The following is a 64,060-nucleotide window of genomic DNA, read 5'->3' on the forward strand; positions in this document are numbered from 1 at the left end:
GAGGAGTTTTGTTATTCCTGCGTAACGACGGGGCGACCCGAAACAACTGCAACTTTATGTATTCTTAAAATAGATAAAATAAGTGTTTGTTTTTAAATAAATTAATTAAAAAAAGAAACTAAACTGACCCATTTTAACATATTTGTGGCTGACAGTATTTGAATAATGAGATTCAGGTTTTCTCAATCAAAATGATGAAAGTCAGATGAGTGAAGGCTCACCCGGTGTGTCTTGGCACAAAAAAGGACATTTCTAAGGACGACAGTCGAAGTGTAACTGATGCATATCAGGCTAGAAAAGACAAGAAAACCATCTGAGCTTGTTTAATCTCTGTGATCACACGGAACCAAGGAAGACCACTTCAAGTTTTTAAACTAACAGATTAGTTAAACAGGAAAACAAAAAATGCAATTAGAAGTTCCAAATCAACAGAAGTGCAAGAAACCCGAAGTGCACAGTTCATGTGGGAAACCCACCAACATCGCTGCATTAAAACAGAGCAGTGTGTGACCAAGTTGGTGTCCAGCATAAAGAGGAGGTATCAGGCTGTTATGGCTGTGTTTGGTTCTTCCACACGATACTAAGAGCCCTGTTTGTTCAATGAGGACTTTGTTAAATTACCAATATGTCTTGTTACTTTATACTTCAGTCGTCCATTCCAAAAAAAAAAGACACCAAATAAGAGTCAACAGCAGAATCAGCTGTTTGGCTAATTTTTCTGGCCACGAACAACATACTCACCCTACAAATGCATTTTCCTTACAAATGTGACTCCATTTAAAAGGGAAATAAACACACTTTCCAATAATATAAGATTTATTACTAACAAACACTGCTTCTGGCTTACAAAACAAAAACCCAAACGGCTCCGGTCTACCTTCACTCCTTAATCCAGAGCCACACTCCCTCTCCACAGTTACGCTCTGCCAGCGAAAAACTCCTAGTGCTCCCACCACAACGTGGCACAAAATCAGTAGCTAGACTCTTCTTCTCTGTTGTTCCCCGGTGGTGGAACGATCTACCAAACTCCGTCCGATCCGCAGAGTCCTTATGCACTTTTAAAAGCAAGCTAAAGACTCAGTTGTTTAAGGAACATTTCCACACTTAGCTTAATTATTTTACTCAGAATGAGTTAGAAAGATTTGTCCAGCTCTTTGGCTCAACCAAGTACTGAAGAAGCTGCTGCACTTATGCCCAAGTTGATATTGTGTGATGAAATCATGATGTTTGTATTTAAACAAAATGACTTACAAAAACTACAAAAACAACTTCAAAAAAATAAATAAAAAATAAAAAATTATATGCACTGCCTCTAGCACTACATGACAGCACCTGGTCCAACTGGACTCAAAGCAGTCTGACTATCACTTAATTATGACGTCCATCTTGTTTGAATTCATGCTGGTGTTGTTCTTACTCTCAATTGTAAATCACTTTGGATAAAAGCGTCTGCTAAATGACTGTAAAATAGAACAGAACAGAATAGAATAGAATAAACCAGAGAAAGAATCCATCAAACACTAGTTTACGGGCTTTGCTCTAAAAATACCCATCTTTTGTTTTATTAGTCCGAAACAAAGCTGGAGCTCTGTCATGCCATATTCTTGTTTGTCAGAGGAACCTGATCAGCTTATTTTCCATGATCAATGTACAACAAAGAGTTTGTCAGAATTTACTTAACTCAGACTACAATACTAATAATACTTTATTTTTTTCCCCAATATTTAAAGATACTTATTAATGGATCACTGTCCCCAACAAGCCACGATCAAATGAAAGATTTCTGTCCATGTTTTAAAAGGCAGGCAGTAGCGTTTACTCCGGTTGGTTTTCACATGCAGCACAGGTACAGCTGTGTGAATATCAGAGGTCATGATGGTGATGGCGAAATACAGCAGCTATAAATAATACATGTAGACAGAGAAAATGGAAAATATTCAAACCCAGTTTAAGGCTCATCTGCATTTACTTTACGTTTGTAAATATGTTTGTCCGTTTCAAACTATGTCAAATGTCACAGCCCACGTTCTCCCCATGCAAGCTTCGTGTTGGTATGGTTATTAGGCAGTGCATCTACTAAAGTAGTGGTTCCCAAACGGAGGTCCCTGGACCCCAAATGGGGTCCCCAAAGAGCACAGTGGGTCCCTGACACTATGACTGTACAAAGCCAGTGTGATTTAAATTAAGACCATGTCCTCACAGAGACGAATTGAGGTGTATTCGCTTGAGTTTTTTATCATTTGGGTGTTTCATTCACAACCAGTGTTTTGGGAGCCTGAAAACACTAAATTTGCACCATTTCATTAATGAGACATGTCTGAGAATGCCATGCCATAAGCCTATATGTTGGTAATTAACTTTAGTTTTATCAAAGGAAAGGAGCACAATTTATTGTGAAAAGCAGCTGATGAAAGCATAAAACCAAGCATGGTTTCAGCATGAGGGGTCTACAGCTTTTTGGTAGTTGCATGAAGTTGGGAACCATTGCACCAAAGGGCGGGCAGGGTAGAGTTTAAAGAGTTCACCTCTGATTTCACAAACATGGCAACAGTTCTCTGTCTTTAAGTCCAGGCGAGGTAACATCATAGATGTGTTGGTAGTTCTACCATTTCCATTGCCTCCTCCTTCTTTGTTCCTTTTGTAGGTTGCATATAAGCTATACTCTCCATGATTTCTGGTTGTATGCATCCATAAACTGTCTGACAGCATTCTGAAATATGTATGAAATTAACACAGAGGATGGACAGAAGGCTCCGTCTGTATGGGTGCACGTAGTTTGAAATACAGGGGAGCTAAGGGGAGCTCGGCTCCCCTGAAAAGCAGAGGAGCGCCCATGAAAACATTCAGCTTATACTTTATAAGGGAATCCTATAAATAGTCCACTTTCATGTTACATTTAATTTTTTTCGTAAGGTTCCTGATGTTTCTTAACAAGAATAGTATTAATTTATCAGTGTTGTGTTATTCATTTATTTAATCTAATTAATTAAATCTTCCAAACAACACAGGTGACTCGTTCTGTTGCCTACAGCACCGTGGACAGCAGCGTTGTATGATTGTTGTGTGCTGTGAGTGTCCATAACAACGACCACTTCATATGCTTCTTTTTGTAGTTGTTAAAACAACTTTTCGTCCATGTTTCTGATTAAACAAGCTTGCATGCAGGAGCAGCAGAGGGGTTTTATTGCAGTAACAATATTTTTGACCGCACTACGTGCACTAATATATATGCCCATGCACGTGGTTTGCGAAGGAAAAAAAAAGGTTCCTCTGAAAGCTCTTGTTTAATTTGAGTCCTGTGTATGCATATCTAACCTATCTCAGGGGTGTCCATAGTGGGTCCTGGAGGGTTGCTATCCTGCAGGTTTTGGATATTTTCAGCTAGAGCACATCTGAATCATATTAATGAGTCAATATACTTGGGAATAACTTGACAAGAAGCTGTTGATGAGAGCTATTTAATTTAAATCACCAGGGAAACATCTAAAACCTGCAGGACTCCAGCCCCGGAGGACTGGAGCTGGACATCCCTGCTCCACTAAATATGCTAAATACCAAGCGGCAACCTCTGGCGTTTAAATGTGAAGCCTATGCGGGAATGGAAGAAAATCCTGAGAACAGCTCTGTCCACCTCTGAGGTTCTGCTAATTTCTCCACACAAACAAGTTGCCATATGAAAGCAGAGACTCTAAAGTAGCAAAGGAATAAATAAATAAATTATATAATCATATATATTCATCTTACTTTTGCAGTTCACCCCTCATCCACTGGTTTCAAAACAGAGCAAATCCCCATAGACTCCCATGTTAAAAAGACCAACTTCACAGCAGAAATAAACATGTTTAAAGCCTGGTACAAAAATCCATTTTAGGATTAATAGGTCAAGTTTACTTTAATGACAACTGTGAGGGCGGTGAATTTTTTTCTAACTCATCCGTTTGGATGTTATTTAACCTTAAAATTCTGCATAGTTAGGGGCGTGTCCTTTTGATTGACATGTAACCAATATCTGCGGCAAGAAGGGAGAGTGTAGCACAACCGTGGTTTTTAGCCGGCTAACAGCGTGCCTTAGGTTTAGCCAAGCTACCTTCATTAGCGGGTTAGCTGACGCTAGATCCAAGTTGGCTCAGTTAGCTTTTAGCTTCAGGCAGCACAGAGTTTGATAGAACTCAGTCATCTACCTCCATGCTCACAGCCCCCCTCTCAGCTCCGCCACTTTGCCCATTTTTGTTTTTTCCAGGAGTAACAGCAGGCGTGATGCTGCCAAGATGGCGGTGGTAGGAACCATCCAACGAGCTTCACTTTTGCTCTTCAGAAACCTACGAGTGATGTCACGGAGGTCCCGTCCATCTTTTATATACAGTCTATGACGCCTACTGATAACGCCCTCTGTCTTTTGCTTCCTTTACGTGCATATTCCAGTACATTTCAGAGATCTTGCAGTTGTGTACCCAGATGTAACTTACAGAGCAGTACCGCTGGAAATCATGGGGACAGTGTTATGCCCTTACAGTGTTGTGTAATTATAGTTTTATTAATGGAAGGGGGTTAAGCTTTGTTTTGGGAATTTTGGCACCCTGGGTTGAATAGCAAGTTAGCGAGTTATTCTGGAAATTCTTTCAAATAAAAACTATGTAGTGAGGGAAAACAAGGTGATGCCTTGAAGTAAAAACTAAGCCAGTGTTGTGCAACCAGTGAAAGGTACAAAGAAGATGAAAAAGTAGCAGTGTATTTCATAGCTGGACAAACCATCGTATTCTTTCTGAGAACATTATCATGATCTCCTCCCAGTCGTAATGTCTGCGGTTGTCTGAAACTGGCTTCGGAGCTCAGAGGTAAATTCTGAACTCTGCACTGCCCTCTAGTGGAAGTATTACGTAACAACCATGCCAACATAAAGGAAGCATGGACCATGTGGGCCATGAAACGTGACAATGTTTGACACAGACGTACCTTTTTATGTACATCAAGGAGCATTAATGAGGCATAACAGTACGCAGGTGTAACAAACAATAGATGCCGTGTTCTTGGTTTCTTCTGTATTTATAGTTAATCATTTTAACTGTTTTTTTTAACCTGCTATTGCTGCTTTTAAATATTGTCATAATTTCTGCTCTTTAGCCATATAACTAATGTGTAGACTCAAATAACTCATATGTACAACTTTTTCCTTTATGAGTTAATGCAGACTAAATGTGTAAAAATGACTTTTATGTACTTTGTACTTTATCATTCATTCAAGTGTTTTTATGAGTTGAAATTACTTTATATTTTTGTTTTTGAATAAATATGTTGTAAGCCTTTGCATTTATTTTGAGTGGAAATATTGTAAACTTGCTTTTAAAATGTAACATGACAAGGTACTGAAAGTTTTATTAATGGAAGGGGGTTAATCTTTGTTTTGGGAATTTTGGCACCCTGGTTCGATTAACAAGCAATGAGTTATTCTGGAAATTCTTTCCAATAGAAACTATGTAGTGAGGGAAAACAAGGCGATGCCTTGAAGTAGAAACTAAGTAAATCCAACTTTTCAGGGTCACGTGATCCTGAGAGACATGCAGAGACATAATGCAGGTCTGTGTGAGTTCTGAAATAAAGCAGTTTCACATTACTTAAACTCCAACCAGGGAATCTTCACTTTTCTGTCTGGACAACGTCTGCCTCAGTTTCAATTTAAGTTGAAGCGAAGGAAAAATGATTTTCAGCATGTATAAACACATTTAATGTTTTGGAGCAGCGCCTGCTGTTTTTTCCATTTTGCAAAGAAAATCATGTCTTCTTCTGTACTTATGAGCATGCAGGGGTCTCCAGAGGAAGAGGAATGAACTGATCTAGAAAACAGTCCAGTTCTGTACGAATGAGGTTGTAATCTATACAGGGAACACATGTTCTGTGTCTTCTTATGTAAGCCAAATTGTTGATGTAGAAACTGAAGGGAGGAAAAAATCTTTGGCATATAGGGAGGAGCACAAGAGAAAATGTTGGTGATTATATGTGACTTAAATCTGTCTGCAGGGAACGTGATGAATGGCAAACATATTGTCTGCTTCCTCTATAAATCACCTGATTTTCTGCTGCTGCCTGATTCACTCTCATACATGCAAAAGAAAGAAAACAAAAGACACGTATACCGAGCATGGACCTCAGGATGTTTTTATCCATACACTTGAGTATCTGCATGCATTCTCCACACATTAATAAGCCTGTTGCATTGAGAGTTTTCTTAAAGAAAATAAAGCAGAAAATGCAAAAAGTTAACATGAATTTACTTCACAGCAGGAACTGAGCTGTGGATTTTCTTGGTCTGAAAGAGGAAGGGAAAATAACTGCATGATTGTTAGTCAAAGAGGGAATAATGCAGAAGTTTAAGTTAAAATAAAAAGTCTAAAAATCACCATCTGCAGCTGATAAGTCATTTGGCATCATGGCTGTGTGTCAGGAGCTCAGTTTTAACGTGGATCATGGCTATCTGGAGGGTCTGGTTCGTGGAATGAAGGCTGGGATCCTGACCCAGGCCGACTGTCACAACCTGGCCCAATGTGACACCCTTGAGGGTAGGAATTTAGTTTCATTTTCTTTCTCTAAGCCTCGCCAGCATATTACACATGCAGCTTTAGCCTTTTTGAAGTTGAGCACAAGTGTGTGTGAGTGTTTTAAAAGTAGCCGCGAAAGGAGTGCTGACAGGGATCACTTTATTTATCCAGTTTCTTCACCTGGAACTCATTTATCAAGGAGATCGCCTGAGTTTTCTTTCCAAGAATTTCTGCCTGCGTATGAGAATTAAAGTGCAGCTTGGTGGAGACGAAAGCCAGCGACAAGTTAAAGTTTCTGTTTTTGCCACTGCAACTGTGCCTTTTAGTTAGATTAGTTAGATCATCAAAAATCAAAGACGGCCTTGTTTTATCGTTTATGATTTTACCTCTTCTTCACAAGGCCTATTTTTTCTGCCTCCTGTCCAAAAAGACATACCCAAAATAAATGGTTTCTTCACAACAGGAGTATCTGAATAATCTGTGTCTCTACAGAAAGCTGAGGCTTGTGAGATTACTGTGTTTCATAATCAAGATATGTGTTACTGTGTCAGAGTAAGTTCACCTGGAACACAGTAGAAAATGTAAATATTATCTACCACATTACTTTGAGTGAAAACCAGAGGACAGCAGCCTAAAGTGATGTCTGATTGGGAACTGTGCTAAATTAGAAGCTAAAAAAGTTAACTTGAGCAGTTTTCCAGGTGTTTAATAGTGTTACACAGGTAAATTTCTCAGGAAGCCATCGGCTGATGTTGATGATGGACACCTCTATTAATGGTCAGAGTCAGGAGGATCCAGGGATAGCCCCCACATTCACCTTAGAAACACCATGAGGATCCAGAAAGAAGTAAAGCCCAAGATAGTCCATGATAGGAGGAGTAAATCCTTCATTATAAAACCTCCTTCATCTCCATGGAAACCAGCAGGACCTTTGGCAAAGTTTTTGTTTTTGAGGTAGAATAAAATTTTTGGCTCCCAAACAGCAAAAGTAAGGTGAATATATATGATTATATAATTTATTTATTTATTCCTTTGCTACTTTAGAGTCTCTGCTTTCATATGGCAACTTGTTTGTGTGGAGAAATTAGCAGAACCTCAGAGGTGGACAGAGCTGTTCTCAGGATTTTCTTCCATTCCCATATAATTGCTTAGGGTCTGAACTGTGTTTTGTTTGGATTTCAATACTTGGTAAAGCCTTTTAACAGTTTCTCATCATCATTTTGTTATGCTAAATGTTAGGATTGCTGCTTCCTAGTGTGCAAACATCTTCAGTACTGCATGTATCTCATGCTGCCTCCTGTATAGGAGGCTCTAGTTCAGAAGAGGTTAAATCATCCTGACAACAGCAACCTGTTTCCTTTCACCTCCTCAGACCTAAAGCTACACTTTCAGAGCACAGACTACGGCAAACTGCTGATCTTGTCTGAAGATGAGCTGACGGTGTCTCTGGTGGACAGCAAGCTGAGAGAGAATCTGGTAACTGAATTCAGCTGCCAGCGCTCCAACGCTCTGCCGCCGCTCTCCACTTTCCTCGATTACATAACATATGCTACAACCCCTACTTTGCTTTATTATAGGTGTCACAAGATGAGCAGATGTTCATGTTAAGTTAGCAGGTCCCTATCAACTCAGTGTCTTCCCTACATCATTCATGAGGAAAACATTTTGTTCAAAATCAAAATCAAAATCTTGACAAAGACTAAAGAGAGCTTTTCTGAAGTCCATTTAATTAGTTTATTGAAAATAAAATTGAAACCAGACACCTAAAAAAAGAAATCTTGTATAGACTCCTACATTTACTTCATTAATTATATTGCCATAGTTACAGCTACATGATTGACAATGTGGTGATGCTGATCAGCGGTGCCCTGAAACGCAGAGATGTGACAGAGCTACTCCCACGGTGTCACCCGCTGGGTGCATTTGAGCAAATGGCAGCTGTGGGCATCACTCGAACTCCGACTGAACTCTACACAGCCATCCTTGTGGACACGCCGCTTGGTGATCACTTCATTATACTCATATATGACTCACGTTTATTGCAGTTTCTGTGAAAGAGTTATGAGAGTGTAAGCTTTCACATGCCCACAGTAAATGGTTTGATTGTAATAAACACCTGGGACTGGATCAAACTAAATATTCAATATGATCTGTTGTCTTTAGAAGATGCTTGTTTATTCCTTCGTGTTATATGAATACAGCTGCAAGACACAATAAAATGATTAGTAAATATAATTAACCCATATTTTATTCCATTAAAACATAAACAACATATCAATTGCTTAAACTGAGACATTTTTACGATTTCATAGAAAATATGAGCTCATTTTGAATCTGATGGCAGTAACATGTCTGTAAAAAGTTTCAACAAAAGTAGCTCCTGTTGGAAGGAGCTGGAAAAGTAGAGGCAGATAGAGGTACACCAATCAGAGACAAACTGGGTATAAAAATTATTGAACAACTTCAGAAAATGTTTCTCAATTGTGAAGACTTTAAAGATTCCACCATCTACAGTGCATAGTATCATCAAAAGATTCAGAGAGTCAGGAGGAATCTCTGTGCGCAAGGGACAAGGTTGAAGGTAAAAGCTGAATGCTGATGATTTTGGGGCCCTCAGGCAGCAGTGCATTAAAACCAGACATGATTCTCTACTGGAAATCACAGCATGGACTTAGGAAGACTTCCAGAAATCATTGTCTGTGAACACAGTTCACCCTGAAATCTCCAAACGCAGGTTAAAGCTCCATCATGCAAAAAAGAAGCCAGATGTCAACATGATCCGGATACAGCGTCATCTTCTCTGGACCAAAGCCTATTAAAATGGCCTGAGACAAAGAGGAAAACTGTTCTGTGGTCAGATGGATGAAAATGTGAAATTCTTTCTGGAAAACATGGACGGCGTGTCCTGCAGACTAAAGAGAAGAGGGAGCATCCAGCTTGTTATCAGTGGACAGGTGAAAAGCTGCATCTCTGATGGGATGGGGCTGCATTAGAGTCTATGGTGTGGGCAGCTTCCACATCTGTGGAAGCTCATCAATGCTGAAAAGTACATGAAGGTTTTAGAGCAACATCTGCTCCCATCCAGACAACGTCTCTTTCAGGGAAGGACTTGCAGGTTTCAGCAAGACGATGCTGAACCACATCCTGCATCCATCACAACAGCATGGCTTCACAGGAGAAGAGTCCAGCTGCTGAACTGGCCTGCCTGCAGTCCAGACCTTTCACCAGTACACAACATCTGGAGCATCATGGAAGCAGGAATCCAGCAACCAAGGTCCAGGACTGTAGAGCAGCTAGAATCCTGCATCAGACCAGAATGGGACAACATTCCTCTCCTAAAACTCCAGCAACTGGTCTCCTCACTTCCCAGATGTTTTCAGACAGATGTTACAGATGTTACAGAGGAGATGTTACACCATGCTAAATATCAGTCTGGAACTACTTTTTGCGCAATGATTCATAATTAAATTAAACCATGATGGTAAAATGTCTCAGTTTCAACATCTGATATGTTGTTTATGTTCTGTTGAGAATGAAATATGGGTTGATAAAATTTAGAAATCATTGTATTCTGTTTATATTTTAGACAACATCCCAACTTTCTTTGGAACTGAAGTAGAAAAATGACTTAGCCTGAGTTGGATTTAATTGGACAGTAACTAATTACTTTTTTTTTTTTTTTTTTTTTATCTATAAAACACTTTGGCACTGGTACAATATGAATAAAGTGAATTTAAGTGAATGTTTAATTTTGTTTAGCTTTTTTGGTTTTTATCATATCAGAAGCCCAAGCCATAAAAAGGTGGAACTACAGGGTTCGAATTACGGGGGGAGCTAAGGGGAGCTTGGCTCCCCTGAAAGGCAGAGGAACTCCCCTAAAGAGATTCAGCTGATACTTTAGGAGGAGCCCTAAAAATCTTCCAAACGACGCGGATGATTCAGCACCATGCACAGCAGCATTGTTTGTTGTGTGCTGTGAGCGTCCACATGGTTAAAGAACTCTCCGTCGCTGTTTCAGATTAAACAGGCTGCATTCAGTAGTTTTTTTTAATAGTAACCATATTTTTGACCACACTACGTGCACTAATATAAATGCATGTGACGTGTGAAGTTGCAGTGCAAGTGCAAAAATAAGGCTCCCCCAAAAGCCCAGTGTAATTCGAGCCCTGTGGGACTATATAAAGAAAAAAAAAGATTTCTTCATGAAAACTATTAGCTATGAAAATGTACATCTCAAAACCCAAATATGTTTCCATAAAAATATCAATTGATATTTTCGATCCAATCCAAAAGATTTGTGTTGAAATAAGGAAATCTTTCTTAATGAGTCAAAACTCAGAAGATGTGATGAAACACATTTCGCCGTATAAAACTGATGCCCATGATGCGGATTTTCATACCTTTTATTTTTGTGTTGCAGCTCAGTTTTTTCAGTATGTCCTATCTGAAACCAGCCTTGATGAGATGGAAGCCGAGATTCTGAGGAACAAGCTGCATAAGGTGACTGTGGGGTATGACCTCTTTTACCGGCACACATTTGATTAGATCATAATTTTGTTTGACAACACACAAAAAAGAGGATTTTTTTTTTTTTTTGGCGAGACCTTAAAAAGTGCAGCATGTGAGAATGACTAACTTGTAGTGATAAATATGACCAAAGAAATCACTTCCAATACCAAACACATTTGTAAATGTATAGTGGCCATCAGCAGTCAGAACTCTTCTAGACATAAACATGTTTTCAGCTTTAAGTGGATCCAGCGACTTCAGGTGTAGTGATGTCCAGGTAACTACTTCATTATTGTGTACACGTGTGTACTTCTTTGGTCCTAAATTAAGGCATAATCCCAAATGCTGCTCTAGCATCCATCAAACAAAGTTGCAACTGCAGTTTCAAAGCGAAAGAGGATTCTTGATTCACACATTTTAAGTTGTTTGTCTATTCAGAGACACTGTAGTAAAATGGTGGCACAAATATGGCAGCTGCTATGTTTGTTGACCCGCAGTAAGCAGATATAAATGGCTCATTGAGAATAAAATAATTTATTTTAGTAAAGTGATTAGATACCAATAGAAAAACTGTTTATAATGTTTTATTATATTTTTCTATCACTGACCTTTGATTTTGTTACACACTGCACCTGTAAGAGAGTTGTCCAGAAAGCAATCAAACCTCGCTGAAGCAAAGCAACATTTTAAAGAATCGAACATCATTCCTTCACAAAGATCTGAGATACTAACAACCTCACAGACTAATGCGGCTCTACAAGCTGCTGAAACATGAGGTCGACTCACACTGCTTCTGTATCCTGGTTTAGTTTTTGTTCAGTAATTGATAACACAGTTTAAGGTCAGATTTGTTTGTTTGAGATTTATAAAACTTAAAAAATTAAAAGAGGCTGTACTTGTTTTCTTGTTTTCATCATTTTCTGTCTTTACATGAATTCATTTAGCACCTGTTTTTTTTTTATCAAAAGTGACCTCCAAGTCTTCCCATGAGATCATACTGTCTTTATGTTTTTTCTTTTCTCAAAGGCATACTGCTGGGCTGCCCTACAAAGGACACAGTATGTCCTATCCTGGAGGTATTCTGGCGATTTCCTTTTCATGTGCTTGGTGTAGTTTTTAAATATTATTTAAGATTTTAGTCTTAAATGCTTCGTACATGTGTGCTGCAGTTTGACGCAGACAGGCAGGCCTTCATCATCACAGTAAACTCCTTTGGGACAGATCTCAGCAGTGCAGAGAGGAGCAGGCTATATCCATCTTGTGGCAAACTTTTCCCTGAAGGACTGCCACTCCTCACCCAAGCAGAGGACCATGAGCAGGTCAAAGCTGTGGCCGACCGTTACCCGGTGAGTCTGATCTCATCTCTGAGTACATGAATGAGAGCTGCTGCTGTGTTGTTATTGCACATGATGTCCTTTTGACTTGTGGTTATCTTTTACCTGAACCTCTCTGCAGGACTATAAATTAATATTTGATGACCCTGAGCCAGGATCAGAATTTAAGACTCTTGAGGACAGATTCCTTGAACAAGAGGTCAGATCATTTTAATTTCTATCAACAATACTGGCTTGTCCCATAAATGGAGTCTCCAGCTGACCTTTGAAATTGTACAACTTTTTGGACATAAAACCATGTTTTTTTACATTCACATTTTTTATGTTTTAGATGTTATTTAATCCAAGCCCATGTCCACAAGGAGATGAGTGTATATCTGCCAAAGATTTTAAGGTTTGGACATTTTGTCCACATGAAACCAACATTTTAAGAGCCTGAAAATGCTCAATTTTTAAAACTTTTTCCCCAAATGAACAAATCTGAAAAGCCACTGCTTCATTTCTGCGTTTGGCATCCTTTACATGCATAATTCAGTCTGTTTTGTAGAGCTTGCAGATACATACCCAGACGGAGCAAACAGAGCAGGAGCACTGAAAACCGAGGGGGCAGCGTCGTTCAGTATAGCTCAACTGAAACCAGCGAAAAGAACAAAGAAGAAGAAAAAGCTGCGATGTATTTAAAGTAGCACTTTGTAACTTTCCAACTTTAAAACTCTGTGTTTCTGTTTAGTTTCAATGGAACAGTGATATTTAATATGTAAATTCCTGGAGTTGCCTTGCAGCATACTGATGCTGAGAAGCCACACTTCTGCCTCTGGGATGGCGCGTCCCGCAACAGCTGAGTTCCGCTTTATTCACTGCAACTGGATATCAACACACTGGCTGTTTTGCACTTTTACTGTGGCTGATTTATAAAAATAAATAAATAAAAAATAAAACACAAGAGGACATTGGTGGAGGAAGAGAGGAAAAAAAAGAGAGTGACCGAGCATGAAATAAGACAAGACTCACCTTCAGACTGACTTCTACTGGCTGGAGAGAATTAAAAGTTATAAAGCAAATTAGAGGAGCAGAAAAGTCCAAAACACGGGAGGTCTGTACAAGGAATAAACACTGGATCATTGTAGACTAACCCCTCATTTCCACCGGGTGTGTGTTTGCCGCACCCGATGGAAAACTGCACCGCGGTTTTGTTTTGACGTGTCAGTCCACACCAGGAATGTGTCAAGTGCGGCGCACCCCCGAGTACAGTCCACCTAGCTGGATCCGCAGGATCACGAAATGACAGGAGAATCTTGTGATTCTCCACTTTCAGGATAAACGTCTCGTCGTCCATGATTAAAAAAGAACACTGAGACACCCTGACCGATTATTGGCGTGATGTTTACATGGTATAGCAAGTGCAAATCTGCACAGGGGCTTTTTTATTTTGAAAATTACCAGAAGCTTTTACACTGCTCCTATGTCTGATTTCCTGTCTGCCCCCATCTGAACTGTGGAGTTGGACAAGTATTCCATCAAAAATAGACTCGCTGAGTGCTTCCGGCACACAGCAGGCGTGCCTAGTGTGAATCAAACCATTGAATAAAATGGCTGCGAATAGCTGCGGAGGCCGTGGCGCAGCTGTAACGAGGTGCACACGCACCAGTGAAATTTGGGGGTAAAAGTGTATTCACACTGGTGCTATTCAGCTCGACTGACGCAGAAAACAGAGCAATACCACTCGAAATTACAGGGGCAGTGCCGAGCAAAATAGATGACATGCGACCACCAAAAGAAACAAAGCATAGAAGAAGAGGAACAGGAAGGGGAAACAAGGGCAGAAGAAGAATGAACAGAGGACAACAACTGTAGAATTTCCACAGGCATTTGAAGAGAGGATAAGTGAGTGTTTAGGATATCCACCAGTGTCTGAAACTGACATCAGATGTCGGGAGTGAACTCTGAACTCAGCACTGCCCACTAGTGGAGGAACTTATCAACCATGGCAACATAAAGACCCATAGAAGTACGAAGACAACAACCTATGACGTTTGAAACGTTTGCCCCTATTACATAAGGGAGCACAAAGGGCTCTAAAGACTGAATAAACTCGCTTTCGCTCTGTTGTTTACCTGCAGTGAAAGAGCCGTTTCTGCTCTGGCCTTTCACTTGGGGCACAAAACTAACCAGGACTGCCCAGGACATCATAAAGGATGCAGCAGAAGACGAACAGAAGGCTGCATCTGTCTGCATATTTAACGTAGTTCTACCTCGTCGTCATTCCACACAAATGTCTCCTTTTGAGCTCGACTCTCAACCATCTCCTCTTTTGTTCTTTTTTGTTTTGTTTGTTTGTTTACACTGCACAAGTTTATGCTCATGCTTCAAGTCTTATTCTCTGGTTTTGGCACATTTCTGTGGCAGGGTAACAGCGCCACTTACAGGCCTGGCATATATGCTACAGCATTTTCAGCGGTTTTGTGTGAACGCCCACATTTCTTGAAATGATTTTTATCTTTACATAAAACTTGATTCTGTCTCTGTGTAGATGAAAAAGTAGTTTTCATTTCTTCTAAGCAGCTTCAGTTCTGTTATTTTCCCAGGTGAAGTTGAATGTGCTCGCCTTCCTGCAGCAGTTCAACTTTGGAGTATTTTACTCCTACTTCAAGCTGAAGGAGCAGGAGAGCCACAACATCGTCTGGATAGCCGAGTGTGTCACACAGAGGCAGACGTCCAAGATACACAACTACATACTCATCTTACAGGGAACAAATTAACCAAGCAATAAACGGAAACACACATATTTAAGATACACAGATTACATGTGTGCTTTATTTAATAAATTGTATAAAAATATTTGTTGCTCTCTCTATGAACCCAGTATAGTCACTGTAGCTTATGATGATTTGTTGTTCGTACCACAAACAGAAAATACAAAAAACATGTCTTTTAATTAGGAATAAACTCTGGGCTGTTGTTAGTATGTTCAAATAGTTTAATTATTGTTCCAACTAAAAAGGAAAAGCAAGGCAGTTTTTCTGTGCTTGAGAGCATATATTTGGGTGTCTTGGGTGACCTCCAGTTCTAAAGCATATCACAACCCTGATATTTTTGGACTGCCTAGATCTTAAAATATGTCATTGGGTTCAGATCAGAGCTGAGGCTCAGTGCTGAATTATGCAGCCTCCTAATCTTCACCTCCATCCTGGTCTGCTCCCTTTGTTTTCAGCTAGCAGTGGTACCACTAAAACCACGAAGGAAGCTTTGTGTGCAAATTGATCTGGTGTCAGTGGCAGAGAGCTGCACCGGTCATTAAATCAACACAACTTCTTAGAACACAAGTCTCCAGTGGAAAGACTTTTAAGGACGATGTTCCAGCAGTAGCTAGCAAAAACCAGTTATGTCTCACATTTGTCATCAGACTGTTTTACCAGCCTGAGCTAGTTAAAAAAACAGCATTTCAGTGGAAACATTACTAACCTATTTATTCAATTAATGCATTAACTCCTCCGTTCAACCAATTAGCAATCATTAGCTACATTTACATAATACATGTCTTCTATCCAATTGAAATCAACCTGATCAGCATGCCAAATGTATTCGGATCATATTAAATATTTCCATCATGCAAACACACAACTGATTGGATCACTTTATTTAGCGTCCAACATGTCTGCTAGATCTGATTGATTGCAGTTGGACAGAAAAAAATGTGTCCACGATAACGTAGCTAATGATTGCTAATTCGTTCAACTGTAGAGTTAATGTATTTGTTCCCACTGAAATGCATGTGGGCCTGGTGCATACCAGGACAGTTTCATGTCGATGGACTCATGCTGCCTCCTACTTATAACGCTGTCTTTCAACTTCCTCGTCATGTCTATTGATGGACAATAATCCACGAACGTAGTCAACCAGAGACAAAGTGAGCACTGTGGATCCAGTGCCAGGGCATAGCCCTCAATTTTGCGAGGCTGCCGATCCCACAAATCCAGGCTACTTGCGGGTGTTTCTTGATGGGAAACCAGTAAAAACATATTGCCTGAGCACGCCCCTTCTCGTCCCAACAATTTAATCAGTCAAAAACATAACAAATGTCTGGAACCACTCTGTAAAGACGAACACAGCTGAGCTTTAGGACTTGGTACTGTATGCTCTCTTGTATGGCATTTTCACACATGAACATCTGATTTTCTTTTAGGAGAATATGCAGATAATTTGGTCTTTTGCCCCAGTAGCTGTTCATACTGGGGATTCACAGTGGGAAGCTTTTTGCAGGAGGGGAATGTCATGGTTGGAGATGCAAAGGAGGAAGTGCAGGGGGAATGTCTGTCAAGAGCAAACAGAAGGCAGGACTGAATGCTGAAATGATGCTGTAAAAATCTCTGTTTTCATTACAACACGATGAGGATAACAGATGAGGCTCCTTGCATCTGAAACACACTCTAAATATTAGCAACCCCGATGACTCACCTGGTGATCTGATGGGAATTTTACGTGCTGACAGAAAGAAGAAGAAACTATCCTGCTGCTTAAATTTGTTTTTACATATGCCACTGCTCCAAACATCTTCATAACCTTCCAGGACTCCAGTGCATGTGTGAAAACAAATACGGCACAGGATACAGTTATTGAGAGCTATTTATGTCCAGAAATCACATTTTCATGGTAGCTGTGACTGCTCTTAAGAGGTGCACCCCACAGAACAGTAAAACTGGCTATGGAGATCACCATGGAGATTTCATCAACATGTCAGGATACTTTAAAGGGGGCATAAAATGCCATCTTATATCTGGACTGCAGTATATAAGTAATGCAACAGAGTCAGTGGTACTCAAGTGTCAATCAGTCCATTTTAGCAGCTAACTGAGGTCATAAATTGCTCATCTTGACTTTTCTTTGGCTCGTCCCTCCATCATACTTTCTCTGAAACAAAATAAAAAGAAATAGGAAATGCATATATATTTTTTATTAAAGAGAATGGCAGCACAAGGGCATGGTATAAGAATAATACACATCTTGTACTGGTCAAACTTACTGCACTGGACCGGGACCTCTACTGGTATGTAGTTCTGCTGGCAGAGATGAACAAAAGCAGATGCTAATCTGCAGGGGGCTCTGGAGGAGCTCAGCTCACATACTGACAAAAACTGACCAGGATCCACCTAAACACACACACACAAGTCAAACACTCTCCACCAAACTCAATGAGATTTTCATGAACTTTAAGTTAAGGTATTTAAATTTTTTTCCCCTTCAACTGTATGAAAGTGAAGTAATACGTGCAGATTTAATCCCCCCCTCCATGAGCTTTTCTCATTGTAGATACCTAATCTCTAAGACATCAAGTCCACATGACGTGTGCTGTGCCAGAAATGTGTTTTTATAATGTCTCCTCACACCATACCAGATTTCATTCAACCGAATTTATCTCACCACGGAGTGATGAAACTCCTTAAATGCTTAGTGTCCTTCAGTTTTAAAAATGCATACTAGCTATGTTGGTTTTTTTATACTCACCACCCTGAAACAGGAACTTAGGGGTGAATCGGGAGAAGTAAACAGAAAGTTGCAGCTCACTGGGCTCATGGCTGCTTTGGAAAAGTCTTCTTCTCTCTCAGAAGGTGAACTACACTTTGGTCTCAGCTAAAGACACAAACAATGAAGCAGGTTAAAACTAGATGTCCCTTAGATCAACACAAACATTTGTGGATATGCTCCCACCTGCCAGCTTGTGAAAAAATCCTCCAATGTTTTTGCTTGAGACCCGTCATGCAAAGGAAAGTCATTGCCTGCATCATTGTCGTTGGTCCCCAGCAGACCGGTGGAAACACCTGTGCAGATAAAATCATGCTGATGCTGCAGGGTATTTCATTTGTGAAGAAAAAAGCATCAGGGTGCATTCCCACCAGGATAGTCTGGGGGATTCAGTTTGGTTGGGAAAAATTTCACATCTTTTTGGTTTGGTTTGCTTTCACATTGCACTGTAATCAAGCGGATCAAACCACCTGGACACCTACCTGCTCACTAGGGAGGGAAATTCCCCATAACATCCTCTCTCCAGGAAGAAAAAAGAAGAAGAAAATGCGTTTCATTGGTTGGTCAGAAGTTAAAAAGACTCATTGACTGCAAGTAAACAATGAAGCAACAATGAATTTATGCAGTCTTCCAATTTTTGTTTTTACTTTGGTGTTAAAACCGGATACGGTTTTAACCAGAATCTGTCCAGTACGAGCAGAAGGAGGGGCAGCGAGTTATCTGACATGTTGCTCTACGACGAGTCCTACAAACCTCCTCTCTTTGGTTCACTGGATGGCCTGTTACCTTTTACACCGCAAACAAACTGCAACAGGGTTCACTTACAAGCGGATAAGGACCAGTGGTGGCATGTTAATTTGAGGAACTGCCCCAATAAGACTAACTCTTTTAAACATAAATCATTTATATTACGCATTAGTTTGTTGATTGTCTTGTCATCATTTTCAGTCATTTTTCATGCAGCACCTCCTCTGGTGAGGACCGGAATAAGTTCTTTAAAAGGTCCCGATTGTTACTTAAGTGCAGTGTTAAAGCAAACTCACGTTGGCTGAATGTTGCACCTCCCCATCAACCGAGTCTGGCGGACTATTAGGTGTGAATGCATCCTTAGTTTCACAGGTTCACTCCTACCGTGTAAATATCTATCCAAAGTGAAGCTGCACACCTCAAGGGACAAATCACATGACACTGAGCCTCCATTCTGATTGGACACCTGTAAGATGTTTGGCTCTCTCTTCACAGTCAGTCCAGTATCACTATGAAATGTGTGTGTGACAGCGTTGGTGCAGTCGGCCGTCACCTGTGACAAAGGAAACTTTCATTAACCTCATTCAGCATTTACACAAACCTGTCATGATGCTGCAGTGGAAGCCGTGAAGCTCCTACCACCAAATGTACCTGTCCACTGCGCTGAACATCGATGCTGCTGTTGCTCATGTGAATCAGGAGAAGGCTCTGCGGGTCTGGCCTGAGCAGCAGCACAAAGGAGGCGTCGCTGCTGACATCCTGAGTGAGGAGCATTGGACAGGAACCCGGCAACTCGTATAAGTGACCATCAAATGTCACCACAAACTGATCTGCCACCAACAGAGCTTGGTCTTTTTCCAGTGTCACAAAAGAAAAAGGAGAAAAGGAGGAAAAACTTATAAAACAGCATGTATTTGCCGATTTAACTGATCTCCATGTCTGTAATTTCCTAATACAACCACAATTTTCAAAAGGTTGGGTTGCTGGGTAAAATATCAATAAAAACAGAATGCTATGATTTGCAAATCGTATAACCCCCACTAGAACAAATTTTGTTCCCAACAGAACACAAACGACATATTAGATGTTGAAACTGAGACATTTTAACAGTTCATGGAAAATATTAACTGATTTTAAATCTGATGGCAGCAACACATCTGGAAGAAGTTGGAACAGGACCAACAAGAGGCTGGAAAAGTAATTGGTTCCCCCACCAACAATTGCAGAAGCATTTAACAACTAAGTAGGTTAATTGGCAACAGGTTGGTAACATGACTGGGTATAAAAGGAGCATTTCAGAGAGGCAGAGTCTCTCAGATGTGAAGATGGACAGAAGGTCAACAATCTGACAAAAACTGAGTCTAAAAAATGTTCCTCAAAGTAAAATTGTGAAGACCTTGAAGATCCCACAATCTACAGTGTATAGTATCATTAAAAGATTCAGAGAAACACATGGGACAAGGCTTGAGATCAAACTGTATGCTAGTGATCTTGGGGTCCTCAGGCAGCAATGCATTTAAACCAGACATGATTCTCTACTGGGAATCACTGCATAGACTCAAGAAGACTTCCAGAAAGCACTGTCTGTGAACACAGTTCACCCTGAAATCTCCAAACGCAGGTTAAAGCTCCATCATGCAAAGAAGAAGCCAGATGTAAACAGGATCCAGAAACACCACCGTCTTCTCTGGACTCATTAAAATGGCCTGAGACAAAGAGGAAAACTGTTCTGTGGTCAGATGGATGAAAATGTGAAATTCTTTATGAAAAGCATGGACGGCGTGTCCTGCATACTAAAGAGGAGAAGGAGCATCCAGCTTGTTATCAGTGGACAGGTGAAAAGCTGCATCTCTGATAGGATGGGGCTGCATTAGAGTCTATGACGTGGGCAGCTTCCACATCTGTGAAGCTCCATCAATGTTGAAAAGAACATGAAAGTTTTAGCGCAACATCTGCTCCCATCCAGACAACGTCTCTTTCAGGGAAGGACTTGCAAATTTCAGCAAGACGATGCTGAACCACATCCTGCATCCATCACAGCAGCATGGCTTCACAGAGTCCAGCTTCTGAACTGGCCTGCCTGCAGTCCAGACCTTTCACCAATACACAACATCTGGAGCATCATGGAAACAGAACTCCAGCAACTAAGGTCCAGGACTGTAAAGCAGCTAGAACCCTACATCAGAGCAGAATGGGACAACATTCCTCTCCTAAAACTCCAGCAACTGGTCTCCTCCCTTCCCAAATGTTTACAGACAGATGTTAAAAGAAGAGGAGATGCTACATTATGCTGAACATCACCTTGGAACTACTTTATACAGACGTGTTGCTGCCATCAGATTCACAATCAGCTTATATTTTCATGAAATGATAAAATGTCTCAGTTTCAACATCTGATATGTTGTTTATGTTTTTTAGGAATAAAATTTGGATTTCTGAGATTTATAAATCATTGCATTCTGTTTTAATCATATGTTATACAACATCTAAACTTTTTTGGACTTGTGGTTGTAAAATCTTTAACAGAGCATAATGTGGTCAGTGTAAAGTCATTGCTTCAGCTGGACAGCCAAGATCATTTTCATTTTCCCTCTAATGATGGTTTCCTGACCCGGAGAACATAAAATACCACATCTTGTCTCGTACTCCACCTCATTGCTAGGATGACTTTCATGTTGGCATCTCCACTGTGTGTTCGGCCCAAACAAATTCAATCATAGTTTCTTAAGCCCACAAAACATTTTGCCTGAGTGGAACTAGGCAAACAGACTGTGTGTTGGCTAACTGCTGGAAGATGAATAACTCAGTTCTTTGAAAACTAATTTGTAGTAGTTTTCAGCTTCTTGAAAAAGTAAGATATTCTCAGAAATCTGCTTTTGTTAAGATGCATGGTTTACATCAGCAGAGGCTTTTTGTGGGGAAGCACAAATGTTTTTATAAATCAGAGTCAAACCCACACTATTGGTGGTTCCTCTCCAATTCCAGTTGGTTTTATTTGATTTTCTTTAAGCCAAAGTGTTCACATACTGTTTCCAATCATCTCTAGACAATAACAAGCCAAAGATTTGAATATATTTTGCAGCTTATTCAATAAAACAGATTGTGATTGCAGCTTTGTTTAAAATGTAACCACATTTTCCTCTCTGTGTATTTGGATAATTATTTGTTAAGTGAATCAAGGAAATTCCTCTAAGCAAACAGAACTTTAACTAAGATAATTCGCCTCTGAAATTCAATTTAATCTTTATTTGGATCCCCATTTCATTGGTTTGTTCATTGGTTCCTCCAATGGAGGCAAATACAAAACATAACAGATAATGATTAGACAGACAGACAGACAGACAGACAGACAGACAGACAGACAGACAGACAGACAGACAGATAGACAGATAGATAGATAGATAGATAGATAGATAGATAGATAGATAGATAGATAGATAGATAGATAGATAGATAGATAGATAGATAGATAGATAGATAGATAGATAGATAGATAGATAGATAGATAGATAGATAGATAGATAGATAGATAGATATCTGGGGTCATTCTGGTGTCTGAAATAATGAAGATTGTTGTGAAAAAGTATTATACTCTTTATCCAGTCAGATCTTTAAACATATTTTTTACACAGATTTGAGTAAAAATATTGCTAAATATATATTGTTATTGTAAATTGCACATCTTTAGGAGACAGAGATCCTTTTTTTTTTTTTTGGTGTAAAACCAAACACAGAATTCCATAAAAGGAGCATTAAACCTACAGTCAAGCATGGGGGTGGCAGAGTCATGGTGAGGGACTTTTTCTGCTGCTGAAAATAAAAGATCTGTTCTTTAGTTACTGGAATTGTTTGGAATTGAACAGTTAGTCTGGGTAAAGGGGTGATTACTCCTTGCACATCAGTGATGTAGAGAGGATATCCTCTCTGTGGGTCACCAACCCTAGAAAGTACCCATCCTCCCACACCCAGACCCACATCCCCCCCCACCCACACAAACATCATCCAAAGTACAGACACACACACAACATACAAGCATCCCTGTCTCACACCCCAGCACCTCCCCCTATAATCCCCCGAATCCCACTCAGCCCTCCTTCAAACCCCTACACCCCCCCTGCCCCCGGGCCATACCCTGGGTCCCAGGGCGTCAACCAGACACCAAGGCATGCACCAACCCACACCACGGCAGCACATCCGGGCAGGCCCAGACACTGTGGTCAGCAGCATTGCAGCACCACAGAGCACTGTGCTCTCCCTTGTCCTGTTCACAATCTACACATCAGACTTCCAGTATGAGTCTGAGCTCTGCCACATGCAGAAGTACTCAAATGACACTGCCATAGTTGGATGCATTAAGGATGGACAGGAGGAGAAGTACAGGAGTTTGGTGGAAAAATTTGTTGGCTGGTGCAGGGCGAACCACCTGCAGCTGAACACTTCCAAAACCAAGGAGACAGTGGTTGACTTCAGGAGGAACAGATCAGACCTGAGGCCCGGCTGCATAGAGGGTGTGGAGGTGCAGCAGCTGCAGCTGGATGACAGACTGAACTGGTCAGAGACCATCAACGCTATCCACAAGAAAGGACAGAGCCGTCTGTACTTTCTAAGGAGGCTGAGGTCCTCCAACATCTGCAAGAAACTGCTGCTGATGTTTTACCAGACTATGGTGGCCAGTGTCCTTTTCTATGCTGTGGTGTGTTGGGGAGGCAGCATAAAGAAAAGGGACGCAGCACGGCTGGACAGAGTGATCCGAAGGGCAGGATCTGTGGTGGGCACAGAGCTGGACTCTTTGGACTCAGTGGCAGAAAAGAGGACATTGGACAAGATCCTGACCATCCTGGACTCCTCCTCTCACCCTCTGCACAGAACTCTGAGCAGGCAGAGGAGTGTGTTCAGCCCCAGACTACTGTCCCTGACCTGCTCCACCAACAGACTCAGAAACTCTTTCGTACCCCGGGCCATCCGGCTGTACAGCATCTCGCTGAGGGCGCAGGGGTCACAACCACAACCATAGTCTGAATAGTTTTTATGGACATGTGCCTTTTTCTCATTTGTAAGCACATTTGTTTTTATCTCATTCTGTAAACACTGTTTCAGCAGTTTTTGCACATCCTGCACTTTTTCACTCATGCACCTTTTTGGTTACTACTGTCAATATATATACATACTTGATCACCTGTACAGTATATATGTACATAGACCATAATAATGACTCTTGTTCGGTCCAACTCGGAGTGTGTCTTTGCTTCATAGCATATCTAGCTGAGTAGACATTACAATGAGTGTACAATAGTTTTTACCATTTTGTCTCCTTTATCTACCTTTGCCTTTATTTAATTTTAAATGAGTCTAGTTACGCTTAAGTACTAACCCCTAATGTCAAGTACTAACCTTTAATGTATGTATATGCTACTGGATGCTTGAATTTCCCTCGGGATCAATAAAGTATCTATCTATCTATCTATCTATCTATCTTTTAGCTCCACATCATTCTACAAATCAACCATTTCCATGTCAATTACACATGAAAAAGCAAATATCTGCTGGAGTTTGGCTGCTATCTCCTCTATAGTCACTGGCAGGAATAGGTTTCAGACAAGTGCAGCAATATCTTCCATGCTATCTAACTCACCAAGACACAGACTGAACTCTGCTGCCAGTTTATTTAGGTACACACAGCTCTGCTCAGAACGAAAATCGTGGTTGTCTATGTTGGACTGTGGCATTTTCTCCAGGATGGAAAAGTTTGTCAGCCTCCCTTTCTTAAGATGTGTGGTCTAAACACAACGCTTATCATATGGCGAAGCTGTCGGTCTTTATCCTGGAGCTCGCTGTTGAATGAGTTCGGTTTTGCTGTTAGGCCTGTCAGAAACCCCAAGTCCAGTGGCCACGCATCATCTGATTATTCCTCATGATCCTCATTTCTTGTTGACATAAATTTCTTTACTTCAGGCAGCAGGTCAACAAAACGCTGCAGCGCTTTGCTCAAGCACCGAAGCTCATCCAAGAACACCCTGAATGAGCAACACTGAAGCTCGAATCGAGTTTACCACTTTGACCACCAGTTTCATTACAGGAGAAAAGTCCACAACTTCACTAGCCAAGCTTGTTGGTCAATCACACAATAACAGTTAATGAAGTCAGGAAAATCTGGATCATTACAACACAGCGCTATAAAACCAGTGTGCACACCGCACATTGCAGATGCCCCATCTGTAGCAATTGCCACTAATTTATGAATGGGGATGTTATTTTCACGGACTTAGTTTTTAAAGAAGTTGTAAATAAAGCTGTGTCCATCATATCCAGCGATCCATCGAACTCCAGCAAAACATATTCATAGAGCGACAAGTCCTCAAAACCTGTTGATCCACATCCTATGACAGTACCTTGACCCTCCTTGTCGGTGTTGCGGAGTCCAGCGGTGCAGCAACGAGTGCGGCTTTTATGTCATCTTGATTTTTGAAGCTGCTGCAAACAGTCTCTGCAGTGGCGTCATTGCTTCCTTCAACAGATTCCCGTCTGAAAAAGGTTTCTTGTGTTTAGCCAAAATGTGGCTAACACGAAAAGACGCTTTAGTCGCAGCGCGACTGCTGACCTTTGGCTGTGATTTCAGCTCTTGAACTTTCTTGGCTCGGATTGAACTCTTTGGTGGAAAATTGTCTTTGAATTATTTCTGGTGGTTAGTGGTTGGTGTTGTGGTGCCGCTCCAGTTCCCTCAATTGGACAGCACCTGTTTTTGGTGACATAGCATGCATGCACATTTGACTTTTACGAGGTGAAAATAATATCCTCCTCTCATTATGGATGGAAATTGTAGGTTTTCGCTTTTTTAATGGGGCCTCCGTCATGCTAGCTAACTATGTGTCCACATGCTTCCACCGGGGTGCCTTATATTAATATTTGTGACACTCTTATCTCATTGGCCACTTAAAGTTGGTACACTGAAAAAAATTCAAACTGGATTAAAAGATAGGTGCTTGCAAAACCAAGCATTAATCAGAGAGAGATGTAATGTGTTTTTGAATGACTTTTTATTTTATTTTTTAGAGCAACAGGGAAAGTCTCCAAGATTGACAAGTTGACCACAATCAATGGGCTGGTGATCACTGTAGTACCGTGTTGGATCCACTTTTTCCTCCAGAACTACTTTAATTCTTGGTGTCATAGATTGAACAAGGTGTTGGAAACCTTCCTCAGAGGTTTGCTCCATATTGACACTTATCATCATATTCTAGAAAGCAGCTGGAGATAATCTGAGCTTTGTGACATGGTGTACAACCCCTGGCAAAAAGTATGGAATCACCAGTCTTGGAAGAGTGCTCATGCAGTTGTTTTGTTGTGTAGAACAAAATCAGAAGACAAACATGACACACAACTCTAGTCATTCCAAATGGCAACTTTCTGGCTTTAAGAAACAATGAAAGAAACGACGAAAAAACATTATGGTAGTCAGAAAAGGTTACTTTTACTGACCAAGCACAGGGAAAAAAATATGGAATCACTCAATTCTGAGGAAAAAAATATGGAATCAGTCTATTTTCACAACCAAAAACAAAATTCTAACACCATTAATACTCAGTTGCACCACCTCTGGCTTTGATAACAGCTTTCAGTCTCTGAGGCATGGATTTGACGAGTGACGAACAGTATTCATCATCAATTTGGCTCCAACTCTCTTTGATTGCTGCTGCCAGATCAGCTTTGCAGGTTGGAGCCTTGGTATGGACCATTTTTTTCAATTTCCACCACAGATTCTCAGTTGGACTGAGATCCGGACTATTTGCAGGCCATGACATTGACTTTATGCGTCTTTCTTCAAGGAATGCCTTCACAGTTTTTGCTCTATGGCAAGATGCATTGTCATCCTGGGAAATTATATCATCATCCCCAAACATCTTTTCAATTGATGGGATAAGAAAACTGTCCAAAATGTCAGTGTAAACATGTGCATTTATTGAGGAAGTGACAACGGTCATTTCCCCGGTGCCTTTACCTGACATGCAGCCCCATATCATCAAGGACTGTGGAAATTTTAATGTTTTCTTCAAGCAGTCCTCTTCATAAATCTCATTGGAACAGCACCAAACAAAAGTTCCAGCATCATCACCTTGTCCAACGCAGATCCGTGATTCATCACTGAAGATAACCTTTATCCAGTCCTCCACAGTCCACGACTGCTTCTCCATAGCCCATTGTAATCTTGTTCTTTTCTGTTTAGGTGTCAATGATGGTTTTCGTTTTGCTTTCCTGTATGAAAATCCCATTTCCTGTAGGCGATTCCTCACAGTGCGGTCACATACATTGACTCCAATTTCCTCCCATTTGTTTTTCATTTGTTTTGTTGTGCATTTTCTGTTTTTAAGACATATTTCCTTAAGTTTTCTGTCTTGACGCTTGGATGTCTTCCTTGGTCTACCCGTACGCTTAGCTTGAACAACCTTCCCATGTTCCTTGTACTTGGTCCATATCTTAGACACAGCTGACTGTGAACAGCCCACATCTTTGGCAACATTGCGTGTAGATTTACCTTCTTCAAGAAGTTTTATTATCTTCTGTTTTGTTTCAAGCGACATCTCCTGTGTGGGAGCCATGATTCATGCCAGTCCCCTTGGTGAAACAGGTCTCCAAGGTGTGGTCACGGGTGTGGTTTTAACTGCAGACTAACAAGCAGATCTAATCTGAAGCAGGTGCTCATTTAGGGAAAGGAAATTGACTCCCCCCCCAAAAATAGACTGATTCCATATTTTTTTCCTCAGAATTGAGTGATTCCATATTTTTTTCCCTGTGCTTGGTCAGTAAAAGTAACCTTTTCTGACTACCACAATGTTTTTTCGTCGTTTCTTTTATTGTTTCTTAAAGCCAGAAAGTTGCCATTTGGAATGACTAGAGTTGTGTGTCATGTTTGTCTTCTGATTTTGTTCTACACAACAAAACAACTGCATGAGCGCTCTTCCAAGACTGGTGATTCCATACTTTTTGCCAGGGGTTGTATTGTCCTGCTGGATGTAGCATCAGAAGATGCTACACTAAGTCTCACAGCATGCTGTAACACGAGACTCAGCGAAACTTGGCAAGATTTGGCAGGATCAACATGGCAGGCTACTGAAAACAAATGCCCCAAGCTAACAGAGAACAATTTAAATAATAATAATATATGTTTATTTTAAAAAAGGGGTCGATATTCCAAACCACACCAACCCGGTCACTCTGGATCACAGCGAAGAAGATCTCACCAGCCCGACAGATTTTATCAAAGAAAGCTTTCTGCGGATCGTGATAGGGAAGTCGAATGGTGCCACGACGAGCTCCAAAACCGGCTCCAAAATGTCATGCTCCGTGGTCCGGAGCCCGTTTTTCCCAGCTGCCCTGAAGGCATCTTCCCTGCACGCTGGCTTGATTGCTTATGCGCTCCACCTGCTTTGAGCGCTTTATATACCTGCCTGTTTCAACCCTTAGCTGCCAGATCGTTTTGGTTCTTCCCTGTACATATCCAGCCTTGATTTCTCTGCCTGTCTGTTGTTGACCCTGTCGCCTGGATTTGGATTCTGCCTCTGCCTGCCCCTGTCTGGTACTCTGCTTGTCATTGTTTGGATCTCCTGGCTCTCGGACCTCTGGAATAGATTATTGGACCTAGATAACGGATCACGGACTCAACTCTCCTCACTCCCACGAGGATTCTCTGACCCCACGCTGTCATCCTGGTCAGCAGTCCGACCTGTGGGTTATTATCCAGCTTCTAACCTCTCTTTTGCTCAGCAGCTTCTCCCACATCACGCAGCGGATTCCTCCCTCGGCTCTGATCTTGATACAATCCTCCTTCACCCGCTGGATCTCACTCTGCTGGTACGTCAGCCCACACTATTGCGCACTGTCACCTGCCGCTCTCTGCGTTCTAACTCCTGTCTCCTATATCCACAGAAGCCTGACCACAGAGAAGACCAGGATTGCACATTCTATCAGTTGTATACCAATAAATGTTTGTAACCCATCCCTGGGTTTCTGAGCCTTCTTCTGAGTCCAAACCTGTCAGCCTCATGACACCAAAAGGGTTCGCCTGGCGGATTCCCCTGAAGCGACCAGCTCAGTTTCTCCAACCGCCAGCGATACGACGGATATCTTAATCTCCATCAACGGGAAGCTATCCAGTCTTGATGCCCGGCTCTCCCTGCTGGAAGTTCTTCATCATGAGTTTCAATCTTTAAAAGAAAGTTGGGAATATAGCCAAAAGCAGGTGAAAGCTCTTGCTACGGAGAACAACGCCCTCAGAGACTCGGTGAAAAGCCTTACCGAAGGACTAAGCCGACTATCAGAGGATAATTTAAAAAGAAAAATGAAAGAATTGGTCATAGATCTGCAGGCTAGTAGCATGAGAGATAACTTAGTTATTTCAGGGATCCCTGAGCAGGTGGAGGAAGATACAGAGGCAGTTGTAAAAAAAAAAAAAAAAAAAAATTATCAGAACCAAGCTGAAACTTTTAGAGGAAAAGGTAAAAGCCATCTCCTTTCATTGAGTTCACCGCATAGGGGGGGAAAAAAAAAAAAAAAAACGGAGGGCAGACCCAGGCCGATAGTTGCTAAATTCGTTCTCCACAAAGAAAAAGAAGAGGTGAAGCGTTGCGGCAGACAGCTTCGTGGGACTGACCTTAGCATGAGCGATCAGTTTCCCAGAGAAATCCTGGAGTGTCGCAAGATCTTGTTCCCCATCAGGATAAAATTCCTGGACGGAGGAGCCTGCGCTGAAATCTCGGTGGACAAACTTTATGTCAATGGACAGCTACATCATGACCATAACACCACTCCCTGCTCTACTGACCTCAGATATGTATCCACACTTTGCTCAGGTGATATAAACGCTAATCAGACTCACTGGGCTTAAGTCACAGAGTTTAATGTTTGTTCACATTGGACAATAATACTGCCAGTCTCTAATGTTCACAAAATGGATTTATTTTTCATGGGTTCATTTTCTTTTTTTCACCCCTCCTTTTTTTTGTCATTTTCCTCTCACTTTATTCTTCTTTTTCTCTCTCTGCACTCTTTTTTTTTTTTTTTTTGTTTTTCTTTTTTTCTAGCTGCCACCTCACGGAACCATATAACACTAATGCTAAGCTGCACAGCACATTTAGTAATACCCGCATATATAACCCAACACTCACATTTATTAATTCAAGTACATTTAATAACATTCAACACAGGCACACAACATTACGCATACATGTTCATACACTTACACACACACACACACATTTATATCAACAAGAAGCATCCAGCACTCAACTTTTCACCACAAGCATGACCATACTTAGATTTATCTCATGGAATGTGCATTGAGCTGGGACCACAGAGAGAAGAGACTAAAAATCTGTAATAGATTAGAGGATCTGCAGGCAGACATTGTGTTCTTACAGGAGATTCATATGACAAAAACATCAGTGAATGCCCTCTCTACAACAGTTTCCTCATGTTTACTCAGCCTGTTATAACTCCAGACAGAGAGGGGTAGCCACTCTGATAAATTGAAAAGTAACATTCACAGAAATCAGCGTTATCATAGATCCAGAAGGGAGATTCATCATAGTAAAATTATCTATTCAAAATATGAAGTTATGCTTAGCTAACTTATATGGCCCAAATGTTGATGATCCCTCCTTCTTTCAATCTTTATTCACATCACTTTCTGAACATGCAGATAGCACACTGATCACAGGAGGGGATTTTAACATGGTTCTGGCTTGATTATTTTCTGGTTAGCAGCTCTTTGGTAAGTGAGATTTCAGAGACACAGATTCACACCATCACTATCAGCGACCATGCACCAGTTTCCTTCACTTTGAGGAACACAAGAATCACACCATGGGCTAAAAGCTGGAGATTTAATTCAGCGTTGTTTAAAGATCCCAACTTTATCAGCTACTTTACAAAAGACTGGGCTATATACTTAGAAAACAATAACAAACCAGGAGCCTCAGCATGTGTTCTGTGGGAAGCAGGGAAGGCGGTAATGAAAGGCAAAATGATCTCTTTTGCATCACATAAAAAAAGAAAGAAAACTCAAAAATATTAGAATTTGAACTAAGAATTAAATCATCAGAGGACGCCTACAGTGCTTCACCAGATGAACCAACGATGAACCAAATAAGGAAGGCTAGACTTGAATTAAATGAAATAATTAACATGAGAACAGAATTTCTGGTGCAAAGATTATGCTTGGAGACATTTGAACATAGTAAGAACATAGTAAGATTCTTAGCTAATCAGTTGAAAATAAATAAAGAAAAATGTACCACATCAGCTGTTAAAAATTCAGTAGGTAATATTACGCATGACCCAGATGCAATAAACAACATCTTCAGAGATTTCTATAAAACTCTGTATACATTACACTTAGATCCATCAGACAACGATATCCATCATTTTCTTAACAACATAGATATTCCAGGTTTACAGCGGGAACAAGTCACGGCCTTAGATTCCCCCCTCAAAGTGGAGGAGCTACATGAAGCCCTTAAACATATGCCCTGTAAAAAAGCCCCAGGTCCATCAGAGTTCTATAAAGAATTCTGGTCAACACTGGCCCCTACATTTTTCAAAATGGTGACACAAATACAGGAAAATGGTTACTTACCCCCAAACATAAACTCTACCACCATAACTGTACTATTAAAACCAGGTAAAGCCCCTACAATACCATCCAGCTACAGACCCATATCACTGATAAATGCTGACCTTAAAATCTGCAAAGCATTAGCTGAAAGGTTAGAGAAAGTAATTCCTCTCATTATACACCCTGATCAAACAGGCTTTATAAAGGGCAGATATTCCTCTGTTAATATGCGGAGACTAATTAATATAATAGATTATTCTACAATCAATAACCTGGAAACAATAATAGTTTCTTTAGATGCAGAGAAAGCTTTTGATCGTGTTAACTGGAAATATTTACTAGCTACTTTAAACTGATTCGGCTTTGGACCATCTTTCATTAACTGGATTAAAATCTTATACAGTTCTCCTAATGCGAGTGTTAGAACAAATGACCAAACCTCTCCAAGTTTTAATCTACAAAGGGGTACCAGACAAGGTTGTCCACTATCTCCCTCACTTTTTGCTATATTTATTGAACCACTAGCCGCTGCAATTAGACAAAATAAAGCTATTAAAGGCATTCAGTCCAAAAATATATATTTCATAAAATAAGTCTTTATGCTGATGACGTTTTACCGTTCCTCCAGAACTAACAAATCTCTCTATCTGAAACAATCTCACTAATTAATAAATTCTTATCACTCTCAGATTACTCCGTTAACTGGTCTAAGAGTACAGTTCTACCCATCAACTGTAGCTTTCAGAATCTACCCAACATCACCTTAAAATCAGGTAACATTAGATACATGGGTGTAAATATTCCCTCCAGGCTCTCAGAACTAACAAAACTTAATCACATTCACCTTCTTAAGACTATAGAAGATGATCTTGCCTGCTGGAAATCTCTACCCATTTCACTCATGGGGAGAGTTGCCACAATAAAAATGATGGTTTTTATCAATTGTATTGTACATTTTCTTTATGTATTATGTCGTACTGTGGTAGTTTATATTGTTTGTGTGTGTGTGTGTGTGTGTGTGTGTGTGTGTGTGGTGTGGTGTGGTGTGTTTTAGGCAGCCTAGACAACTGTTATTTCCACATTTTAATCCTGTTCTTTTCTCTCTTTTTTTCCCCTCTTCCTCTGTCTCCCTGTCAGGTTCGACACTGACATATAAAGACTAAAGAAAATAAGATTACAGTAAAAACTAGAAAATTTCAAAGAAATTTTGATGGGTGCCAATGCGCCGGTGTACCCGCCGGCCCCCTGGCGTGCCGGCCATGCTGCTACCGCGATGGAGCCGGCCGGCGCGAGTGAGACAGCGCGAGACGGAGGCAAACCCGCCCGTGAACGCGATGCCGTTAAACATCCCGTACGGCCACCAGGTGGCGCCGCAGCCGCCGCGCGTGCACGAGCGCGCTCGGATCGGTCGTCAGATGAAAACAGCCAAACATCAGCGTGATCGGAAAAACTGCAGAAATCAGGCGGTCACTAGGTGGCGCTGTAGTCATTGTTCATGTGCAGAAATGTTTAGATAGGGACTTTTAATAAAACTGCCAAGTTTCAAGTTCTTTGGTCTACCCAGTCCAGAGTTAGAGTCACTTCCTGTTTTTGTGTTGGGGGGGGGCATCTAGATGTGTCCAGGATAGAAAAGTCATAGAGAAAAAAAAAGTTTAATCTTTGCATGTTTGCAAAATCTGCAGACTGACAGGTATGAAAGGCCTAAACAGTGGCAATCTGCAGAATGACAGCAGCACCGTTGCGTGCAGGAGGCTTTGAGGAACAAGAGGATATAAGTCTTGTCACTGTACTGCAAACAGAACTTAAATGGCAGCAGAAAAGGGCTAAACAGTGGCTCTTTGCAATGACAGCAGCTGCTTCCATGGCAACCTAGCCCCCACCCTTTCCCCCGACAGTTAGCAGACAGCCACACATGTAGGGGCTCAGGTTACACACACTCACACAGAGAGAAAGGCTGCTCTAGAGCACAGGGAAATCACTGTCTGCAAGCCTCCGAACTTCTTGCTGCTGAAAGCAAACCGTAATACATATGAAAATAATTCTTTCACGGTTGCGTGCAGGAGGCTTTGAGGAACAAGAGGATATAAGTCTTGTGACTGTACTGCAAACAGAACTTAAATGGCAGCAGTTGGAAAAATGGCTGCATCTCAGCAGAGTCAATGGGAATTTTGCATGGGGAGAAAAGAGTTTGGGTCTTTCTGAGCCTCATAGCTCCAAATCTGTACGTCCTAGCCCAAAATGAGCTCCTGATAAATTGAAGCCAACAAAAAACCCTACGTTTTGATGTAAAAATTGTGTCTGTAGAGCAAAAACTCTGGCCGTGAGAGAACTTTGTTTAAGAAAGTCTTGTGGAAGGAAAAGCTACAGTGAGAGGAGAGTGGAGCAGAGGGAGAGGATTTTGGCACTTTTTGCTAAAACTTAAACAGTGATTGTGAACAAACTGTAAAAGACATGAAACTGCCCTTCAGACCAGTTATAGATTTATCTTTCGTGACCCGTTTAAACTTTGAATGGTGTTTCTAGGTGAATGTATGGCTGAGCTGTAGGCTTCCAAAGTGACCTATGTTTTTGGGCTGATCTGACCCAAATCCCATTCATTCCAATGGGACCGAAAACCGCGGTTTATTGCGATTTACTCGAGAACCGCCAGACTTTTGTACGAGAAAAGTCATACCTAACATGTCCCGATCGAGACGCACAGATTGATGTAACTTTTGTGGGGGTGGAGGCGAAGTTGTAGGAGGAGATAGCCGCCAAAGTCCGGGCGGAAACGGAAGAATTATAACTAGAAAATTTCAAAGAAATTTTGATGGGTGCCAATGCGCCCGTTGCGCCGCCGCCCCCTGGCGCACGCCGCGCTGCCATCACGGCGCCAAGAGGCGCGAGACGGAGGCAAACCTGCCCGTGAATGTGATGCCATTAAATATTCCGTACGGCCACCTGGTGGCGCTGCAGTCGCCACGCGCGCACGAGCGTGCTCGGATCGGGTGTCAGATGACAACTGCCAAATATCAGCGTGATCGGAAAATCTGCAGAAATCAGGCGGCCGCTAGGTGGCGCTGTAGTCATTGTTCATGTGCAGAAATGTTTACATAGGGACTTTTAATAAAACTGCCAAGTTTCAAGTTCTTTGCTGAACACAGTCCATAGTTAGAGTCACTTCATTTTAGAGGCGGGGGGACATCTAGATGTGTGGAGGATACAAAAGTCATAGAGAAAAAAAAAGTTTAATCTTTGCATGATTGCAAAATCTGCAGATTGACAGGTATGAAAGGGATAAACAGTGGCAATCTGCAGAATGACAGCAGCTGAGACTGCTTCCATGGCAACCAAGCCCCCACCCTTTCCCCCAGACAGGCAGCACACAGCCACACATGTAGGGGCTCAGGTTACACATACTCACACAAAGAGACAGGCTGCTGTAGAGCACAGGGAATTCACTGTCTGCAAGCCTCCGAACTTCTTGCTGCTGACAGCAAACCGTAATACATATGAAAATAATTCTTTTACCGTTGCGTGCAGGAGGCTTTGAGGAACAAGAGGATATAAGTCTTGTGACTGTACTGCAAACAGAACTTAAATGGCAGCAGTTGGAAAAATGGCTGCATCTCAGCAGAGTCAATGGGGACTTTGCATGGGGAGAAAAGAGTTTGGGTCTTTCTGAGCCTCATAGCTCCAAATCTGTACGTCCTAGCCCAAAATGAGCTGCTGATAAATTGAAGCCAACAAAAAACCCTACGTTTTGATGTAAAAATTGTGTCTGTAGAGCAAAAACTCTGGCCGTGAGAGAACTTTGTTTAAGCATGTGTTTTTGAAGCAAAAGCTTGAGTGGACCAGAGTGGAGCAAAAGGAGAGGATTTTGGCACTTTTTGCTAAAACTTAAACAGTGATTGTGAATAAACTATAATAGATATGAAACTGCCCTTCAGACCAGTGATAGATTTATCTTTCGTGACCCGTTTAAACTTTGAATGGTGTTTCTAGGTGAATGTATGTCAGAGCTGTAGGCTTCCAAAGTGACCTATGTTTTTGGGCTGATCGGACCCAAACCCCATTCATTCCTATGGGACCGAAAATCGCGGTTTATTGCGATTTACTCCAGAACCGCCAGACTTTTGTACAAGAAAAGTCATACCACACATGTCCCGATCGAGACGCACAGTTTGATGTAACTTTTGTGGGGGTAGAGTGAAAGCTGTAGGAGGAGATAGCCGCCAAAGTTAGGAGCGGAAACGGAAAGCGGAATAATAATAAAAAGCGGAATAAATGCAGAGCGATAGTAATATGTTGCCAATGCCTTCAGCATTGGCACCCATAATAACTAGAAAATTTCAAAGAAATTTTGATGGGTGCCAATGCGCCGGTCGGCCCGCCGCCCCCCTGGCGTGCCGGCCGTGCGGCCGCCGCGATGGAGCCAGCCGGCGCGAGTGAGACTGCGCGAGACGGAGGCAAACCCGCCCGTGAACGCGATGCCGTTAAACATCCTGTACGGCCACCAGGTGGCGCCGCAGCCGCCGCGCGTGCACGAGCGCGCTCGGATGGGTCGTCAGATGAAAACAGCCAAACATCAGCGTGATCGGAAAAACTGCAGAAATCAGGCGGTCACTAGGTGGCGCTGTAGTCATTGTTCATGTGCAGAAATGTTTACATAGGGACTTTCAATGAAACTGGCAAGTTTTAAGTCCTTTGGTCAACCCAGTCCAGAGTTAGAGTCACTTCCTTTTTGTGTGTGTGTGTGTGTGTGTGGGGGGGGGGGGGGGGGGGGGGGGGGGGGGTATGGTGTTGACAACCACTGGACATGCAGATGTGGTCTTTGGTCAACCCAGTCCAGAGTTAGAGTCACTTCATTATAGTGGTGTGTGTGTGTGTGTGTGTGGGGGGGGGGGGGGGGGGGGGGTACATCTAGATGTGTCCAGGATAGAAAAGTGACAGAGAAAAAAAAAGTTTAATCTCTGCATGATTGCAAAATCTGCAGATTGACAGGTTTAAAAGGGCTAAACAGTGGCTCCTTGCAATGACAGCAGCTGCTTCCATGGCAACCATGCCCCCACCCTTTCCCCCAATCAGCAAACAGGCAGGCTCAGGTTACAGACAGAGACAGAGCACTGTGAAATCACTGTGTGCAAGCCTCCGAACTTCTTGCTGCTGAAAGCAAACTGTAATACATATGAAAATAATTCTTTTACCGTTGCGTGCAGGAGGCTTTGAGGAACAAGAGGATATAAGTCTGGTCACTGTACTGCAAACAGAACTTAAATGGCAGCAGTTTGAAAAATGGTTGCATATCAGCAGAGTCAATGGGGATTTTGCATGGGGAGAGAAAACTTTGTGTCTTTCTGAGCCTCATAGCTCCAAATCTGTACATCCTAGCCCAAAATGAGCTCCTGATAAATGGAAGCCAACAAAAAACCCTACGTTTTGATGTAAAAATTGTGTCTGTAGAGCAAAAACTCTGGCCGTGAGAGAACTTTGTTTAAGCATGTGTTTTTGAAGCAAAAGCTTGAGTGGACCAGAGTGGAGCTGAGGGAGAGGATTTTGGCACATTTTGCTAAAACTTAAACAGAGATTGTGAACAAACTGTTAGAGATATGAAAATGCCCTTCGGACCAATTATAGATTTATCTTTCGTGACCCGTTTAAACTTTGAATGGTGTTTCTAGGTGAATGTATGGCTGAGCTGTAGGCTTCCAAAGTGACCTATGTTTTTGGGCTGATCCGACCCAAATCCCATTCATTCCTATGGGACCAAGAACCGCGGTTTATTGCGATTTACTCCAGAACCGCCAGACTTTTGTACAAGAAAAGTCATACCACACATGTCCCGATCGAGACGCACAGTTTGATGTAACTTTTGTGGGGGTAGAGTGAAAGCTGTAGGAGGAGATAGCCGCCAAAGTTAGGAGCGGAAACGGAAAGCGGAATAATAATAAAAAGCGGAATAAATGCAGAGCGATAGTAATATGTTGCCAATGCCTACAGCATTGGCACCCATAATAAGCAGAATAAATGCAGAGCGATAGTAATATGTTGCCAATGCCTACAGCATTGGCACCCATAATAATAAAAAACATCAAGGGCAGCCATGTATATAACAGGTTTCCCTTGGTAGAGCAAATCTGTCAAGCAAGATATGGCATGCAGACCACCATTCTGTATGTTAGGATGCTGGACAGGACAGGGTAAAAAAAAAAGATGCTACGCTGTGGCCATCAAGGGATGGATATGGTCAGCAACAATATTCAGGTAGGCTGTGGTGGTTAAACCAGGCCATGTTGTTACTAAGGGGCCCAAAGTGGGCCAAGAAAATATCCCCCACACCATTACACCACCAGCAGCCTGAAGTGTTGATCCAAGGGAGGATAGACCCATGTTTTCATGGTGTTTCCACCAAATTCTGACCTTACTATGGGAATGTGGAGCTGAAATGGAGACTCATCAGACCAGCAACGTTTCTCCATCTTCTATTGTCCAGTGTTGGTGAGTCTGTGTGGATTGTAGCCTCAGTTTCCTGTTCTTAGCTGACAGGAGGCACCTGGTGTGGTCTTCTGGTGCTGTAGCCCATCTGCTTCAAAGTTGGACGTGTTGTGTGTTCAGAGATGCTGTTCTGCAGATCTTGGTTGGAACCAGTTCTTATTTGACTTCCTGTTGTCTTTCTATCATGTCCAACCAGTCTGCACATTCTCCTTTGACCTCTGACATCAATAATTCTGGTCCAGACAACTGCTGCTCACTGGAAATTTTCTCTTATTCAGACCATTCTCTGTAAACCCTAGAGATGGTTGTGTGTGAAAATCCCAGTACATCAGCAGTTTCTGAAATACTCAGACCAACAACCATGCAGCATTCAAAGTCACTTAAATCCCCTTTCTGCCTCATTCTGATGCTCAGCTTGAACTTCAGCAAGTCATCTTCACCATGTCTAAATGACTTAATGTGTTGAGTTGCTGCCATGTGATCGGCTGATTAGATATTTCTGTTAACAAGCAGTTGAACAGGCAGCACTAATAGAGGATTACTTTTGAACTACGACATACAAACAAAATTCCTTCTGTCTTACGTATGAAGGGGCTGTCCATCATTTTCCTCTTGAGGTGGTAAAATTCAGCAGTAGGTCTGATAGAGGCGAGGGCCTGCAGAGGCCTCAGGAACCACTCCTCCAGAAGGATCTCCACCAGCCCTGCCTCGGCCATCTTTTTTGAGGTGAAAGGTGGTAGCGGCACTGACACAGTCACTGTACATTCCCTGGAAAAAAAAGACACCAGGATCTTGACTTAAACATCTGGCTGGATTCATTTTCATCTGTCACATTTGCAAACTCGCAAGCCTGAGGTCTAATCAGTTAAACTAGAGATAACTTTGCAAATGAATTCTTGGAAAGTCAAGAATAAAAGCAGTCACTGTTCTGGCTGCAGACATCGAACAAAAAAAGATTCCTCTCAGGTTTGTTTGCTCTAACTATAACAAAATTGGGAATATATCCCCCCCCTTTGTTATGCTCAAGCCATTTTATGAAAGAGAGGGCATAAAGGGCTTTTCCTACTTTGCAGTAAGTCTCAGATATGTGCTATACCTGGGGGAGAAAGTGTACAAAGAAGCAAGTTGTTTCCTGACTCCAGAGAGAGCTGTGGCCAACCTGGTTTCAGTCCAGTGGTAGGTATGTTGGCCAGCCTGTCAGAGAAAACCAACAATTTACACAACACAGGAGACCATTTGCATGGTTTTATTACTTTTTAGAACCTTTTATATTTTTGGATCTGATCCTCGATCCATACAAATTACATAAAGGTTACCTCATTATTAGGAAATCTGGCTTTCTTCTGTACTCTTAATTGCCACATCCATCCTAAATTTTATATAAATATCGTTATTGCAATATTTTATAAGTTTACGATGAAATCTAAAATAAAACATGCAAGTAAATGATCTAATAGGGATGAGGTGTTGACTTAGTGACCTGGTTTCTAACATGCAGGCTAATCCCATTGGAGTATCTGGATTTTGGGTTTTCATTTTAAGATGGATCTTCTAGTTATGTTAGGATTGGGTTCATTAGGCGTATTGTTCTTGTTAAGTTTGCTTTGCCTTGTTTAATTTTAATTTACTTATTTATTTAATTTGGACAGTGCTGGTCAATTAAAATCAGTACAAGAAGAATGATAGAAATATGTCACACACAGAGAATCATCATGGGCACCTGACTGCAGATGTTAATTATAATGCTAACTGATATGATGCATCAAATGACAACATTTGTGTTTGAAATTGTACATGGTCCAAATGAAATGAAATGAAATTTAAATTAAATTAAATTCAGAAGACAAAACTGAAAATCATGATCAACATAAAAAAAACGAGTAGGTGTGTGTGTGTGTACTCAGATTTGGCCACATATATTAGTTTAAATTAAAGAAACATGAAGCAGACAGATCTCCTTTGTCATAGGAGGAAGAGGATGGTGAAGATAGACCGTCTGCTAGAATCCAGAGAGGCCAACAGAGCTCTTTTTTTCTCTCTGCATTATTTTATAGTATTATGATTTCAGACGTGTGTGAGGATTTGTGAGCACAGCCCAGAAAACTTCCTGTGACGTCATTGGATGTCCACGTTATGTAATGTTAGAGATTAAGGACTGGAGATCTAAGTGACTGTAAAATGGTGCGGCTTGTACTGATCAGGAAATGATAGCACATCTGTTCGAGGTCTGAAAATCTTCTCTTTATAGCCATTCGTATTAATTAAGTTCTTAAATTTCTGAAATCATGTTGGCAAGACAATCTATGTATGACAGCTGCTTCAGGAGGAGGAGATGGGTAGAAACTCAGGGTTTCTGATTGTGAACCTGCCAGGGGAGTCAGTTACCATAGTAACAGACTCATGGGAAGATTTACCTCTCTTTCTGGAATGAAAAACCCAAAGTTTCCCTCAACTCAGGGTTAACATACTCAGAGTTTCAACATAACTTGCTCTCACCTGCAGCCTTCGACACCATTTCCCTCTCCATCCTCCTGGCTAGACTCTCCTCCATCGGCATCATCCACACCCCCCTCAGTTGGTTCAAATCATACCTCTCTGGCCGCACTCAGTTCATCCAGTTGAAAACATTTACTTCCCAGTCACTCCCAGTCACCACTGGTGTGCCCCAGGGCTCTGTCCTTGGGCCCCTGCTGTTCATCATCTACCTCCTCCCCCTCGGTTATATTTTTAGAAAACACCACATACATTTTCATTGATATGCGGATGACACCCAGCTCTACCTCTCCACCAAGCCTAACTCTACTCGCCCAACATCCTCCCTCACAGATTGTCTTCAAGAGATTAAGTCCTGGTTCACCTCAAACTGTCTTAAATTAAACAGCAGCAAAACAGAAATGCTATTAGTAGGCCCCAAATACACTCTCCAAATGTGACAGTTTCTCCATTCCCATTGATGATTCTTCCATTTCCCCCTACCCTCAGGTAAAGAGTCTGGGTGTTATCCTCGACAGCACTCTGTCTTTCAAATCATATATCAATAACATAACCCGGTCAGCATATTTTCACCTTCGCAATATCAACCGCCTCCGCCCCTCCCTCACCCCTCACACCGCCGCCATACTCATTCATAGTCTTGTCACCTCCCGTCTCGACTACTGTAACTCCCTTCTGTTCGGTCTTCCCCAAAAAAACACTTAATAAACTTCAACTCGTTCAGAATGCAGCAGCTCGGGTCATCCCAAGAACCGCATCCACCCAACACATCACCCCTGTCCTGCAGCAGCTCCATTGGCTCCCCATCACCTACTGCACCCAGTACAAAATCCTGCTGTTCACCTACAAGGCCATCATTACCTCGCTCCTCCCTCCCTTTCTGATCTTCTCCATGTCTCCATACCAGTCCGTTCCCTTAGATCCTCCTCCTCCATCCACCTCACTGTCCCCCTGCCCGTCTTGTTATCATGGGGAGCAGAGCTTTCAGCTGCTCTGCTCCTCATCTCTGGAACTCACTCCCCCCAGACCTCTGTAACTCTGATTCTATACAACTGTTCAAATCCAAACTCAAAACACATCTGTTTAAACTGGCATACTCACTGTAATATTTCACACTGCTTTTTATTATTGTTTTATGCATTCTTTAATTTATGAGTGTATTTATTGATTTGTTTTATTCTTGTGTTTTATCCTGTAAGGTGACCTTGAGTGTTAAGAAAGGCGCCAACAAATAAAATGTATTATTATTATTATTATTCTTCTCTAGAATGGACCAGGAAGAGGTGGATATGGAAGATGCTCTTAACTGAGCCCACTCGCATCTGGACGAGGGAAGTGGCACAGTCACCATACTCTTCCAGGATTATTTGAGTGCCTTCAGTATGATCCAGCCCCTTGCACTCAAGGAAAAACTCATCAGCATGAGAGTGGACCCCTGCCTGGCTGCTTGGATATCCAGCTACTTAACCGACAGACCGCAGTATGTCAGGCTGAAGGACATCATGTCTGACACTGAGGTCAGCAGTACTGGAGCTCAGGGGGCTGTGTTGTCCCCCATCCTCTTCACTCTGTACACTGCTTCAACACCATATATATATATATATATATATATATATATATATATATATATATATATATATATATATATATATATATATATATATATATACAGTGTAGGGAGTAATGTGTTACTGTAACAATATTACTTTTTTGGGTAACAAAGGAAAGTAGGTCATTACACTTAAAATATTGGTAACAAAATGACTTTACTGGACTACAGTAACACATTTTTCTGCGTTACTCGAGCCGTGTTTGCCTATGTGTAAAGTTCTGATCTGCTTTACGTGGTTGCGCATGCTGCTGCCTGTGTGTGTGCTTGCCTGGGCACGTTGCCACACAGATCGATTTGCTTGACGTAGCTGATTGTGTGCCAACTAAAGAGAAAGAAAAATTAAGCTGGAGACGGAGACAGGGCTTTTGGTCGGTGGCGATATCCGCATTATTTTTTAGTTCAGGCCAGTTTCAGTCCAAGCTTGTGGTGAAAGATTCTGCTCGCCGGTCAGTGGAAGGAGTCCTTCAGTAGCCAACCCGCCTAAACAAGCAGCCGACCCGCCTAAACAAGCTAAGCTTTTTTTCAACATTTCCTGGAGAGCAGCAGCCGGTAAGACAGAAATGAACAAGCTAGTTGCAGGGTTCATTGTAGGAGACATGCTCCCCCTGTTGACTATTGAATCGCCCAGGTTTAGAAAAATACTAGATAAAATGATTATGAGACAAGTGTGCCCATTTCTTCCCACAGACGGGGATGTTGTTCTTGTGGTTTTAAAGCCATTTTGTTTATAATATACAGTAAACACTATACAGACAGGCAGCGATGATTTGGCCATGATGTTTGTCCATGTCTACACGGTGAATTAGAAATGGTAAAGTAAAGTAATAAGTAGTGGCGGTACTTTTCAAATGCAGTAACTAGTAAAGTAATTTCACTACAATTTGAAATTGTAGTGAATTGAATTGAGTAACTAGTAACTAATTACTTTTTTAGAGCAACTACCCCAACACTATATATATATATATATATATATATATATTTGTGTGTGTGTGTGTGTGTGTATATATATACATGTAAATACACACATATGTGTGTATATACATATATAGCACATCCAGGCTTTTAATATTAAATATCTGTGAAAGCTGTAAGACGTGTCTACAATATAAATCACTTTGGAAAAGCCAAACAGACATGGCTGACACTGACATTAAATGAAAACCTCACCGCATCCAGAACAGCTCGGAGTGCAGTCACTCCGGTCTGTGACAGCAGCCTCAGGTGGGAATTCTCCAGCAGAACAGGCAGAACATCAACCAGCCTTTCAGTCCACATCCAGACATACTCCCTCCATATTACATCCAAACTCTGGCCCTTCACATCCTGGTACACACCGGCCAAAGTGGCCAGGGGCCCTGAAAACACACAGGCATCCAGAGACTGAAAACAAGATCCATAGATTGATGCTGCAAGTCACAAGACTTAAAGTACAGGAAATAAAACAGAGATGGGGAGCAGGAGCAGAGACATCCTTAAAAAAAAACATTTCTGGATCATGTCTTGACAGAAATCAGATAACATACATAATAAGATGAGAGACAAAAAAGAGGGGTTTTGATGGTTCAAGTGATTAAGGTCATTAAAGATTTTCAAACAAAATAATTTCTGTTGGCTGTGCTACACCAACTTAAGAACAAAAGGTTTTTGTGTTTTTTTTATTTATTTAAAAGCTAGTTAAATCTGTGGCCACTGACTCCTCAGCTCCTGTTGTCCCAGCAGCGAGGCGTTCTGCAGCTGACTGAGGAAGCGAGGTAGACTGTGGATCACCATGTGACGTATGTGGCTTCGGTGCCACAGAGCCAACACGTCTCTGTCCCCATGCTCCAGCAGAGCCTCAACACGCCGTGAAACATGAAGAGGCACATCACTCAACTCCTGCAGCAGCTGGCTGTCTCTACCCTGGAGGGAAGACAAAAGAGCTCAGTATTAAAAGCTTTGCTGCATTAATACCTTCAAAGTCAGATCCAGACATTATTGGCTAAACTGCCAAAGGCTTTTTTTAATACAAATCCTAACATGTGTTTTGTGGTTACCTGTTTCCTGAATTCTATGAGGAGACGCTTTAATGTTTTTATTCTCTCTGCAAGTTTATTTAGCATCTGAAAGCTCAAATAGTGAAGCCAGTCCTGAGAAATGAACAAAATTAAAAATACTTAAAAACTGTCATGCTGGATTAAAGGTTGGGATGTTATGAGACCATCAGGGATACCTCTGCTGAAGTCAAACTCTGCAAACAACCTCTCGCTCTCAGCGTTAGCCTCTGATTCGCTGCTCCTACGGACAAGCTTCCCAGAGTTTCAGATTTGTTGCTGTTATCTCTTCTCCGCACATTCATCTTAAAACTGTGATCAGCTTCCATGCACACTGCTACACTGAGATCCTCACTGAGGGTCGGATCTGCACGTAAACAAGCAGAATTATTCACACTTGTTTCCATATTTGTGGCATAGTGCTGAGATTGTTGTGTATTTACCCTTCATATAACCTGCTGTGGTCTGGAGACATCGTCCCTTCAATGTCCCGTTCAGCCAGATCTTCTCTCTGTGGTCCAGTGTGGTCTGCAGCTGGAGACCTGAGCCATGGGTCCAAGACACAGCGCTGCCCCCCAACTCCACACTCCAGTTACCCATCCTGTACTGGAAAGTGAAAATACAATTTGTGTATTTTTGACGACTATCACTGACAAACATAATAACACTTTTTAGGATTTTTTTGGGGTCTTAAAACATTTAGGATTCTTAAAATTGAAACTGCAGTAATTGACCAGGCAAAACCTTTTCTGTTTAGTTTTTGTACATATTTTTTGTACAAATATAACAAATTAAAACATAAAGACCAGTAAATGTTTCCAGCCTTCTTTAACCATGAGGTGGCATTATTCTGTGCAAGGGCGGAGCCAGAGGGGGCTAGAAAATCCACATCATTCACTGCACAGTGCCATCTCCAGGCAGAGGAGGACAGACTCCTGTCAATGTCCTGCTCCGCTGACAGCCCATCATTCCTCCCCACGCCTTTCAGCTCTTCAACACCTCTCAGGGGAAACAATAAAGTAAACACAAAACCTGGACTGTCATTTCACACAACTGCCCACTGACAGCTCCCAGTGTTGAGCTAGCCACAGTCTACCACCACCACCAGACAGTAAACCAGAACAATTAGTGGCTGCTACCACATCAACCTGCAGATGCTGCATTTCAAAACAACCATCTTACCGTTCTATGGAGCCTTTTAAACCTGTTGCAGATATTTCCACTTAGGGATTCAGATTATTGATGTTTTATTTCTCATGTCTCTCTAATGTGACCACAGTTATCACAGCAGTGGATGTGGGTGTGTCATTTCCTTCCATAGTAGATGGACCTTGCCTACCTTTTGCACAACGCCCCGCCCCCCCTGCCCACTATAACTATAATAGTATAGCTTCACCTTTGATAATGTAACAAATCCAGGCCAAAAGCAGCCCTAAACATCCACAAATATGGATTCCTGTGGTAGAAACCAGCTAAACAGATGTGTTGTTGTTTTTTCTCTTTCAAATTTTTTATAGGTCACAAACCTCCTGGAGGAAATATGTCTTCTCTTTTCTGTCTGCAGTGCAGGAACTAAAACAACTCTGTTGTGTCTTTTTAAGCCTCCTCTTCAGAGCAGATTCTCCCCAAGCTTGAAGGGAAGTATAAAAAAATGTCACAGTAAACAGAAACTGCAGCTTTTAACCCTAGAAAAATTAAACAAATGACAGAAGATTGCACTGACTGTGAAGCCCGGGATTTATTGAGCCTGTATGTTAAAGAGAATCCAAGTTCTTATGACCCTCAGTAAGCCCCTTGAGCTGTTCACTTCAAACCGTTGTATTACCTCAGCCCAGACAGAGATCAGCGGCTGACCCCGATTCCTCTGTTTAAGCTTGGTTAGACTAATCACCTGCAGCTTCAGATCTGCTGTTCAGAGTAAGATGCAAAACTAATAACTATGGAGAACTGACATTGCCTAAAAATACTGCCGGAAAATACAGAAGTATAAAAATGGCTCAATAAACAAACTGATGACAAAAAATTATGAAAATGATGGAAAATAATTAAGAAACCTATAAAATGTGATACAGATTTATACATCTATTGAATTTTTTCAACTGTTTTAATTAAACTTTGTATTAATACTCCTATTTATTTAATTTTCAATTAATTCATTCATTTATTTGTTGCTTTTAAAATTTCTCTTTCCTTATTTATTTCTGCCTTATTTTCCTTTTACAAACCCCACATAAATGGCATAAAAATAAAGGAGGAAAGGAGGAAAACAGCTGGAAATGAAAATAGAAATAAAATTCATGCCACATGTTATAGGTTTCTTAATGGAAAAATTATTTTTAAAATACAGTAACCTTCAACATCACTGAAATCAGCCAAAATGTTTCACTGCTTGACCTGATGCATGTGTTTGTAATTAAAACACATCATAGTTGATCATTCACAATGTTCTTTACCTCAGAGAACAAAGACATGTTGGTCTGAGCAGTGGAGGAGTTAGTGAGGGCGAGGGTGAAGCTGCACTGGTAAGGTGGACCAGTCACCGACAGGCGAGACTGAGTGTAGAACAGCTGCTCTGCTGAGTTCAACCTGTGAGATCCGGACCACGACAGAGTCTGGCAGACACAGAGAGAGAGAGGTCTTAACTGGAGACAGGGCAGAAACTATGCTAAAACTTTTGGCTAAAGTTGGATTTTTTGCAACCCCAAATCCAAAAGATGTGGGACGCTGTGGGAAATATAAATAAAATCAGAATTCATTCATTTGCAAACCTATTTTTATTCCCAGTAGCACATAAACAACATGTTTGATGTTGAAACTGAGACATTTTACCATTTCATGGAAAATATGAGATCTCTTGGAAACTGAGCAACACATCTGTAAAAGGTTGAAACAGGGGCAACAAAAGAAGGAAAAGCATTTGACAATAAAAACCAACAGGAGGAGCATTTGACAAATAAGATTAATTGGCAACAGGTCAGTAACATGACTGGTGTAAAAGGAGCATTTCAGAGAAGCAGAGTCTCTCAGATGTACAGATGGACTGAAGATTATCAATCTAAGACAAACTGGATAAAGAATGCGGAACAATTTCAGAATAAAATTTCACTATCTACTGTGTATAATATGAACAAAAGATTCAGAGAATCTTTTATTTTTAAATAACAGTAACCATGGTAAGGGTCACTGCATGGACTCAGGAGGACTTCCAGAAACCACTGTCTGTGAACAAAGTTCACCCTGAAAACCACAAATCAGTTTAAAGCTCTATCATGCAAAGAAGAAGCCAGATGCGAACCGGATCCAGAAACACCACCATCTTCTCTGGACCAAAGCTCAGGAAAAGTGGAAAACTGTTCTGTGGTCAGATGGATGAAAATGTGAAATTCTCTTTGGAAAGCATGGACACCATGTCCTGCAGACTAAAGAGGAGAGGGAGCATCCAGCTTGTTATCAGCTGTCCTGTAGCACCATCTCTCTTGTTGTGTTTATCGTTTAGCTGAGGAGGAGGAAACTAGCGGTTCATGGTTCATACCGGCACATATTTACCCCAAAGTGTTGTTTTTGGCAGGATCTTCTCTAAAACAGTAGTTGGCTGGTGATAGAAAGACTTTATACATCAGCAATGCAGGGGCGGGTCTAGAAAAGTTTTGTTGGGGGGCCAGGCAGCAGCACTGACCAGGAAAAGGGGGGCACAAATGAGATATTTTTTTAGGTCTAGTTTATATTAAATATTGAACTGATTATTACTAGTGATCATTTAATATAAAATAGTGAAGAAAAAAATTGTAAAACAAAGAGCCAATGATAAATAATTTATCAACAGGTGTTTGTTTTGGGTGATGCTGCTGCAGGACTTTAATCACTGCTGGATAAACACTCACACTTCAATAATAAAAGGAAAAATACGTTTTTATCTAGATCATCAGTTTTATCAGTTTCTTCATCAATGTTGGCTGTTTAACTTCAGTTGTCACATGTGGTCGGTTTATGCCAAATATTATCACCATGGAGACGGTTGGTGAGATGATGATAAATTAATTCTGAATTATGATCTAGAAAATGGTAGAGATACCATAAATGTATAAATTTTTAATCATGTGACATCATTTTACAAAAAGACCCATTTATTTGTTGTAAGTGAAAGCAAAAATGTATGCTTGTACAATGTCTACAGGATTAAACTGTAACTGATTTCTAAAAGAACTTAAAGGGCTTTATCAAAAATGAGTGTAAGAAATTTCCCACCAGGCTCAAAAGACTTACAGGCTGTTGTGGACACACACCCAGCAGCACCATGTGCTCCAAACGGTCCCTGAGGTTGGTCTGAACTTTGGCCAGGAGTGTGTGTGAAGGACAGGGTACAGGAGACACTCTGTCCAGACCAATGTGAACCTGAAGGCTGTGCATTCCCCGCAAACTTTTCTGGAAGACATAAAGAAAACATTCTTATAATTTTTTTAATCCAAATGTCTGCTATGAATTGTGAAGCTCAAATGTCTCTGTTTAATATAAAGCAGAATACCTGGTATTTCAAGCTTTGCTTTATACTCCTGTTGTCCCACCTCAACTCTGCGTTCTGGGAATAAGAGTTTCCCTCCCGACCCACTGACACACAACCTTTAACCATCTGCACAAACCGACACACAAACCGTAAATTAGGAAGTTGGATGTTCTAAAACTGATTCTCCACACATGCAGCTTCATCTGCACAGTGCTGAAGATGCTGAGATCTACCAACCTGCTGCGCTGACAGCAGAACGCATGCCTGCCCCCGGCTGGAGTTGGACTGCCACTGTTTGTCCAGGCTGACAGAGACATTGACAGGGGCTGCACTGTCCCATGACAGATGGGTCTGCAGGCACACAGAGTCCACAAGCTTTATTTTTGTAGCTTCTTAGACATGTTGTAGATGTAAAATAATGGCTTGAATGTTTTTGCACACCTGGTGGTTGCTGCGTTGTTCGCTCTGTGAACTGTGTGATAGTGTGTGCAAAGAGAGCTGCCTCATCGTGGAGGAGAACGGCTGTTTCAGCTCCATTTTGGTTTCATTTCTTTCTTCTGAGCGACTCCATGCACTGAGAGCTCTGACCTACAGGAGACCAAATGTCATAGTTTCTCATAACTGGCATTTAAGATGTTTGATTTTTCTTTCACTGAACTCATTATAAAATCCCGGTGCTCTGTAGAGCATTATAGCTGTCACCAGCAAGCAACTTCAAATTTAACATTTGTAATGTAGAGTCAGATAAAAAAAAAGTCTGCACAAGTCTGCTCTGACCACCGACACAGACATTAAGATGATATGTACCAGCCAGGTGCTGCTAATAAAATGCATTTAATTAACTGATCATCGTCAGTGTGAGCACCTCTGTTAAAGCAGAAGTTTCAGGTGTGTGAACACAATGCCAAGGAGGAAAGACATCAGCAATGGACCTCTGAGAAAGGTAAAAGGCCAACTATAATTCCAACTATTATGAGTCCATCATCATACAGAGAGAAAGATTATTTATAAATGAAAACTGACAGCTGACAATCCTCCCAAAGGTGGACATCCCAGCAAATTTACTTTAAGGTCAGAGAAACTGCAAAAAAACCAAAGAGATACATCTCAGACTCTACAGTCTTCAGTTGACGTGTAAAAATGTTGAAGCTCATGACAGTGCACTTAGAAAAAGACAGAAAAAGTATGGCTTGTTAGAAAAGAGAAAACTTCTCTAAGAAAAACAACAGCTTAGGTTTGCAACGCTGCATCAGAAACACAGATATGTTTGGTCAAAACGCAGAGTAGAACATTTGGAGAAAACCAAACACAGTATTTCAACACAAACACCTCATAACAACTGTCAATCATAGTGGTGGAGGGCTGATGATCTGGGCTTATTCTGGATACCTTATAGTCATTGAGTGGGCGCGAACTCCTCTGTATACAACAGTAATCTAGAGTCAAATGTAATACACTAAGACAGTAATACCAAACACAGCAGCAAGTCTACAACTAAAAAGAAGAGAATCTAAATGTGGATGAACAAGTGCTCACAGATTTTGATGGACTGAAGCAAGATTGTACAGAAGAGTGGATCAGAACTCCTCCACAATGGTGCGAGACTGATAACGTACAGAAAATGATTACTTCAGATTATTTGTTGCTGAAAGTGGTTCTACAAGCTCATGAATCATGAGTCATTGTTTTTTTCACACACTGTCTCTGTATTTTGGTTTAATTTCTGGTAAATAAATAATGACACAGCGTAAATCGTCATGTATTGTTATTCACCTGAGGTTGTTTTTCTAATTTTAAGACCTATAAAGGCATGTAAAACCTTAGAACTGAAGGAGAGCAGACTTTCTTTCCCACACGACTGTATAGTTTAAATTATGTTGCTTTATCTGAAAAAAAAGTTATTTATTAAGTTATTCCATTTCAGCAGCAGAAAGTGAACACCAGGTTTAGACGGTAAGGAATTAAAGGACTCAAAGTCAAGACCAAATATGACAAAAGAAGCATGCCTGACCTGTTCCAGTTGCCCGTGCCTTGTCCAGCCCAGTAAAACCCTGTCTTGCCTGCCATGCAAGGATCGCTCCAGCATCAAGTCCAAACTGGTCAGACGGGGAATGCAGTTGATCTGAACTAAAATCATGAATGAGAGACTTTAACAATCAGCTAGTTTAAGGAGTGTTGTATGACGTGTTCATACTTTTATTAATGATTAAATTAGAAAGTTTTCAAAATCTTTAAAGTTTTCCACAATTTAAAATGTTTCAGATTGATCTTAGGCACTGGTCTTACAAGTAACCAGCAAACCAATGGTCACTGTAATAGGCAGCCAGGCTTTCAGAAGCCTTCTTTGGTAGGATGATAAAAGATGAAAAATACTTTATTAATCTCCTGAGATAAATTGTAATGTTATAGTAGAGCTTCTTTTAAAAAAATAAATATTAAAAATATTAATTTTATTTTATTAAAAATAATTTACATTCCAAGACTTGTTCCAGAGGGTGATGGCTGCTGGCAGGAATGACCTGCACCTTTCTGTTTTGCAACATACTAAATGACTCCTCTGAGTGAACACACAATTGTTTTCTCATAGTGTTGTGAGAGGATGTGAAGAGTTGTGCATCATGTTCAGCCACTTATGCAGCATTCTTCTTTGGATAATCACCTGCAGCGGCTCCAGAGTTATCTCTAAACAGAACCAGAGTTATCCCTAAACAGAACCAGAATTTTCCCCAGTACAGAACCAGAGCTATCCCCAAAATAGAACCAGAGGTATCCCCAAAATAGAACCAGAGGTATCCCCAGCATGGAACCAGAGTTATCTCCAGTACAGAACCAGAGTTATCCCCAGTAAAGAACCAGTTATTTCCAGCACAGAACCAGAAGCAGAGCTATCCCCAGCACAGAACCAGCCTTCTTGATCCATTTGTTCAGTTTCTTTAAGTCTCTGCTGCTGCTGCCTTAACAGATGCTGCAAAGCTGATTGTGATTTCCCCAACAGACTTATGGAAGATATGAAACATCTTGGTGCAGACAGTGAATGAGCTCAGCTTCCTTAAGAAATAGAGTCTGCTCTGTTCCTTCTTGTAGATGTGTCTGTGTTGCACTTCCAGTCCAGTCTGTGGTCCAACTGAACGCCAAGGTACTTGTATTCATCCACCACTTCCACCTCTTCTCCCAGGATGTCTTTTGTTTTCTTTTTATACAAGGTGAGGTAATTGTTTCTGCACCAACTCATTGTTTGTTGGGTAGTCATAAATCCATGTGGTTGTGGAAGAATCCACCTGGAATTTATGGAACTTTTAATATAAAAGAGAAGATGAATTGTATCAAAATGACTTGAGAAATCAAAGAACATGATCCCCACAAAGCCACCTGATGTAAGGATTAAATGTTACATGACAGACTGTTGGGAATTTGCATCACTCTCAGATTGTGAGTCATGTGATCTGATGTCAGTACTATCCCTGCTGTCATGCATCATGATGTGGTGATTTGGATAATGAAACTGGGAGACTAGTCAGGGCAGAGATAAAGTTGGATGCATAAAAATGTAGAGCAGCCATAAGTGACACCTTTTTTTCCAGAATGAAAAGAATCTTAGGTTTGGACAAGAATTGGATTTTTATTCTAAAAAAAACTGAACTCAGTGGAAAATCTCTGAGGAAACCTGAAAATGGCCGTGCATTGATGCTCCTGGTTCAACTGGGTCAGCTATAAGTGATTCAGGCAGTAGGAGAAACTTTAAAATCAGAGATGAGCCAAAAAAGCAACAGGATCATTTCCAAGAAGATGCATGGAAGTCTTTGCTGCCAAATGTGCTTTAAAACTGTTTGAAAACAAATGTAAATTAATACATATCTCTGATTCATAGTAAACTTGCAAAACATTACAGATCTACTTTTTTCTTTTTGTAGAGTATTAAATAATTCATGGTAAAACTAATGAGTCTGAAAACTTTCTGCATGCACTGTACACAGCCCTGATGTGGCCTTTTGGAAAGCTCAGAAAGGTGGATGGATGTGTAATAACTTACTCTTCAGAGTCTGGTTCCCCATCTCCAGAGCTGGAGGAGCAGAGTACAGACCAGACAAGCTAAACTCATGATTGCCCCACAGAGCTGCCTGCTGAACTTGGTAGTTCCAAATCCTGGCCTCATACATCGTCCTCACCGCGACGGTCCTGGGCAGACGCCTCAGCTGCAAAATGAAGAAAATTACTGACACATTTAAGATGCCTTAAAGTTTGGGCTGACAGTAAAGTGATGATACAGCTCCAAAATACCTGTGGGTATGTGTGTTTCATCTCTACGGCCTGTCTGTACCCACTCTCAGTGGCCACTAGCTCCCCCAGAGCCCACAGCCTCCGCCTGCCTGACGAGATCTCCACCAAACCTGCCACACTGGACTCAGACTGGTTCAGCTGGGAGGGTAGACAAATCTGTGCGTTGAATGACTTCAAAACAAAAGATGCTCTGGTTTTGCAGAGTGTGTGTCTTGTTCTAGTGTGAATACAATTAAGAGGAATGCATCTAAAGATAAAACCCCACCTGAGAGCGGACATTGAGCTGAGAGGGGAGATAGATCAACATCCTGGGAATGTTGTGGACCACCTTCACTACGAGGTCCTTGCTAGACAACAGAATATCTGTCACTTACATGAAGGTGCAGGTGATTGTCAGAGCATATATATGTTTAGTATCAGTTTAATTTCCAGATATTCAGAACGCCACAACAGAAGATAATGAGTATCAACCATACCTATGAGGCACATGGTGTCCCTGGATGATGAGAGCGAGTGAGGAACTCAGTTCAGGATTTATAGCCATGGAACATCTAAGCTGTGACTCAGTGAGTCTTCCCCAGGCCTCAACCTCAAAATCAATAGTCATAGAGAGGGTGAGAACAGAAAAAAAGCTTTGGTAAGCACATGTGCTTACTGACTTCATAGTACACTGTAAAAAAAAAAAAAAGTAAAAGGAATGGTCGTATTGAACCATCTGGGGCCCAGAAAAAATACTGTGGAAAAAATTTTAAAACTATGTTGTTAAATTCAATATTAAAAATAGAGTTTACACCATTACTTTTGCATAAGATCGTTCATTTAATTTAGACTATTTAATATTTAATGAAAGATGTTTGCATGTATAATATGAATTCATTTCATTGTCAGTCCAGGGACTTGAAGCTGGGTCCCAAATGCACCTCTTCCACCTCCACAACCCCCAAGATAACATACATAACGGCTCCTAAATGTAAGGCTTGAAAACTATCAGGATCTTCATACATAAGGAGGATAAAGTGGTCTTTGGTGGATTCAGTTCATCACTGTAACAAAATACCTACAAACCAAATTCAGCTTCTTCTAATGCCAAATTCAGATCTTAATGGGGCATCAGTAATAATTAATGAAAGATGTTCACACGTATATTATTATACATATAATATTAATTTATTTCACTGTGCCAAACCCACCTCTTTAACCTTTAGGCCAGAAGAGAGTTGTCTGTTATTAATTTTTTTTTTATCAGATTAATCAAAGCATAAAAATTAATTAATTATGATTAATCACCATTCCTGTGCCTGAGATCTGTCCGTTTTCACTGTATTCTATCAACAGAAAGAGCAAACCAATGCTAACTTGGGTTTTTCTTCACTTTTTTACATTAGATGATCACTTTAGTTGTACTAATCAGTTTAATATTACATAAAATCAAGACATTAAAGTATATCTCCTGTGTGCCAACATCAGTGCCCCTGTTTGGTCCCCATCTATTTTTTTCTAGACCCACCCCTGCATAGCTGAAGTATAAATCCTTTCTACCAGCTGTCAGCTATTAGAGGAGAGCTCCCAGTTAAAACCTGTTTAGAATTTCTCTCACTATGTTAATGGCCCCTAAATGATCAGACCTGTGTCTCCAACATCTGCACAATACCAATGATCTAGAGAAGACGTCCCCTAGTTTCCGTGACAGTGACATGAATCTGATAAATGTAGCTTACTTCAGCTAGCATGTCCAAAAACAATACTTTCGACTCAGAAGTCTGGTGGGCCTCTCAGGTGCTGTTCTTAAATGGTTTTATTCCTATTTCACAGATTGTCAGTTTTATGTAAGTATGGATACATGCTTATCACAGATCCATAAAATCCAATGTGGGGTTCACCAATGATCAATTCTAGGCCCAATTCTTTTTATTTTTGTACATCTTGCCACTTTGGGATGTCATCAGGAAACAACAGATTTTCAAAGCATGCTGATGATATGCAGCTTTACATCATTATGTCTCCTGTTGACCTGGAGCCAGTTAATGTCCTCTTAAACTGTTTTTTAGATTTAAAGTCATGGATGGCAGAGAACGTCTTACAGCTTAACCAGGACAAAACTGTTGTCTTAATTATCGGTCTTGAAAACAAGAGAGAGATCATTTTATCAAAATTACAAAACTTTAAACATTCTCAGTGTGTGAGAAATCTGGGTGTCCTTTTTGACTCTGAGTTTGATTTTATTCCACACATTAGAAATGTCACAAAGACAGGATTTTATAATAATAATAACATTATTATTATTATTAATGAGAAGAAGAAGAAGAAGAAGAAGAAGAAGAAGAAGAAGAAGAAGAAGAAGAAGAAGAAGAAGAAGAAGAAGAAGAAGAAGAAGAAGAAGAAGAAGAAGAAGAAGAAGAAGAAGAAGAAGAAGAAGAAGAAGAAGAAGAAGAAGAAGAAGAAGAAGAAGAAGAAGAAGAAGAAGAAGAAGAAGAAGAAGAAGAAGAAGAAGAAGAAGAAGAAGAAGAAGAAGAAGAAGAAGAAGAAGAAGAAGAAGAAGAAGAAGAAGGAGGAGGAGGAGGAGGAGGAGGAGGAGGAGGAGGAGGAGGAGGAGGAGGAGGAGGAGGAGGAGGAGGTTTTATTACAGTATACCTGCAAGGCAGGGCTTGGTTTTCCTTGTATAGTATGTTTCAGTGTCACCCGGGCCTCCTTGGTCCCTCCACGTGTCCCCCAACCCCCGACATCTCCCACCACACGAATCCTCCAGTCCTGACTGGCAACATCAATAGAGACACTTCGCAGTGGGCCTGCAGAGCATATCAGGTTTAAAAATAAAATCTCTAAACCATGTCTGACTTTTGCCATAGGAAACTTGGGATTGTTTGTACGTGTCTAGTTTTCTTAAATTCAGTTCAAGCAGGGACATAAAATACCAGCATTGTAAATAAGCTAAAAATAGTCATAACTACCATAGAAGCTTTAGAATGAAACCCAGTTTTTAATTCCAACCGACCTTTAAATTGAGCAATAAGTATAGTATCCAGGTTGTGTTGTGTCCTTGTTTGATTGAGAGGAGAATAAGAGAAAAGTGCTGCCAGATGTCCATCAGTGCCGCTGACATTCAAGCCAGATGTGAGCAACTTGTGACCGCCCACGCTGAGCTGAGCCCTAGACTGAAGCCGAGGTAGAGTTCCCTGGATAAAGCATAGGCCCTTAAAGAGAACAGAAATAAATACAATGAGACAGAAAATTTCCTCAGTTTAACTTATCAATATTAAAAACAGAACAGTACCTCTATATTAAGTGGCAGTCCTTGGTCATGTAACCATGACCAGCTGTGCCATATGCTTCCTCTTATTTCATTGTTCAGGGGAGACCTTTTCATGTGAAGTCTCAGTCCAGCCCTGTCATCTCCACAATGGGCCTGCAGAGTCCACTCCTTCCCCTCAGCAACACCAAGCTCCACCTGCACAAGTCATTGCACAGGCTAGAGTGAGTGTTGCTAACATGCACCAAAACCTCAATCATTTTGAAACATATGATCTAACCTGAATGTTGTTGTTTGCAGGGACTCCCAGTTGCTTCAGATAATTCACTGTGTGTCTAAAATCACTTTTCACTCTCACTGCTTCAGTTGTCTTTGCCACTATCATCTCTTTACTTAACTGAAACATTCAGAAAGTGAACAGAAACCATTGTTAAAGAATTCATAATAATATAAAATTTAATAACTTTTTTTTTTTCCCCCCCCACTTTTCGGGTATAAAACAAACTCTCTGGCCATTTTATTAGACACATCTTACTAGCACTGGGTTTTACCACCTTTAGCATTCTTCATGTCATAAATTCAACAAGGTGGTGGAAACCTTCCTCAGAGGTTTTCTCCATATTGACATGACAGCATCACACAGTTGCTGCAGGTTTGTCGGCTGCATCCATGATGAGAATCTCCCGTTCCACCACATCCCAAAGCTGCTCTACTGGTTTGAGATCTGGTGACTGTGGAGGCCGTTGAAGTCCAGTGAACTCATCGTCATGTTCTAGAAAGCAGTCGGAGATGATTGCCAAAATGTCTTCAGACAGGTTTGTCCATCATTATTTACTTTTTAGCTGTATACTAACTACAGTACAAATAATCCTGGATAGTTCCTTTCTGATGTTTTTAAATCTTTTGCCTTTTTGTTTTCCCTCTTATGTCCTGTAGAGTATTTCTACATGGCTCCTTAACACAGGAACAGGAAGCTCTGATGGCTCAGGTCACCAGGTCTCTTAAAAACTCTTGGTGCAGTATCCTGCTGGAAGTAGCATCAGACGATGCTACATTGTGGTCATAAACGGATGGACATGGTCAACAACAGTACTCAGGAAGGCAGAGTAAGGGGGCCAAAGTGGCTTAAGAAAATATCTCCCACACCGTTACAGAAGCAGAAGCCTGACCTGTTGATCCACAGCAAGATGGATCCATGTTTTCATGATGTTTCCACCAAATTCTGAGCCTAGCATCTGAATGTGGAGCTGAAATGGAGACTCATCAGACCAGCAACGTTTCTCCATCTTCTGTTGTCCAGTGTTGGTGAGTGTGTGTGAATTGTAGCCTCAGTTTCCTGTTCTTAGCTGACAGGAGGCACCCGGTGTGTCTTCTGCTGCTGCAGTCCATCTGCTTCAAGGTTGGACGTGTTGTGTGTTCAGAGATGCTGGTCTGCAGACCTTGGTAGGAACCAGTGCTTATTTGGCTTCCTATCATCTCCAACCAGTCTGTCCATTCTCCTCTGACCTCTGACATTAAAAAGACATTCTGGTCCAGACAACTGCTGCTCACTGGATATTTTCTCTTCTTCAGACCATTCTCTGTAAACTCTAGAGATGGTTGTGTGTGAAAATCCCAGTAGATCAGCATATTCTGAAATACCAACAACCATGTTCAAAGTCACAGAAATCCACTTTCTTTCTTTTTTTGTTGCTCAGTTCGAACTTCAGCAAATCGTCTCTTCATGTCTACATGATTAGATGAGTTGAGTTGCTGCCCTGTGATTGGCTGATTAGATGTTTGTATTAACGAGAAGTTGAAGAGACGGATTTAATAAAGTGGCCAGTGAGGTGTACAAAGAATATTATTTTGGTCCCAATCTTCAAGGTTTAAATGTCCATATTACAAAAAATCCATAAAAACTCTTAAAGAGTTGATTTGGCCCTTACCTTCTGATTTTCCACACTGCTGTTGACTATGAAAAAGTATGAACCTTTGTTGTGACTGCCCGAGTTTATGGTCAGTGCAGCACTCACAGGGAAACCAAGTTTCTTTAACATGGGCACAGAGTGGTTTAGATTTAGTGATGCTTCATTCTGATCCTGCAGTAACAGAAAATGTGAGGGGACATCCTTTCATCTAAGGAATTTTGAATTTATTTGCAATGAAAATGTAAGAAATGTAAGATTAAACATCAGTTAGGTGATTCTGATCTCATACCTTAGTTTTTTTGAGAGCGAGCAGAGCCTGTAACTCTGTGTCATCTATCACCATGGAGACATGAGAATCAACAAAAGCTGGTGAGACAACAAGAGACCCAGAAGCTTGCACCCTATCTGGACTACCCCACTCCTGAAAACACAAGAACAACATATATTATAAATATGTGAGCAATGAGAATGAAATAACATGCTATGAGTGGGAGCTGTACCTGGACTATGGTGCAATTGTTGTGATACAGCAGCGACCCCTGCAGGTCAGGATGAGACATCACAGTTCCACTGGTTCTGACTGCACACTTTTCCATCACTAGTAGTAGTTCTGCATCATGTCGCAGTTTTTGGGACTTGCTGGTTATTCTCAGTCTGCTGCTTTTTGGAAGACTTCTAAGAGCAGGGATGTCATGGCTGAGTTCACCCTCAAACTTCAGCTCTGGCCAGGGTTTTGCATCAAGCCTTAGGAAAACTCTCCCACCCTTTAGGTCAATTTCGGACATTGTTGACCAGATACCTTGATGATCCTGCCACACTGAGCCATTTAAATGAGCCTTTAATGGATAATAAGTCTGCTGTTATTGTGACTGAAAACCAAATAATTTTGCAAACTTTCTGGATTCTTTATGGAAGAGTTGTTAAGTGCCTTGGGAATAAGGTACTGTAACAAAAGCCTACCTGTAACAGTGGACATGCTGACTCCAAAGCCCAAAGCCACCGTGACTTTCCTCTGGCCTGTGCGACTCTACTGACTCTAACGTTGCATGTGCCAGCTTTGATAAGTAGACCCACCGCCTGCTCTGTGTCTTCAGGTGCGACAGCCTCTATGGTGATGATCTGCGGCAGACCCTGACTCCTCAACCCAAGGAAGGAGTGAGTCAGGGTGCCAGAGAGATGTGGAGTCCTGCAAGACTGACTCAGCTCCAGAGAAAGGTCCTGGTTGTCTGCCCTCAGAGAGGAGGATAAATTCACCTGGCAAGAAGTAACTGACAGGAGGCTCCGAAAAGCCAGGGACACAGGGACGGTTGTTTTCTACACAACAAAAACATGTGGATAGTGTTAATGATGGCAATTATCTATGGCAGGGTTCCTTACTCCAGTCCTTGAGCGCTACCATCCTGCAGGTTTAAGATGTTTCCCTGCAGTAAAACACCTGACTACAGTCAATGGGTCATTACCAAGCTGTTGGAGAAACTCATTTAATTTGAATCAGGTGTGCTGCAACAGGGAAACATTTAAAACTTGCAGGGCGGTAGCCCTTGAGGACTAGAGTTAGTGACCCTCTATGCTCTACTACTACAGCAAACAACCTGTGAGTCATTCCATGAAAAGGGTACACTATAAATCTTTCTGACCTTTTAAGGTGTATTTAATCTATTGGGTCACCAAAATCTATATTTAAACAGCATTATTTATACTGTACATCAAAATGTCTCCTTTAATTAAATTTGATTTTTTTATGAGAAATTATTTAGGTTTTTTAGTTGACATCTCCTACTTGTCACATCCCTCATCGCCTTCAATGAAAGTGTATTTTGAATATAACAAATAAAACCATATAAACAAATGTTCATACACCAGGGATGTCCAGCTTCAGTCCTCAGCAGCCATAGCCCTGCAGGTTTTAGGTGTTCTGCTCAAACACACCTGATTCAAATCAAATGTTTTTCCTCAACAGGCTGTTGTCAAGTTCTGCTCAAGCATGTTGACCCATTGATCCAATTCAGCAAGAAACATAAAAACCTGCAAGACTGTGGCTATCAAGGGTGACTTTGCACACCTCTGTCATATATTATGATATAAAAACATCTCTATGTGGTTTTGGCTCTTAATGAGTTTTTATCTAAATAAATTGATAAATATTCATTAAACTCACATTATTTAGTTCTGTACCTGAAAAATTCCTCGACCCTCTTACACAAGTGATCCTTCTCCCATAAAAACTATGGTATAATCCATACAAGTGTTACGACCATGAACATCAGGAAGTTACATAACTGTTTTTTGGACAACAGAATACTAAAGACAGGCAAGTGGTTACCCTCTTACTGTATTTTGGTAATTTATCTTGTGACATTGTGATACAATAGAAATACATTATATAATCATATTCAGAGAGCTTTTCCTGGTAGGTAAATATACCCTAAATGCTATGGGGTATTTATATAGGTATTACCTTTTTGTGTGAAAAGTATGAAAACATTCAGTTTTTCTTGTGGAATGACTCGCAGCTTCATGATTTAAAGGAATCTGTGCTAATAAATGTAATTTTTCTAACTGTGATTTTTAGAAAGTTATCAAATCTCCTATGGCTAAGATTTTGCTCACCTGTACCAAAGGACAGTAGCTGGTCACATTGACACTGTAAGAAGACCGCCCAACTTCTATCCGTGAAGCCATGATATTCCCAAAATTACCTCTGAGATGACACTGCCCAAGCTCAAGGTTAAAATCCACCTCAGGCATGCGTGCAGTAGAGACATTGAGGAGTAGCTGTGCATGAGTGGGAAACTGTATTGTTTTTATTGCCTCTATAGAATGTAGCACTGATGCCCTCAGACTGAGGTGAGGCTGACAAGTGGAGGACAGGCTGAAACTTCCTTTCTGGGACCCTTCTACCTGAAGGACCGTACTGAGATTTGTGAAACAACCTGAACGTGTGATGGAGATGTTGACTGAGGCTTGTGGAGGCAGAAGAGTCTATAAAAAAGAAAAAAAATAGATTACAACCAGGGTTTTCCTCTATTCAAACAATTTAGCATAAGTAATGAACACTTTAAGCAGTAGATGTGCAACTTCATATTTATAGCTATGCAGCTCTAAAAAGTTAAAATAATGGCTATTAGAGCTGGAAATTGGCTAACTAGCTAAGGAGCTACTCATTTTTATTGCTTTTACTGTATTTGGTTTTTACGATCTATAAATCAAATGAAAAGACATTAAACTTTAATGGAAAGTACAATACAATACAGTCTGATTTACAGATAAAACAAGGGTAGATGTAAAGTTTGCTATGAGTACATAAATAGCCCTCTGATGGATTTCATTATTGGCTGTGTAGGGTTGCCTGAGTAAGTAGTGGCAAGGTTTAACTGGAGAAAACCGTGGCCATCCCTTGACTGTACCCCTGTTTCTGACTGGACTTCTAGTTTAGGCTTCAAACTTCCTTTCTGATAAAACTTATCATTAGAGCTGTCTAAAGTGATCTTTAGCTTTCCCTTAGTTATGCTGCCACAGGTAGAAAAAGAGTAAAGCTCAAGAATCATGACAGTTGCTATGATTTACCTGGTGACATTATTGTCATTGCATCTTAATGCACCAGCTGTGAGGAATTTGAGATAAACAAAATCATATTACATCTCCAAACTGCTTTGCAACTGTTAACGTTTCCACACATTATTAATGTTCTCATTGCTAATTGAACTATAATAAAAGGAAGAGTCATCTCCAAAGGGAAGATGTTTCTTTCCTTCTGGTGGGAAACAAGTTTTCATGTCGTCTTTCTTGTTTCCTCTCTAACCTTCAGAAAGACACATCGCTGATGAGCAAAAAGCCTCCAGTTGGTGCTGTCTTTTCTTCTCCTGTGTTGATTAGCCATTAGGAGCACAGAGCAGCCATCATTTTCCATCTCAAACTGGGCTTGGCCTGCAGTAATAATAGTGAGCCATCCTTGACCACCATCTGATGTCAGGTTTTGCTGAAGCATGGCTCTAAAGGAGGCAGAGGGTTCCCAGGCACCGGTAATGTTTAGCTGTGCAGATCTGGTGTTGATCGACAATCGGGCACTTCCAGACAAAGAGGTATCATGGAGCTGACCTGACCCTTGGAGAACCAGTCTGTTTGGAATAACCGAGGTAATAGAAGCCCAGTGATGCAAGAGGCTCCAACTCACCTCAGCTTTATGCTCCTTCAGTAGGACAGACAATAAGCACTGGAGGGAGTCCTGCTGGTTTGTAAAGCTCAGAAATCCTTTCAGTCCATCTTTTCCTGTTTGTCCACTTACAGTTAAGGAGGTTTTATGTGGTCCAAAGCCCATAATCTTTCCAGCCTGCACCCACACCAGCCTCCCCACCCCTGTACACCGAATAGACACCAACAGGCTGGAGATGTTAGAGTCCCATGTTATTCTAGCATCTGCCCAGATGTTGCACCACCTTTCCAACCTTATTCGACCAATCACTGCAACCTTGTGTGAGGCACTGCGGGTCCCATACTCAAGCAGCCCACGCCAGCCATATATTCCAGGCATTTCCAACCTCAGTCCTACACTCAGGTCTGTTTTCCACAGACCAGTTTCCATCCCAATCCCCATAGCCCACCTCTGAGGCCCAGGTCGGCAAAAGAATCTAACTCCAAATTTGTTGGGTATCCCCAAATATGTCCCCAATAGCACAGAGGAATGAGTAAGGTTAGCTCTGAGCTCCCTCTGACCACTGGCACCGTAGCAGGCTTTAGCTTGAGCACTTAGGCTAACGTGAGTAAGTGACAGGCCATAGCAAAGCCTGCTGTGTGGTCTATAGGAGCGAAATGCTCGTACCTCCACAGGGCGATCTGCCACTTTTCCAAAGCAGTGGGCCGAAAGTCGGTCCACAGTGGCGTCCCCTGTGCAGTTCACCTGTGAAAACATAAACCTCCTGTTGGCAAAGTTAATTTTCTCTGAAGAAAGAGATGGAAGAATTTCAGAATATTTGCTGAACTTAAGGCCAGTAATATAAAATACTATGGAACCTTGACATGCTTGCCTCTGTGTTGTTTGTATAGTATTTATAATTATATTCTGGGTGATTTTTTGCTTTTTATGAGTTAACAGGTGTCAGGTTAAATATCGGGTTACAGCCAAAATAAATTTAGCTTGACTTAACATAAGAACAAGAGACAGAATGAGATTAATTTTAATAAAAACAAGAAACAGCCCACTAGTCTCTTTCCAAAGATAACCAAATCTTATAACCTGCATGTCAAATACTCATTAGTTTTTTTGTAGTACATATAACAGAAGAGAGTGAATCTGTGTATTTTTATGTTCAATAATAGGAAAAAAATCTGTAAATAAATATTGAAAAATAGGGTAAAATATTTTCTTTCTGCAGGTGCTCCTGATGATTGTCTGCTGTGTTACAGAGGCTGCAGGATGTTTTCTGTTTCTTTAGAGGTGTAGCAGCTGGTTGTCTAGTTATTTTCTGTCTGAGTTTGATTGTGCTTGTTTTCTATAATGTATATCTTTGTTTCCTTTTTCATTCTCCTCACTCTCTTCTTTTGTCTTCTATACACTCAATCAATATGAAAATTAAGCAAAACACAAATCTGAAAACAATGAATAACACTGAAGTATCAAAAGGAGCCTTAAATCAATAAAAGTCCTCTTAGCCAAGCAAATTTGTTCAGCACTACACGGCAGCCAAACCATCATTTTGTTGTTATGATGCCGGACAGGACAAGGTAGAAAAAAAAATGTAAAATATACCTGTAAAGAGGTGGGTATGAGTCCCTGGAGCAGCTTGATCTGTTGCCATAGAGACACACTGAAAACAACCGTTTTGTTTCTTGATCCAACGTAAAAAAATACATCAGCAATTCTCTCTTCTTCCAGATCAAGAACTAAGCCAGTGCCCAGCCCTTCTGTTTCTAACTGAGAGAAGAACAATAAAAACACAGAAACTGTAAATAAGCATGAGTTTACATCCCCGAGAAAGACAGCATTTGAATGAATGTCAGTTTGGGTTGCCAGGCACCTGGTAATGTGCTTCAGCTTGTAAGGAGCTTTTCAGGCCTCTTTTCAGCAGGGCTTGGACTTGGTGCTGCAGCCTGGAGAAGAACTGCCATCGAGGGATGAGTTGATCTGATCTGCCCCCGTTAAACTCAGCTTTAAGATGTTCAGGTCCAGCCTGCAGCTCCGCAAGGACAGAAAGTCCAACATCATCCTGGGTCCACTTTACCCAGGCACTACTGTTGCCAGGTACGCCTGTATCCAGGAAACAAAGAT

General features: G+C 41.2%; 3 protein-coding genes across 6 annotated transcripts in view; 2 read left to right on the top strand and 1 right to left on the bottom strand.

Moving 5' to 3' along the window:
* asip2b (agouti signaling protein, nonagouti homolog (mouse) 2b) overlaps positions 1-891 on the top strand; it is a 12,284-nt gene extending 11,393 nt beyond the window's left edge. For both annotated transcript variants that reach the window (XM_041992861.1, XM_041992860.1), the window contains one exon: positions 1-891. This exon is cut by the window's left edge and continues 224 nt beyond it. The gene's annotated coding sequence lies outside the window, so the exon portion shown is untranslated.
* A 5,533-nt stretch (positions 892-6,424) lies between these two features.
* Positions 6,425-15,135, top strand: LOC121644692 (V-type proton ATPase subunit d 1-like). Its single transcript, XM_041992831.1, has 9 exons — positions 6,425-6,554; positions 7,906-8,110; positions 8,362-8,534; positions 10,954-11,039; positions 11,819-11,837; positions 12,069-12,118; positions 12,212-12,388; positions 12,498-12,575; positions 14,962-15,135. The coding sequence occupies exons 1-9, from the start codon at positions 6,425-6,427 to the stop codon at positions 15,133-15,135; spliced, it is 1,092 nt and encodes a 363-aa protein (XP_041848765.1).
* Positions 15,136-17,256: 2,121 nt separating this feature from the next.
* On the bottom strand, positions 17,257-60,602 carry LOC121644668. Of its 3 annotated transcripts, none has more exons than XM_041992787.1 (32): positions 60,406-60,602; positions 58,756-59,109; positions 58,296-58,631; positions 58,085-58,216; positions 57,814-57,966; positions 56,166-56,282; positions 55,910-56,083; positions 55,631-55,829; positions 55,270-55,424; positions 53,115-53,227; positions 52,904-52,985; positions 52,639-52,776; positions 52,391-52,553; positions 50,372-50,487; positions 48,802-48,948; positions 48,598-48,711; positions 48,382-48,486; positions 48,123-48,281; positions 46,313-46,471; positions 44,315-44,465; positions 44,039-44,226; positions 43,863-43,955; positions 43,524-43,728; positions 42,997-43,184; positions 38,821-38,918; positions 38,308-38,492; positions 19,295-19,494; positions 19,028-19,211; positions 18,083-18,192; positions 17,879-18,004; positions 17,397-17,523; positions 17,257-17,284 (listed from the first exon to the last, which is right to left on the bottom strand). In XM_041992787.1, exons 1-32 carry the CDS (start codon positions 60,541-60,543, stop codon positions 17,274-17,276), a joined length of 4,920 nt encoding a protein of 1,639 aa, XP_041848721.1. In that variant the 5' UTR covers positions 60,544-60,602; the 3' UTR covers positions 17,257-17,273. The 3 variants fall into 3 exon arrangements, with proteins under 3 accessions (XP_041848721.1, XP_041848722.1, XP_041848720.1); XM_041992788.1 differs by having other exon boundaries at positions 19,028-19,196; positions 44,303-44,465; XM_041992786.1 differs by having other exon boundaries at positions 44,303-44,465.
* Positions 60,603-64,060: the final 3,458 nt, after the last annotated feature.

This window comes from Melanotaenia boesemani, chromosome 8, assembly GCF_017639745.1.
Source record: "Melanotaenia boesemani isolate fMelBoe1 chromosome 8, fMelBoe1.pri, whole genome shotgun sequence".
Lineage (NCBI taxonomy): Eukaryota > Metazoa > Chordata > Actinopteri > Atheriniformes > Melanotaeniidae > Melanotaenia > Melanotaenia boesemani.

Bases quoted from the DNA above. Each gene is read 5' to 3' on its own strand.
- LOC121644692 (XM_041992831.1), top strand. From the start codon at position 6,425: ATGGCTGTGTGTCAGGAGCTCAGTTTTAACGTGGATCATGGCTATCTG. The intron at 6,555-7,905 runs GTAGGAATTTAG...TCACCTCCTCAG, and splicing joins CCAATGTGACACCCTTGAGG to ACCTAAAGCTACACTTTCAG. The intron at 12,576-14,961 runs GTCAGATCATTT...TTATTTTCCCAG, and splicing joins ACAGATTCCTTGAACAAGAG to GTGAAGTTGAATGTGCTCGC.
- LOC121644668 (XM_041992786.1), bottom strand. From the start codon at position 60,543: ATGCCTGAGGTGGATTTTAACCTTGAGCTTGGGCAGTGTCATCTCAGA. The intron at 55,830-55,909 runs GTACTGTTCTGT...GTTCTCTTTAAG, and splicing joins GACTGCCACTTAATATAGAG to GGCCTATGCTTTATCCAGGG. The intron at 55,425-55,630 runs GTCGGTTGGAAT...TATGCTCTGCAG, and splicing joins ACTTATTGCTCAATTTAAAG to GCCCACTGCGAAGTGTCTCT.